This window comes from Notolepis coatsorum, assembly GCF_963971535.1.
Source record: "Notolepis coatsorum genome assembly, chromosome: 14".
NCBI lineage: Eukaryota > Metazoa > Chordata > Actinopteri > Aulopiformes > Paralepididae > Notolepis > Notolepis coatsorum.
Genome location: NC_140178.1, coordinates 42,869,502 through 42,941,590, shown reverse-complemented (window position 1 = coordinate 42,941,590; position 72,089 = coordinate 42,869,502).

Genomic DNA, 72,089 nt, shown 5'->3' with positions numbered 1-72,089 from the left:
CCTAATGCAGTTTTACAATGCCCAAGTGCTCAAGAAAGCACACAAAATAATTGATGACCCCACACATGTCCTTCGTGTGTGTTTTGATCTGCTGCCCTCAGGAAAGCGCTTTAGACAGCCTGCCTGCAAAACAAACAGAAGGAAATTTGGGTTTGTACCAGAGGCCATTCGACTGGTGAATGGCCACAGTACAAGGAAAGGTCAGTTTACAAACATGCACCCTTTGACCCCTTGATTTTAATATTTTTAATATTTTTGACGAAAATGCACTTTTTATAATGACCAAATCTATTTATTTATTTGTAGGGATCCCATTCTGGCAGTGTCATGTCTTTTATACTTTGAAGTGTCATGTATGTCTCTTGTCCCTGTTTTGTCCTGTTTTGTCTTGAATGTATATGCAGCTGTTTGTGATATCATGCCTTAAATTGCCCCTTGCAGGACTAATACAGTTTTTTTAATTGAATTGAATTAGTGAAATGAACGTTTTTGAAATGCATTCATTTACAAACGATTATCTGCCATTTGGAATCCATGTCACAGTTATGTTTGTAGTCACATGAGGAGACGAGACCTTGAGCTTTGAATGAGGGTTGAAATTTCGAAAAACAACATTACCCAGCTCATGCCAGCTTCCTGCAAGCAAATTACTTGTGGATGCATTTTTTTTATTTCTCTTTTTTTTGGGATTATCTACCACAAAACTGAACGTTATTGGCATATATTGGAGTGCAGTTAGTTTGTCTACCTTCTGTGAACGTTTAGCAAAAATCCGTGTTGCAAATCGATTCAAAATGGCAGAGCAGTTTCCATTATAAAGAAATAACTGTACTTACAGTAGATTTCATTCACGGTTCTTGCTGCACCCCTGGTGATACTAAATCCAAATTGAACTCTGCCATTGGAAAGAGAAGATTTGGCCCGATCCAATGTGCGAGTTGGCTATAATAAGGACATTTTACTCTACCAGGGTGACACCAAGCACACAATATCATTAAGGACAGTACATAACCCCAGCACAGACTCCATCAGACAGGCGCTACAGGAGTCTGAAATCCAGGACTACGAGACTGACACACAGTTTCTACCCACAGGCCATCAGGCTTGTGAACAGCTCCCTCAGCAAGTCCCCCCCTCCCCCACATTACTGAGTCTGAAACGACATTACAGAGTCTCAAACGGTGACCCCCCCGCCCCCATTTCTTCTTTGTGTCTGTCTGTGAAGGCAGACACTCTGATTGCTGCTGTGACCTCACTGTCACCCTTCCCCCGAACTGTGAATGCTAAAGTCACTTTAACTGCGGCTGTGACCCATTGTCACCTCCATATATTTATATTTGTAAACACTACTAACTACTTAATCCTACACTGTGAAATATTGAATAAATATGTTGAAGTCAGAGGCTCTGTGTAGGATTGTTAGTAACTGTCTAACTGCATATATAACTGTTTCCACTAAGGGCGCTCTAGGCAGAGCCACTCAGGAACACCACCAGGTGGCGAGTATAAATATAGATGTCTCCTCCCACTCTTTCTCTTTCCCCCCAGCCTCTCAGTGAGAGGAGAACTATAGAACTGCTGCTCTGCCATGTGGATAAATAAACCACGCCAGTTAAAGGCTAAAGACAGAAACCATGCCTCTTGACCACATTATTGTCGCCCTATAGCCGGATTCTGTCAACAGGTTATGGGCCGAGATAACGCCGGGGCGAAATAATAAGGGTAGCAAGCTTAGCTAAAGTATAGGCTAGGTTAGCGCCGGGAGCACCGTGTGGCTAGACGCTAGGCCAACAAGAGCTAAAGCTACGCTTCTCACCAATGAAGAGGATGGAAAACAAGGGAAGGGGCAAATGGCCCTCATTCAATGGAAAAGCAGAGGACTACGAGCTCTGGGAAGAGCGCATGCAATGCTGCATGCACGGTGCGGGACTGAAGGAGACCATCCTGGCAGCCCCCACGGGAGACCTGACGGTGGAAGAGCAAGCTCTGGACGACCAGCGTAACGCAGACGTGTACTGTGAGTTAGCGACACTGCTCGACGACACCAGCTTGGGGCTGATATTCCGCGACACTAAAGACAAAGGCCGAGAAAGCCTGGAGGTGTTGAGAGAGCATTACATCGGGCAAGGAAGACCCAGAGTCGTGGCCCTCTACATAGCACTAACGGCCCTGAGGAAGGGGCACACCGAGACTGTGACCGAATACGTCAACAGAGCAGAGCAGATCACGAAGCCATTGAGGAGTGCCGGAGAAGCACCAAGCGATGGGCTAATGATGGCGATGATGATGAGAGGACTAACAGAGCTGTACAAACCGTTCACACTCCTGGTAACACACGGTTCAACGGACATGACGCTGGGACAGTTCAAGTCCAAGTTAAGAAACTTCGAGGCCTCAGAACATACCCACCCAGCCGCCGCGGAGGCGGGAGAGAGGGTGCTAAGCGACGCCAAGGGAGAGGACCAGGACGACGGCGGAACTGGCGTGTTGGCAATGCAGAGGGAAAAACCATCGGAGAAGCGACTGCACAAAGACTGTCTGGTGTAGCTTCTGCAAATCCACGGGGCACACAGACAGAGCGTGCATGAAGAAACACGACCAGAGCGCGCATACACGCATGACAAGATGACGGCCATGGACGAGACGGCGGCCACGGACAAAATGGCGGCTACGGACAAGATGGCGGCTACGGACAAGATGACGGCTGTGGACAGGGTGACGGCAGCGGACACAATGGTGGCGACGTGAGACGGATCGAGACGACGCCCGGAGAATAACGGGACAAGAAGACTGCGCTTTCGGGGCACGGACGGCGTGCATCGCCGGTTCGGCCCAGCTGCAGCGGGCCCAGAGGAGGGGACTGATCGTGGACACAGGTGCGTCGTCCCATGTCATCAAGGACAGGAGTCGGTTCAAGAACTTTGATGACACTTTCCACCCGGAGAGGCACAGCATGGAGCTGGCAGATGGGAGACGCACCTACGGATTGGCGCAAGAGAGAGGAGACGCACAGGTATGCCTCACAGACAGTAGGGGGCGCCGGCGTACGGTGATGTTAAAGAACGCTCTCTACGTACCATCGTTCCCACAAGGACTATTCTCTGTAATAGCTGCTACTGCAAGCGGTGCCAAGGTATTCTTCGATAAAGGTAAACATTTTCTTGTAGAACCTGACGGTACACGGTTTGACATAAAGATATACCAGAGAATATATTATCTGCAAACGGAGTGTAATGACAACGACAAGTGTAATGATAATGATGATGTGTGTAGCGGGACGGCCAGTCACGATATTCAGACATGGCACGAGATTATGGGTCATTGTAATTACGAGGATTTACTGAAACTGCAAGCAGTGACAGAAGGCATGCACATTGAAGGTGAAAAGCGTAGACCTGACAAAGATTGTGCAGTGTGCAAAACGGGGAAGTTTACTCAACCGAGATACAGAAATCCCACAAAAAAAGTAAGGGTACCACTTGCATTAGTTGACACGGACCTAGCCGGCCCAGTAAGCAACGAGTCCATAGGAGGCTTTAGATATGTACAGTCTTTTACAGATGTATGCACAAGGGCAGCGTTTGTTTACTTTCTCAAAGCAAAGAGTGACACACTCCAGGCCACGGAGAAATTCCTGGCAGACGTAGCCCCTTATGGTAACGTAGGATGCTTGAGGTCCGACAACTAAACCGAGTTTACAAACAGAGAGTTCCAATCACTGTTGAGAAGGTACAAGATAAGACACGAGACGTCACGTCCATATCCCCCACACCAGAACAGAGTGGCAGAGAGGGAATGGCGCACCCTTTTCAAAATGGCTAGGTGTAAGCTAGTAGATAGTAACTTACCTAAGAGCCTATGGCATTATGCGGTGCAAGAAGCCGCTTACACCAGAAACAGTTGCTTTAATAAGCACTCGGGCACCACCCCGTATACAGCACTGACAGGAAAGAAGTGTAATCTAGCCAGAATGCACCGATTTGGATCAATGTGTTATGCGTACCTGCAGGACAGGGGAAAGCCCGAGTCCAGACGTGTAAAAGGACTTTTTGTAGGACACGACAAGGGAAGCCTCTCTTTCCTAGTTTATCATCCCGGTAAAGGGAGAGTGCAGAAACACATGCTAGTCAAGTTTGTCACAAAGGCAACATGTGAGAGCGAGACACAGACAGAGGAGCCAGAGCTGGACTCCAGAGTAAGGTGTGTAGAAACAGAGACACATCAGCCCAGTGTACTTAGTACGGTCGTGCAGGCAGGCAGTCAGCCACCCCCAGAGGGCGATGACGAGGAGCACCCGAGGGTGACGTCAAGTACCCCAAGCAGTGGGAGGTATCCCTCAAGGGAACACAAACCCCCAAAGTATCTGACAGACTATGCCCGGAAAGGGAGTGACGAGGAGGACAGTACACTTATACCCCCGTTGATTACTGCTACAGGGTAGTCAGTGGGGTAACCCCAACCTTTAAAAAGGTCACATTGTCCCCCGAAGAGGGCAGACAGACAGTGGGAGGGAAATGGGTGTATTCAACCAAGTTACCAGAGGGCAGACAGACAGTGGGAGGGAAATTGGTGTATTCAATCCAGGAGGGTATTGAAGGCCACGACAAATACAAAGTATGGTTCGTAGAAAATTGCTTAAATGCTGAAGGAGGGTACTCCATGTTTAAATACTGAAGGAGGGTGACTAATTGCTTAAATGCTGAAGGAGGGTACTCCATGTTTAAATACTGAAGGAGGGTGGCTACACTGCTTAGATGCAGGAGGATGATACTCTAGGTTTAAATACAGGAGGAGTAGAATCCAGGGCCCTCATTCATCAACGTGTCTTACGCACAGATATGTGCTTAACCTGTGCGTACGACCATTTCTAAGCAAAGAGTGGGATTCATCAATTTCAACTTGAACTTGACTTCGTGCTTATGTGTACGCACAGCTCGGAGCACACTTAGCTGACGCCCAGTGGTAGAATATATTATTACAACAAGGAAATGAGCTTCTGTGCATTAGTTTCAACACTGGTATGTTCTGTATGAACCGTAATTCATTATAGTTCATTGTAAAATAGCAACAGTAGTGTAATTATGGTCAAAACCCTATAAATAGCATTTGGAATAATAGATATTTCTCTCAGAATGAATGCAGCATGGTTTATATAGCGTTATCGGAATATACGGGGTGTACTGACTGACTGCGCTCCGCGTAGCTCAACTCGTTATTATTTTGCGCACAGACCGCAGAAACACGGGAACGTTTTGATTATATTTAAAAGGCTTTACGTTAAACGAAACAAGTGGAAATTCGAAGCTGTAAGCAGAATACAAGTCATATGAACACCCACGATATAGTGTTCTTCCCCCTTTTTACTGTATAAGAAAGAATAAAAAACGCATTGCAATGACACCAGATAGTGGACGGACTATGTAAATATGATGATGGGATTCAAGTTCGCGTTTTTGTTGATAATAGGCATGCTGTCAGAGTATGATATCTTAATCAAACATTCTAGAACATTTGTCTCACAGATCATGTCATAATAGAACATAGGCTATGGCATGGTCCATCGTGATATTGTGTAGACTGTTATTACTGTACCGGTACCACCCATTGTGACAAAAGCCTTGTGAGTCCCGCACACAAACATGATGGAATTCAAGGTCATGTATTGAAAGGCAGGCTACATCATACATGCAGTGAGATTCATTGTTCTTGTATATGCTCTCGTATTATTGTTTATATAGGCTACCCAATACTGACATCAAAATAGATTGTAGTATGCCTCTAGAAATCATATGCAGCAGGTAGAAAATTGACGGAAGATCCATCGCGATTTGGAATAAAATTGAGGAGAACTTTAATCCCTGGGTATTAATCAAACAACACGGGAAAAGGCAGTCATATTCCAGCACGGTCTTTATTAGTGTTTGCGCTGCCCAGGCAGCAATGGTTAATAGATATCATATCCGACATCACCGTAAGTGTACACGTCTGTCAGCCTGTCTCATAACACGCTTCCCTCGGCTTAGTCCATTTTTCCACATTTCATGGGGGTATTCCATTACCGTATATGGTTAATCGGGGCGGTTCTGGCATGCAAATACTTAAAACAGTGCACGAGCTCAAACGTAGGATCAAAGTCATATTCATCATGACAGGTGTGCGTAGAACCTGCGTACGCACGTGTGGTGAATCCCGTTTCTTCTGTGCGTGCACTGATTCTACATTCTGTGCTTACGTGTGGAAATAGAACATTTTCTACGCCACGTTGATGAATGAGGGCCCAGGTTTAAATACCTGATTAAAAGTCCATGTCTAAATACTGAAATGGATCCTATGTTTAATCCCATGTTTAAGTTCAGGGGTGGATGACTTACCATGTTCTCAATGATGTAACTATGTGGGAAAGACCCTGAAACTGTTCTCAATGATGTAACTATGTGGGAAAGACCCTGAAACGTTTAGACATGTAAGAATGTAGATCAAGGGAAACACCATGTGATCAAAAACTAGACTACCAGGAGGATGCTCAGAAACTGACAGATGTAAAAATGTACAGAGAAGCTGTGGGTAGCCTCATTTATTTAACAATGTGTACCCGCCCTGACCGATGGTTTGTAGTGAGTAGACTGTCACAGCATTTTGCTGACCCCACAGAGGAGCATTTGGATTACAGCCAAACATGTCTTTTGTTATTGTCGTAAAATCGTACTCAATTAATCTTATAACATATTGGAACTAGTCCCTGTGTGCTGGAAACCAGCCATGGGGGGTTGCCAGATGGCCAATTTAGTCACAGGGGCGCTGGGAACCACAGGGGGCAGGAAGCACAACAAAAAGGGGGGCTTAAGTGCACTGTATTTATAGTTGTGCCTCAGGAGATAACATTCACATGCTATTTTACCTCGACAGTCTAAAGACGGGGGTGAGATAGATGGGGTCTATTGATAGGAAGCTATGTCAACTGTCTCCTGGCAGCTGTGACAGTAGAATATATATGACTTAAAATAGTTTCTAAAGGATCAAAGGGAGCACAGGCCTTAGCCTGTGGCTGCCTTAGACAGCTGGGAACAGACTATCTGATTATGCTAAGATCCTCCCACTTAGTTCAGTAAATACAAAATAGGAAAGTCCAATCAAGGGTGAAAGTGCACACGACAACAATGTCATAATTTAGCAATTTAATAGACAAATATAGGGATACCAAACTGCTGTTTCCTAGTACATGGTAACACTGAATTCTGAGAAAACTCTACTTTTAAGTTGAAACTAACTCTGGTATTGTGCTTAGAATGGTACAGGCAAGGGTCTGATAAATTAGATCATATTTTGGAATGATGCACAGTTAAGACAATGATTGTAAAATGCTCAAATTATATTATTCCAGTTATATTTACGCTACAGAGATTAAGAAAAGAACCAGGTTGTGTGTCTTTAAAAGATACAAAACAATATCTAAATGTTAAATCAAACTAACTGGGTCTAAAGTGTTAAAATGGATTAAAACAAATCTATCACAATGTGTGCTAAACAAAGTGGCAGACGGCCCCTTTAAAATACTAAAATGGCCGCCGATAACTATGATTGGAGAAACTGTAGTCGACGTCACCTCTGTGACGTCCAAGAGGTGTGTCTTGTTAGGTTTTAAAATCCCTCTACAGGAAAGGAGACAACAGAACGGACAACGAGACAAGATCACACACCAACCGCCTCCAGCCCTGTTCCAGCTTCAAGAATATTCCTGACTGAATTAGACTGTCTCTACGCTAGAAATAATTCGACAATTTGTTCTTTTATCGGAATCCGAAGGAGTATCTTGTCATAGTGAACTCCAGAGGATCCATATATAGAATTAGTGTGCATTTTGAGTCAATAAAACGCCTCCTAGGTATTATACCCTCGAGCGACTTGTCGGCTGGGTTCCTTTAAACTCTCCGCCGCGCATCACATCTGAACCAGGAGACCAGAAAGCCTACAAGGCTCAGGACAACGCAGAGTAGCGAGGAGTAGAGTAGCCAGGACTAAGGTCCAAAAGAACCATCCACTATACAGGCCTTTCTCATCACTACAAGAGACGTTATTATCTTAAAGGTACAGCAGATAAACAACTGTGTTTCAGAAAGAGCAGCAAGGGTCTAGGACTTAAAGCCCACAGTGATGCAGACACATGTAGAAGGAGTACCACAGGATATTGTGTGAGTTTGAACACAGACAGCTCACTGGTTTCGTGGAAAACAAAGAAGCGGCCCACAGTGGCACTATCAACTTGTGAAGCCGAATATATGGCTCTAGCTATGATGACCATACAGGAGTGTATTTATCCAGAACAACTGCTAGAAGTGATGGAGATAAGATTATGAGTATATTGCTTAATATTTAATAGGTAATTGGAATGTATCCTCTATACCAAATATGGTGGTTTTTGAAGATGAGGGGTGTTTTGTCAACATCATTTAAAAATGATGGACACTGTGTATATATGAAGGCTGTTGTTTATGAGGGCAACCAGGGAACCATTGTGATTGGTAGGAACCCAGTGTGTCAACATAGATGTAATCATGTCAATATAGAAAATATCATCTTATCAGATCTGTCATCAAAGAAGAAAGAATGACACTGGTTTACTGTCCAACGGACGACAGGGTAGCAGACACTATGAGGAAACCTGTTCCAAATTAAAATTGAAGGGATTTGCAAGGGTCATGTTTAATGTGTAAATATTGACTGTCATACCCTGTTGATGTTTTGGATTATATTATTTCCTTTGTAAAATGTTTTTCAAAGAAGTTATCCAGTATGCTAATACAAACCCTAGGGCGGTCAGGTGGCGTAGCGGAGATTGCGTTCGTCACCAACGCCGGAGACGCTGGATTCGCCTGTTCGAATCCAGCTCCCGGCGTTGTCACCAGCTTGGCTGGCCGTTCACACTAATACAATTGGCAGTATTAGAGGGTGGGAAAGCTGGCGGGGTGGGTCCGGGTCATTGTAAACAGCGACTCCTACAGTTCGGTCGAGGCGCCTGCTCAGCGCGGATAGGATCTAAGGGGGGTAGTGTGATCCTTCCACACGTTACACCCTCTCAGTGAGAGTCCGCGCTGCCAGGTGAAAAGAAGCGGTTGATTGGCTAGACGTGTGTCGGAGGAAGCATGTGATAGCCTCCACTCTCCCAGACCGACTGTGGGGGGTAAGTGCGCAGCGACCAGGAAGGGGATTGGGAATTGGCATAACGACTAACATTGGGATGGGAGAAAATCGGAGGAAAAAGGAGGGGGAATGTATTGGTAAAGAGATGTGCACTACAATTCATATCTCATTGCACCTTACCTAAGTTGTACCTCATCCCATTTCTGCATTGTACTGTATTGTATTGTACTGTAACTCACTGTTACTCTTTTTTACTCTGTATTGTATATTGTACATATGTATATTGACTGAACACTTTTTGCTTACGTACTTTTGACTTTCTATTTTATACTTTTTATCTATTTTTATCTAGCACACTCCCAGGAGCTCATAACAGAAAAAAAGCATTTCATAGAAAAGTATTCTGTATTTTTTTATGACAACTAATAAAGACACTTGAAACTTGAACTATACATGTGAAAGGATGAAAGGATACCAAGGAAGTGTAATGGTAAATGGTGCATTTATATAACAGCCTTTATCCAAAGCGATTTGCAATTTTGTTATTCACATTCACCCATTCACTCACACATTCACACACCGACGACGGAGGCAACCATGCAAGGTGCCAACCTGCTAATCGGGAGCAATTAGGGGTTAAGTGTCTTGCTCAAGGACACTTCAACACGCTGCCCAGTATGAGCGGGTATCGAACCAGGAGCCTTCCGAGTGAATCTGCAGAAGATAACTCCAGTAACAGTAAACGATTCTGATTCAATTTGTGTATCAAGACCAGTGGTGCAGTCGTGGTCACACGCGGTTACACGGCGTGTTACTAGATGATCACTGAGGCAGAAGTATGCGCGCACAAAGATGCGCTCCATCCATTCGTTGTGCGCTAAGTACCCGGCCAGTGGCCACCCATAACAAAAGCGCGTCTTTAACCACGCCCCCGCCCGCAAATACAAACAGATATAAACAGATCATTTGAGTACACCCGGCCACCCATAACAAAAGCGCGTCTTCAACCACGCCCCCGCCCGCAAATACAAACAGATATAAACAGATAATTTGAGTACACCCGGCCACCCATAACAAAAGCGCGTCTTCAACCACGCCCCCGCCCGCAAATACAAACCGATATAAACAGATCATTTGACAACAGTATCATGTTCCTACCTGCAACGCAACCTGAACCAACGATGCCACCGCCGCTCCCCAAGAGAAGAAAGTTGCAGCTTCAGAATCAGCTTATCCAAAGCAAACTTAGTTTCGCTATACCTGCACGACCTCCAACGCCCGGGTACAGTACAGTACAGCTCAATACATGCATACAATTGTTAAGGGGATGCAGACCAAGACTTTCGTCTTGTTTACATCAGGGTCCCCCATTTTCAATTCATCATAACATACACCAGATAGACAGTCTTGCTCTCTTAATATGCTGGTTAAATCGTCTGTCTTTAACCTGAATTAGCAAACAAGATACAAAGCATTCAGTTGACTAATTGTATATGTTCTAATGTTCTCTGTTCTAATGTTCCTGCTACCTTTTTCAGCTTCGCTATTTAAAAAAAAAAAATCTGTTCTGTGCGCATGCACGTACCGGCGGTCCGGCGCGTGTGCGTGGCGTGTTACCAGTTCCCATATTACGACTGCACCACTGATCAAGACAATAATGACTTGGAACCCACAAGTCAAAAAGACTGGTTTGGTCCTCATGGTGTGTGTTTAGCCCTATCTGGACTGGTTTTACTGGAGGTCTAATAATGTCATTTTCACTGATATAATTATGTGGTTTTAGTACAGTGCTGAATGACGTTATCTGTGAGGATTACAGGGCGTGCCCCTGGGAATACCATGACAACAGCTTGTTTTGTGTACGTGTGTGTGCGTGAGTGAATTTGTTCATTATTTTTTAGCATACTTGTGTGTGCTGTACATATTTTATATGCAGATCTGGGTGCATACATACAAGTGTTGGTGTGTGTTACCACATGCGTGTGTGTGTATGTGTGTGTATATTTGTGTCTGTGTGTGTGCACTCAGTGTGCCTGTAGCATGCAATTGATTTGCATACGATTGATATGACATGATCTGTGGTTAACACTGAGATTACAGAGTATTAGTCTGACTCTCTACTGTGACCCACTAAGCCACACCAACACTGATAGCTAATAACAGCCACAATACAATGCAGCCACCCACCTGTCCCTCTGTCTGTCTGTTTGCCAGCCAGCTTGCCTGTCTGCCAGCCTGCCTGCCTAGTGCCTACAGTACCTGTCTGTTTGCCAGCAAGCCTGCCTACCTATCTGTTTGTCAGCCTGCCTGTCTCACACCTTTAGCTTTAGGTGTTTATGTGTGTGTGTGTGTGGTTTTATTTTTATCCCTCTGCATGAATGTGTTACCTGAATGTGGTATCTTCTCCCTTTCTCTTATCCCTCTCTCTACAGTATGTGTCACTCACTTTCTCCTCTCTCTCTCTCTCTCTCTCTCTCTCTCTCTCTCTCTCTCTCTCTCTCTCTCTCTCTCTCTCTCTCTCTCCCTCTCTCTCGCTCTCTCTCTCTCTCTCTCTCTCTCTCTCTTTCTCTCGCTCTCTCTCTCTCTCTCTCTCTCTCTCTCTCTCTCTCTCTCTCTCTCTCTCTCTCTCTCTCTCTCTCTCTTTGTTTGATTTATGAAGACATAAGATGTTTATGATACAATCAAGGATTATGTCTGTAATAAATTCGTTTTGTAGACTAATTGCAAGTTATGCAAATGTGACAAATCCGAAACGGCTATCTACACTTTTAAATTATTATCTTTGTGAGGTTACTGTTTTATAATTTACATTACATTGAAAAGATACAAAGATATATTTTTTAAAGCTGCATTTTATAATACAGAAGATGTATTATTTAGAACATTAATTCATATTATTACATGGCGTTTTCACATTCCCCGAAATGCTTGCTTGTGATTGGTCAATAGCGCGCGTCAGAGGTCAGTTATCAGACAATAATGACCGCTGTTCGCAATCAAGCCCACTGACAAACACTGTTTCAGTGCAGCCAATCAGACACACCTGCCGGGCTGCCCGCGATAATAATAATTACTTTATTTGGGCTGACAGAGCCACAGAACAACTGCGATTTGTCAAATGAATTAGGTATATTGTTAGTAAGTTAGCCATGTAATAAGCGGGATAATGTATAGCTTTACTCGGTCATCATCGCAAAATAATTGACCTTCACTGACGTTTAAAACACCTCGCCGAGGCGGCTCGGTATTTTAAACTACCTGTCGGTCAATTATTTTGCGACAATGACCTCGTAGCTATACATTATCCCTTACTTATTTTGGTTATTTATTTTGTCCAGTAAGACTTGAAAAGAGCTATTATTTTATAGGTTGATTTTAAAGTAATTTTTGTACCATTGAGATTTGTCAGAGAGATTACTTTAGGCATAATAAAGCATGTTGAGTAACTTTGGTTATAGATATATATTATGTTATATAAAATAAATATAAATAATAATTGTCTATCCATACAGAGGAGGCATACTTTAAATATATTAAAAGGCATCTTTGAGTAAACTTTAAGTATCTGGCTGGAGGCAGAGTGTCCTATTTTTTGGAAATCACAATATGGTCACCCTACTCCATGTCTCTCTTTCAACCCCAGGGGTGGCTGACTGATTATGGCGATTTGTGCGTCACCCTCCCTGCCACCGGCAATTTAAAAAAAAATATATTTACATAAATGTTTTACAAAATAATGATGATGTATGATAAGTGACCCAGTCCAGCGATTGTGCCCACATGTCTCCATTTTCATTTTCCAGATTGTTCCAGATTGTGAAAGTACATAATGTAAGCTTTCAAATGATGTGTCATACTTTGAAATCTGAGAATTTTATTATTATGATGTGCTCATTTTAAATCTTGTAAGCAGTATTTTTTTCTCAGAGACTGAAGCAGGGAAAAGTGCTCTCAAAGGTGAGCCCACATTTTAACACCTACACAGAGTTTCTGCTGGGCATAAACAATACCTCCCAGCCACACCTCTCCCCTGAATAGTATTAACATAATTAAGTGCTGTGACAGGCATGCTGTCATGTTATTGTCCTAAGCTCCTGTGAGCCTTAAAATGTATACAAAATCAAACACTTTGTATTGTAGTAGTAATAATAATAGTAGTAGCAGTATGATAATAGTATGTCATAGAAATAGTATCATGTTATGACAAATAAGCAGACAGAGATATCAAATCAATTCAAGAGGTTTATTCGTCACATACATACCAGGGCATACAGTGAAATGCGGGTGGTCATGCCCGCATCGATTGTGCAATAATACTAATAATAAAATAGACATAAAAAACAGGTAATAAGAAGTCATAATATGTGCATGATAAAAATAAACATGCTAATACAATATACAGTTTCAACTCTGTCATTATGCTATACTTACTATAATCTAAAGTTAACTATACTATACAAGAACCACATCGGTTCTTTCCTTTAAAGTGACCTTTCCATTTTGTTTAAAGTGACATTTTGTTTATTGATCACATACATACCAGGGCATACAGTGAAATGCGGTTGGCCATGCCCGCTACGATTGTGCAATAAAACAATAGTAATAGTAATAATAATAAAAATATAATGTACATCAATCAATCAATCAATCAAATTTATTTATAAAGCACATTTCACATGACGCGTGTCAACCAAAGTGCTGTACAGAGGGTAGATACACAAGATACATATAGACAACAATCACACTCCGTTTTTATGGGAGGGCACACAGGCAAACACATAGGCTGAGGTTACACCTTTCGTATCATCTTCGTATTGTTTTCTTCTACGTATCGCCGCGTATCGCCGCGACGTCATGCGCCTCGAGTCACATTTTCGTTTTTTTTTCGTTTTTGTCACCCGAGCATACTGTGATGTAGTACACTGCCAAAGCAGTAGGTGGCAGTAGGTGGCAAACATGAAGGCAATTTCAACCAATCAGAACTTGAACGTTTTGTCTGAACGAGGCGTGGTCAGACCGCAGCGGATCGCGTGTCAAATTCGGCTCTGAGCATGCGCGGGTGGTTAGTAGTTTACCTGCACAGATGTTGAGAGAGTGTTGATTGGGAGTCCGTGACTACAAAGTATGCAGATCTGTGCAAAAGGTTTTGCGATTCGATCCCGTCTGCAGAAGAGGCTACAGCGAGTGGGAGACAGTTTCCACACCCCCCTCAAGATATCACAAAAGGTATGTTGTAGATGGATTATGTGGGTAAATCGTTTTAATTGGCACCTTCTGTGATCAGCTCACAATATGAATATTATTACCTTTCCAATTCCAATGTACAGTGTAAAATGTGTGTGTGTCCCCTACCCACCCCACCCATCCAACCTCCTCCAATGTACAGTTTCTACGCCAAATGTATATACACTCCTTTTCTGGACACTTTTGTATCACAAACAGTACTGTATTTGCAAATCTGATATGTCATAAATGTATAGATGTAGCAGTACTGTCTATCTGTATGTCATGTATGTCATATATGTTATGATGAATTGAAAAATTGCTCTCTCTGTGCTGTTTGATTGGTTGATCAAATGTTATTATGATTGCAGAATGGGTACAACAATACAGCAATACAGTATACTGTACTGTTTATGATACAAAATAGCTGTTTATTGGTTCCTCACATAACCATGAATGTAAACTTTTTTTTTCTGGTGATTTGTTTTCACAGATAAAGTGGCCACCAAGATAAAGAGCATTCGGGGCAAGTACAGGACGGCCGCTGACCGTGGGAGGCGAAGTGGCTGTGGGCGTGTCGTCGAAGTCCATTATGAGTGCTGCCAAGCCATTTGGGCAGGATGTCCAGCAACGGACCAGCTACCTCGCGGTGTGCAGTCCATCAACACTGACATGGGCCTCCTTGACGACAGCCTGGACGAATCCATGGCAACAGCAACACAGGAACATGAGGAGAGCAATGGAGTCTCCTCTCCTGAGGTTGCATTGTTGACGGAGCGACGTCATTTACTGACCGCTACCTTAGCTAACCACAGAAGAGACAAACTGAAGAGAAAGCTGTCCGCCATTGACCAGTCGCTGTCCTTACAGCGTGATGACATGGCCTGGAGAAAGCAACAAGCCCTGGATAGGGACCTTTTGGTCAGAGAGGACAGAGAGAGGGACATAGAGAGGGACATAGAGAGGGACAGAGTGGCAGAAGGACACAGACAGAAGGACATAGAGAGGGACATGGAGAGGGACAGAGTGGCAGAAGGACACAGACAGAAGGACATAGAGGCCTCGGAGGCTCTTGTTGCCTCTTTCACCACAGTCTCCGCCATCTTTGCACAATTCATGCAGCGTGCAGGTGCCACGGTTCCACCCGCCCCCTACTATGGCCACCAGCCCATGGAACCACACTCACCCTTGGTGCCAATCCACAGACCACCATCCCCCTACTACGGCCACCAGCCGGCCGAGCCACGCTCACCCTTGGTGTCAACCCACAGACCTCGCCAGCCCTCTGGCCTGTTCGTGACAAGAAGGTCGTTGCTTGCGCCAACACGTGGCCAGCACAGCAGAGAACCGGCTCGTGATGATGATGAGGATGATGATGTGCACTACGAAAACCTGTAACATTTTGGGTGTTATGTGCAGCATCCTGAGGAAGAGGAGAGCAAAAAGAATGTGTGTTTTTTTTTTTATTACTTGAGTTGTGTGATGTTCCAAAGGTAAATTAATAATAAAACAAAATGGCTGCAACCATGTCCAGACCCCCTTTTTGAATAGTCAGGATGCATAGTGAATGCAATCCTTTTATATTTATATTGGTGTGGGCATGCATTCTTTTGAGGTGTAAATAGGTGTCTGCAAAGCCAGACAGTATTGTGTGGCAATATGCAGTCAATGTCTCAAGTTCAAGTAAAAGAAAATGGCCACTTTTCAAGTCAAGTAAGCAGTGTGACTATACGATTTGAATAGTCAGGATGCATAGTGAATGCAATCCTTTTATATTTATATTAGTGTGGGCATGCATTCTTTTGAGGTGTAAATAGGTGTCTGCAAAGCCAGACAGTATTGTGTGGCAATATGCAGTCAATGTCTCAAGTTCAAGTAAAAGAAAATGGCCACTTTTCAAGTCAAGTAAGCAGTGTGACTATACGATTTGAATAGTCAGGATGCATAGTGAATGCAATCCTTTTATATTTATATTAGTGTGGGCATGCATTCTTTTGAGGTGTAAATAGGTGTCTGCAAAGCCAGACAGTATTGTGTGGCAATATGCAGTCAATGTCTCAAGTTCAAGTAAAAGAAAATGGCCACTTTTCAAGTCAAGTAAGCAGTGTGACTATACGATTTGAATAGTCAGGATGCATAGTGCAGGATGCATTCTTTTGAGGTGTCTGCAAAGCATTTATAATAGATTAATTTATAGATTCATATATAAAGACCGTAGAGGTTGGGTACTTTATTATCTAAAGATGGTGTGTTTATATATCGATTATATATAGATGCTTAGAGCATGTACTTATTCATATAGTCATATCATATTCCATAATGCATTTTATTCTGCCACACCTTTCTCCAACACAATAAGTACAGCTTACTGCTAGTATGTATTCATTATGACAAGCATTTATAATAGATTAATTTATAGATTCATATATAAAGACCGTAGAGGTTGGGTACTTTATTATCTAAAGATGGTGTGTTTATATATAGATGCTTAGAGCATGTACTTATTCATATAGTCATATCATATTCCATAATGCATTTTATTCTGCCACACCTTTCTCCAACACAATAAGTACAGCTTACTGCTAGTATGTATTCATTATGACAAGCATTTATAATAGATTAATTTATAGATTCATATATAAAGACCGTAGAGGTTGGGTACTTTATTATCTAAAGATGGTGTGTTTATATATCGATTATATATAGATGCTTAGAGCATGTACTTATTCATATAGTCATATCATATTCCATAATGCATTTTATTCTGCCACACCTTTCTCCAACACAATAAGTACAGCTTACTGCTAGTATGTATTCATTATGACAAGCATTTATAATAGATTAATTTATAGATTCATATATAAAGACAGTAGAGGTTGGGTACTTGGTAAAAAAAATTGTTTATTGTTCTGAGCACATAGTGATTGTACCTACATCATATTCCAGCAAGAACACTGCTAGATGTTCCATATGTAAAACAAACTATTGAAGAGAAAACCTCAAACTTCAACAGACATCTGTGGAGTGGACTCAACCTTGATGACTACACAATGTCCACGTTACTAGCAAGTATGAATACTACCCACTATCAAAAAAAGAGGTCAACACACTCCTCACACGCTTTCCCTCCGTCTCATTGTTGTCCGTTCTTGCATTAGTAGCTCTGCATGGTGGTGGCTGGAACTCCCTCTCGTAATCGCGAGCAGCATGGACAGACATGTCGCTTACAGCTTCTTTGTGCACTTCGCAGTAATTGTGCAGCACAAAGCAAGCGTAGATCACAGTAGGGAGGTCCAATGTGTTTATGTCCATAGCTCTCCGGAGCATCGCAAAGCGCGCCTTCAGACGTCCGAATGCACACTCAATCACCATGCGCGCCTTGCAAAGCTGTAGCCCGTAATACTGTTCCTGTACGGTATTGCCACCACCAGGGTATTCCTTCATCAGATATGGCATCAGCGGATATGCCGGATCGCCCAGAATAAAGATAGAAACAGGATCTTGTCCCGGCACCAGCTCTGTAGGGCAGGGGGGGATTGTCCCATCGGTTAGGGCAGCACACAATGGCGAGTTAGCAAAGATGCGAGCGTCGTGTACACTGCCGGGCCACATTACTACAACATCCATAAAACAGTAGTTAGAGTCACACAGCGCTTGTACATTGAACGAGTGTCTCCCCTTTCTGTTGACGTAGTCTGTGGAAGCACCTTGGGGTCTTTTGATATCTATGTGTGTGCAGTCGATCGCACCTAAACATTGAGGCATTCTGTGTACTTCATAGAACCTGGCGACATGCTGCTTCACCTCAGCCTCTGTTCTCGGTATTCTGATGTACTCTGTGCCCAGGTAGGTGGTGATGGCCTCACAGACTTGTCGGACTATGATGGAAACAGATGGTCGAGATATTCCAAATGCATTTGCGACTTTTCTTTGTCTGCCACCGTCGCTCAGGTAATACAATGTGCAAGCTACCTTTGTGAGCACATCCACGGGAGCCCGCATCGCGGTTGTGATTCCTTCCAAATGCGGACGGAGTCTCTCGCTGAGGTCGATCAAAAACAATCTCGACATTCTAAAGTTCTCATGCCACTCCTCAGGAAGCGTAATTCCGTCGACAAAATTCGTCCACCATAGTCCCGTTCTCCCCGGCTTCATCCAGAACCGGCGCTCCTCGTAGATCCGATATTGCTGAACCCGGAGACGGAGATTTTCGTGTGTGTGCAACATTCCCAACTGGCTGATAGCGCGGCGGCTTGCTATAGCATTGATTGATTGATTGAAATCAGCACGTCTTGCTATAGCACGTCTTGTTCTTGTTATAGCACGTCTTGTTCTAGCACGTCTTTCTATATCAGCTCTTGCTATAGCGCGTGCTGTTATAGCAGTGCGCTGTGACATCAACATCCTGAATAGCGTTTGTACAAGCATAAACACCTGAGCTACCTGAGCTACCTGATCGTCCATGTTGAGTTATCCAGTGCTGAAAAAATATGACTGGATCCTGTTCTCTTCCGGGTCCCTACAACGTCGTCACCGGACGTTGGTGAGGGCACGCAGATGGTATCTACTGCGCATGGGCGTTTTCGCAACAACGGCTAGCGTGCTGACTACACGCTGTTTGTCGACTAGTTTTTTTGCGTATCTCCAAACGCAAACACAATTTTGCGTTTCAGCCGTATCCACAAAAAAACGCCAAAAAACGCGTTTCTGTGTAGATAGGACATCAAACGTCGTCAAAAACGTATAAAAAAACGCCAGGAATACACTAGTCTAACCATAGCCATAGAAAAACAGGGCATGAGTCAGTGAACGGGAAAGGCTAGTAGGTAGAAGTGGGTTTTGAGCCTCGATTTGAAGGCATCTATCGAGGGGGCGAGCCTAATGGAGGTGGGGATGCTGTTCCACAGTTCAGGGGCTGCGATAGCAAAGGCACGGCCCCCCCTGAGCTTGAGGTTAGACCTCCGGACTGTCAGGAGCCTCTGATCGGCTGACCTGAGGGACCTGGTGTTGGAATAGGGGGATAGGAGGTCTGAGATGTAGGAGGGTGTGTGACCATTAAGGGCTTTAAAAACAAATAGGAGAACCTTAAAATCTATCCTGTAGCGTATTGGGAGCCAATGAAGGGAGGCAAGGACAGGGGTGATGTGGTCTCTCTTGCGGGTTCCGGTCAACAGTCTGGCAGCAGCGTTTTGTACCAGTTGTAAGCGGGACAGGGAAGACTGGTTAATGCCTATATAGAGGGAGTTGCAGTAGTCTAATGTAGATGAAATGAAGGCGTGGATGACTCTCTGAAGGTCTGCAGGGCTTTGTACCGGTACACAACAATACAATTCTTCTATGTCCCTATGCTATACTTGTGGTTACTAACTATACTATCAAGTCAAGTCAACTTTGCAGTGTAATCCTTGTGACCAGCATGACGGCCAGGCAACACTATCGCATGGAGGACGGCATAGTTGATCAGAAAAGTCACAACCCATTTTATGTCGGCCAGAGACAAAAAACGCTTGTGGGTCCGCGGCTGTTTCTTCTTCTCACGTGGTGTCAGGCCATCCGTCTTGTAGTGTTTGAAAAGGCTTTTGAGAAGCCCATCGCTGATCCTAAACAAAAATGCAATTTTAATATGAATATAGCCCGGACGGTTTCGGATGCGAATTCTATAAGGAATTCGGTCATATTATCTTGGATCCCCTGCTGGCAATGCTTAATCATTCCTCTGAGGTTGGGATATTACCCCAGTCCCTACGGGAGGCTAATATTTGCCTTCTCCTTAAAAAGGGTAAATGCCCTGAAAAGTGTGCCTCCTATAGGCCTATAGCCCTACTTAATTCTGACCAAACATTTCTCTCCAAGATCCTGGCCAATGCGCCTAGAAAAAGTGCTCCCTTTCATTATTAACGAAGATCAGACTGGTTTTATTAAGGGTAGGAACTCTACCGAAAACATGAGACGGCTCCTTAATATCATCCAAATTACTCGTGAGATAGACCACCCCGCGGTGGTTCTGTCTCTCGATGCGGAGAAGGCATTCGACCGTGTAGAATGGCCGTATCTGTTTCTAACCCTCGCTGAATTTGGTGTAGGAAACACTTTTATTGACTGGGTCAAGGTTCTTTACAACTCACGGATGACGGCGGTTCTGACTAACAGGCTTAGGTCTAACAACTTTCCTCTACAACGGGGGAACCCCCAGGGGGACCCTCTTAGCCCTTTACTATTTGACTTGGCCATAGAACCACTCGCTCAGGCCATTAGGCAGTCAGCCGCGGTCTCAGGTATTAGGGTGGGCGAGAGGGAGCACAAAATCACTCTTTACGCGGACGACGTACTGATCTTTATATCTAAACCTGACTCTTCCATTCCATGTCTAACCCGCATGATTTCCACATTTGGAACCTTCTCGGGGTACAACATTTACTTTTCCAAATCCGAAGCAATGCCACTTGGGACACTTAAATCCATCCCGATTCTGCCTGAGCCCTTCCCATTTTTTTTGCATACCAGGCAAACATCGGGGTGGAGGATGCCATCATCTACATGCTCCACAGAGCGTACACGCACCTGGAGAAGCCGCGCAGCTCAGTGAGGATCATGTTCTTTGATTTCTCCAGCGCCTTCAACACCATCCAGCCGTCACTGCTAGCGGAGAAGCTCTCTGCGATGCAGCTGGAGCACGGCTTGGTGGCCTGGATCAAGGACTACCTCACTGAGAGGCCACAGTACGTCAGACTAAAGGACAGTCAGTCTGACGTACTGGTGAGCAACACCGGCGCCCCCCAGGGAACTGTGCTGTCACCCTTCCTCTTCACCCTCTACACCTCAGACTTCTGCCGCAACTCCAGCGGGTGCCACCTGCAGAAGTTCTCAGACGACTCCTCCATCGTAAGCTACATCACCGACGATGATGAGGAGGAGTACAGAGCCCTGGTGGAGAGCTTCGTGGGGTGGAGCGACAGCAACCACCTCCAACTCAACACCAGTAAGACCAAGGAGCTGGTGGTGGACTTCCGGAGGGGCAAGAAGAGGCCCCCCCCGATTCCCATCTCCATCCGAGGGGTGGATGTGGAGATGGTGGACTCATACAAGTTCCTTGGGGTACACCTGAACAATAAACTGGACTGGTCGGACAACACAGAGGCCCTCTACAGGAAGGGACAGAGCAGGCTGTTCTTCCTGAGGAGACTCAGGTCCTTCAATGTGTGCAACAAACTGCTGCAGTCTTTTTACCAGTCTGTTGTGGCCAGCATCCTCTTCTATGCTGTGGCATGCTGGGGAGGCTACATCAACTCAAGGGACACCAACAAGCTCAACAAGCTGGTGAGGAAGGCTAGCTCCGTGGTGGGAGTCGAGCTACCTAGACTTGAGGTGATGGTAGAGAGGGGGATGATAAGGAAGCTGGATGCCATCATGGAGAACCCCTACCACCCCCTCTACGACGAGCTAGTCAAGATGAGAAGCTCGTTCAGCCACAGACTCATCCCCCCCCGACACTCAACTAACCGCCTCGGACAGTCCTTCATACCAGCGGCCATCAGGCTCCACAACAGTGGGCAGCGACTAGCAGCCTCCAGGCCCCACAACAGGGGGCAGCGACAGCGACTGCTACCAGACATTGACCTGGGACTTATAGGAACCCAAGGGGGACAAAGTAGACTACCCTGGTACTTTGATTAATGTATACTCAGTAGATAGTAAATTATTATAACACTACCTCTTGCATACTGCACCTCATGTGACACTGTGAATAATGTGAATATTCCTCAGCTAGTCAGATAGTAAATTATATTGACCATATTGATCAAATTGTTTACACTGCCTGTGTTGTCTTTTACTACCTGTATACTGTTGTTTTACTACCTGTACCCCTCCCCCCCTCCCCCCCATGCTGCTATGATGCCTGAATTTCCCCAAGGGGATCAATAAAGGAATATCTTATCTTATTTCGCTGGTCGCCCTCCGGCTTTGTTTACTTAGGAGTATTTGTGACACGCACCTATGATACATTGTTTAAGGCCAACTTTCCCCCCCTTTTAGACACCATAAGGGCAGACTTAGTTAGATGGGCCCCTTTACCAATCTCTTGGCTGGGTAGGATAGCCCTCGTCAAAATGAACGTACTCCCCAGACTATTATACCCTCTCCAAATGATTCCAGTGCTGCTGACAAACAAGGTTATCAAGGTACTAAAAGGCTGGCTAAGCTCATTCATTTGGAATGGGAAGAAACCGCGTCTGAAAATGCCAAATTACAGATGGATGGTGAAGATGGGGGTCTAGACCTACCTAATATAAGACATTACCAACTAGCAGCACACCTTAGGGTACTTGTCGGTTGGTTCAGAGCAGACCCACTATCAATCTGGCTAGACATTGAATCCTCGCAATCTAAGTCCCCCCTGTGGAACCTACTATTTATCAAAGACTTTAAGGTCGCTTTCACATATAGTTTTGGTGGACTCGGTGCGGTTCTGGTGGTGAAGTTGCAACATTGTTGCATTCTTCATTTGGTTCGCCTGCGTTCACATAGCAATCTGTCAGGCGCACCAAACTATCTGAACAATGTCACGCGGTCGAAAAGGGCGCTCGTCTATTGGACAGTGGAAATGTGTGTGTGGCTGCGAGCCCGTGTGTGCGCGCGCGCGCGTGTGTGTGTGTGTCTGTGTGTGGACTGCGAGCCCTCAGATCAGCGGTCAGATCAGCGGAGGCGAGTTGTTCTATTGAAGCCGATTACCACCATCCTCTCGCTAAACAACTTGTACACCACGTTGTTATATATATATAATAATAACAATATAATAAGCCGCGTTTTTTCTTCCTTCTTCCCAAGATGCACAGTTAGATATATAGATAGATAGATATATAGATAGATAGATAGATAGATAGATAGATAGATAGATAGATAGATAGATAGATAGATAGATAGATAGATAGATAGATAGATAGATAGATAGATAGATAGATAGATAGATAGATAGATAGATAGAGAGAGAGAGAGATAGATAGATAGATAGATAGATAGATAGATAGATAGATAGATAGATAGATAGATAGATAGATAGATAGATAGATAGATAGATAGATAGATAGATAGATAGATAGATAGATAGATAGATAGATAGATAGATAGATAGATAGATAGATAGATAGATAGATAGATAGATAGATAGATAGATAGATAGATAGATAGATAGATAGATAGATAGATAGATAGATAGATAGATAGATAGATAGATAGATAGATAGATAGATAGATAGATAGATAGATAGATAGATAGATAGATAGATAGATAGATAGATAGATAGATAGATAGATAGAGAGATAGATAGAGAGATAGATGCACTGTGCTTGTTTTGCATTGAATGCTGCGAGCAGTGGTAATAATTAAGCACTTCCTATATTTGGTTCGTGTTTGGTCCGATGAAGCGAACCGAGACCCACGTTTTCAGGCGGACCAGAGTTCGCCTGCTTGGTCCGCGGACCGAGTTCGACGCGCATTCACACAAACCCGAAAAACCGGACTATCGAATTCTGGTCCGATAATCCGGACCAAACAGCCCCTGTGTGAAAGCGACCTAAGTCTTTTAGGAAAATATGCTCTAACCCCATCACACTATGCTCTGTCAAGGCCTGGAAGACTGTCCGTAAGGTGGAGGGCCGAGCTAAGCTGACCTCTCCTCTTACCCCGATCGTAGGCAATCCTGACTTTAAGCCAGACCAAATTGGCGGCGGCTTCAAGACCTGGCATACGTAGGGCATAACTGATCTTGGCCACTTGTTTGTTGGCCAGACCCTAATGTCCTTTCTACAGCTGCAGCAGCGGTATGGCCTATTGAAAACGGATTTTTTTTAAATACTTACAAATTAGGCAGTTTATCACCAAGGACACCTCACTGTTAATTAACATTTCCACCTCGCAGGTGGAGAAAGCCCTCTCCTTGCAGATTCCTAAAAAACAAATATCTATCTTCTATAGTACTCTAAACCTTAATTCATCTTTATCTTCCCTTGTCACTAAACAGTCCTGGGAAAAAGACTTGGACATAGAGATCACGGACGAGGACTGGCAGGATGCATGGACCTACGCAAAAAAAATCTCTGTTTGCAACCGCACCAAGTCTATCCAAGTTAGAATCTTACACCGCATTCATATTACCCCTGCCCTTAAGAGTAAAATGGATCCCAATGCATCCCCACTCTGCTTTAAATGCAAGATAGAGATTGGAAACCACGTCCACTGCTTTTGGTCCTGTGTAAAGCTCCAGAGCTATTGGTTCGACATCGTAGAGGAACTATCTGATATATTCCAGACCCCCATCGAACTGGATCCTCTCTGCCTCTTACTAGGCCTCCCAGATATTCATATTGCCAATTTCAAACATAGGAGACTGTTCAATTTGTTGACATTTGCTGCTAGGAAAAACATTCTGTTCTGGATCAAGGACGAGGTCCCATCAAAGAGGTCATGGCACAACATTATTATGGACTGTATTCCTTGTGAATACATCACATGTATGCTGCACTCCAAGTTGGACACTTTTTATGAAATATGAGACCCATATCTATCTCATATTGGACCTGAGCTATCCACCACTGTACTCGCCGAATTTCCCCATTACTCTTAGCCTCCCTAGAGATCACTGATGTCTTGTGTGTAGATGCTATGGGTCGTTGCAGAGGGTATCATAATGTACTTAGAAGTACATGCCTGTTCGCACACACACACACACACACACACACACACACACACACACACACACACACACACACACACACACACACACACACACACACACACACACACACACACACACACACACACACACACACACACACACACACACACACACACACACACGAAACACGTGCACTCACACATAAAACATGCACACATAAAACACACATCCATACTAAACGCACACATATAAAACACACATATACAAAATAAACGTACACACGCCACACACACAGTTTATCAGTACACTGGGTGCTATCGTGGACAAGGAGTTGACTCCCTAACCGCCACTTCTGCTGTATATACAGTACAACATGAAATATTTGAGCCATGTCTTTGTTGTTTGTCGTTTGTCATGTCTGATAATGTACTTTTATACTTTATATTATGTTTTTATTATTTTTACTATAATTTCTGTTGTTATTGGGTCTCATTTCTGAACGAAGTTACGACAAAAAATTTCGTCTTTGCCAGATTTCGGCCCATTTAAGACATATTAAGGCTGGGAGTGGGAGTCCCCAAATTTTCCTGAGATCAGATTTGATCGTGGCTGAGAGCAGATTTAAGAGTGCTGAGGAGCACTCTTAAATCTGCTCTCAGCCACGATCAAATCTAATGATTGATTGACTAATTTAAAATTTCATTATACCTTGACAGACTGTGTTCTCATAGTGATTCCTTCACGTCAACGCTACAGGCCTCCTTGGAATTAATTACTTAATCATAATTAAAATAAATATGACAATATTTGTACGATAAGAAATTACGCATTTGATGTCGGAAAAATAAATAATATGGATTCATCTGATCACAGGGCAGCTGCTTAACCATATCTGAACCAGCTATTTTGGACAAATGTATAATTACTTTAATTACTCAGATATTCAAACACAATTATGCAATTATTGTGAAATGATTGAAAATAATAATTATTTAATGCCTTCTGTGGAATTTGTATTTCTTATTTGTTACACATCTGTTTTAATGATTAATTATATACATTTGAAAGAATGCAGGTCAACATGCAATGTATCCCATTGATTGGTATATATAATGGGACAGACCTTTGTTTGATTGATTGATTGATTGATTGATTGATTGAAAACTTTATTAACAGATTGCAGAATGGGTACAGTACAGTACAGCTCAATTACATAAGGGGATGCAGACCAGAGAAATAATTTCGTCTTGTTTACATCAGGGTCCCCCATTTTCAATTCATCATAACATATATGACACACACGACACAGATAGACAGTACTGCTACATCTATACATTTATGACATACCAGATTTGCAAATACAGTACTGTTTTTGATACAAAAAGAGTCCATAAAAGAGAGTACATTTGACGTAGAAACTGTTGGAGGAGGTTGGGTAGGATGGGTGGTAGACTTACACTGTACAAGCAAAACTGTATATGGAATATTGACAAAACCATACTTGGTCATTTACTGTACATTGGAGGGGGTTGATATAGCTATAAACCTGCATTCCTTCAAATATATCATTAATCAATTAAACTTATATTGAAATACACTATATAGCCTATACACCAACACTGAAATGACAGTGGATAAATAAATAAGAACTAAAGCTAATCGGTGGAAATAGACTGCATTAATATTCCATAACAAGTCTTGTGTGCGCCTACGAATGAACAGTAGCCTATATGCTTAATTATGGAATAATAAGCCATACTGCGTTCATTCATTACGCCCGCCGTAGGCTATATATATTATATTTCATTCATTCATATACAGTACTGCACGCGTGTGTGTGTGTGTGCGCGCACGCTGCGGCAGGTGTACCGCGAGCTGTATATGATGCCTTACATTAATCGAATCTAGTTTTGATGGCACGCAAGCGTGATTACAAAACCTAGCCGCATTTCTCAGAGACGCTCTCTGATTGGCACTGACTGACGCTAGGTTTCGTAATCATGCGGCTCGCAAGACTCGCAAAGCACTTCTGCCATTCCATTTGCACACAGCTGCGTCACTAGTTGCCTTATAAGGAGCTCTGGAGGCGGTGTTTTGTATGCAAATGACCTGAACGGGAACACGCTTTCGAGTTTAAGACAGAATGCCATTCTCCATATAATTTGTGCGACCTTTTCAGCCACTTAAGACATATTACCAGCACGTTCAGGACTCAGAGTGAACTTGTCATTGATTATGTCTCAGTGGTTCCAAGATAAGTCTTCCAGAATATATCTTTGAACATTTTTCGGGAATGAGACCCATTATTGTTAGTGTTATTGTTGTTAGTGTCTCTATTATTATTACCATAAATCTATTGTATTGTGATGTCTTGTTCTATGTATGTTTTGAAAAAGTGAAAATAAAAACATTTACAAAAGAAAACTGATATAAACTGATATAAGATAAGATATTCCTTTATTGATCCCCTTGGGGAAATTCAGGCATCATAGCAGCATGTAAAGCAGTAAAAATACTTTTTTATTTTCACCACAGTGCAACCGTTTGGAAAAAAATGTCAGATCTAATGTTCCTTCATGTTAACAATAGGGAAGGGACACTTGAAAGCCTTTCAATATTTGTCAAAAACATTAGCTTTTGTGTTATATTATCCCGAATAATAAGCGTTATTAAAGAAATTCATACAGAACTATGAACCTTGAACCCCATAGATCCCTTCAGGAAGTGTAGTTTTGAAGAATTCCAACGCTAGCGATGTGCATTACAAAATGGCCGCAAATAACTACAATTCCCAAAATATCCCAAATGGACGCCCTCGCTGGTAGAATGGCCAAATCGAAAAGAAACTATCTAATTACACCTTTAACCTATTGCTAAACTAACGTATTGATGATAATATACATTCTACATGCCGTTGTGACATGTTCATTACGTTTGAAATTAACATTGCTACTTTTCTGTCCTGTAGATTGTGCATCCGTTACACACCACACAAAACATACATCTACATCTACGTATACAATACAATACAATATACAATCATATACACGTACCCATAAATAAAACAGAACGTTGGACGACAGACGACAACGTCGTGGAATCTGTACGTTGTCCGTGAAGCCACGCGTACGCCATTGACTTTCTTAGTCTTTTGAGTCATCTCTGAAACATTTTGGCAAGTTCCAATAATCGACAACAGACACATGTCCCTTTCTTTTGGTGTCCAATCTGTTTTGGTATATCAACTCAACAGACAGTTATATTATCGTACTTGGCCACTCGTTTTAGATTCAATACCGGCTGCAGAAGATGAGGATGAAGAAAAAGAGATTTGCGTTGAAACTGTAGCATTGGGTTTTTCAGCTGAATCGAATATGCTATCAGTTGAAAATATGTCTGGGTTAACTGTGGAGAGCGAAATAGCAGAGGAAATCAGAAAGAGACAAGCTTTTGATTGTAATTGTCAGAAACGGCGAAAGGAAAATTCCGAACGACCTGCCTTGTCTTGTTAAAAAAAACGTAAGGTTATGTATATAACCTAGTTATATGAGTACTGGCTAAGCGTCCCGCTCTTAAGCCTATCGAGATATACCTCATCTCATGTACCTATTGTACTCCATCAACGAAAAAAACAAGTACACCCACACCTGCCGGGTCCCGCCCCTATGGAGGCGTAGCCTATAAGACAGTAGGCATGGTCACCAAACACTCTTCCTCTATTTTCATTTCCATCATAACGGTCGCAGTGCACCCATAGGCGGAGTTTGAACTTGACGCCAGGGGGTGCGACTGCTTGGCAGCTGGCGCGCGCGATTTTTTTGACCTTTATTTTATTATTTTAGCGTTTTTACAATGCCCTAACCCCTAATTTTTTATTTTATTTAGGTAGTACAGCAGCACACACACACACTCACACACACAGCACTACGGGGGATCATTTTTAACTGACTTGAAAAATGGAGGCTCTAATTATTATTATTCATATAGACTCTCGGTCTCGAGCAATAATAATTATTACAGCCTCCATTTTTCGTGGACGAAAAATATACCAGACTATAGATATCAATTTTCCCGAAATAACGCTACCTGCCTCGACAAAATCCGTGCATTGGTTATCCAGATACATTAATTATCATCTCAGAATAAGTGGCTTTGTACAAACGTTACCGCGCGGGGCATTCTGCTGCTGCTGCTTGGTGCTTGGCCGCGCGTTAACCCTTTCACTGCCACACTACAGAAGGTTTGCCTTATAATGTGACATGATTACTACTATAAAATGAATGTATTGTAAAACAAAACATAATAGAATTCAGATTTGTTTCTAACAATTATTATAATTTTATTAAAATAAAAATAATCTTGATTTTTATTTTTTATTTTTTTTAAAGCAATTTCACCCCCGGCCACCAGGGGGTGCAATGCACCCCCTGCACCCCCATAAACTCCGCCCATGAGTGCACCTTATGTAAACTAGTTGTTATGAAAAGATTATGAGAAATTGCGTAATGTTGAAAGTTTACCGGAGGTTTGCTTACCCCTGGAATCTTCGGGGCATGTTTCAGCGACACGTCGGGCCTATGTTGATGTTCCTCGTCTGATGGCAGCAGACCAAGGATCAGCGTGCAAGGTTTGGCTATCAGGCCAGCTTGTACACAGGTAGGCCCTGTGTCATCAGGCATTGGTGTTAGTGTTAGTAATGCTGGTTTGTTTTGTTACACAACCATGTTGTGTGTCGGCGCCAGGGGCGGGATGGTTTGGTGAACGGTTCACTGGACGGGTTCCAAACGATCCTGGAAGCGTGCTGCTAAACAGCTAATGCTAACGCTACATGCTAATGCTAATGCTATATGCTAACACTACTGCTACGCTGTTCTAATGTCTCCACCGTGGGATTTTGCTGCTTTTCCCTCCTCTTGCCCGGTTCATCAATGAAGGTCAGTCGGTAGCTAATGTGGGGGTTTTGCTGAGTCCTATTTTACCCTTTTTACGGATAAATGGGTTGTCAACAGGGTGTGCCATGACTAGGTAGGCCTAGCCAGGTAGCGTTAAACCTGTGCCCCGGCGGGGCTTTGAACGGGGTTTCCACCCGGAAGCCGATGCTTGAGGCTCGGCGGGTGGCAGTAGAGCTATACTACTGCAGGATGGGACTTAGCGGCGGCCCGTGTTGTGGCTCAGCTGACTGTTTTCTGTCCATAGTAGCGTTGAAGACGCTATGCTATAGTAGTGTAGTGGGCTACTGTTTTGTTCTTTCTCTCCTGTCCCATGGGAAGGTTCAGCATTTTTTGGATCGTCTCCTACCTGTTGAACACTGTCAGGTGGGGGTCTGGTTCTCTTCCATAGACCTGTAGGATGCGTATTCGCATCTCCGATCTTCCATCCTAGGGCTTACCTACGCTTCCTTTGCAGGGTTAGCGTATGAGTACCAGAGGCTGCCGTTCTGGTTTCCCTGGCTCCCCGCATCTTCACCAAGTGCGTGGAGGCCGCACTGGGGCCTCTGCGTTGTCAGGGGTTACGAAGGGTATTCTGCCCTGACGACGTTCTGGTCCTTCGCGGTCAAGGTGGATCGTCGGGTCTTGTACCAGGCAGGTCCCTACCAGCCTGGGGTTTGCTGTAGACTGGAAGTAGAGTACTCCTCTTCCCAGTCAACGGTTGGAGTGCTATGGGCATCCCTCTCAGAGCGTGTTGTCGACACGCTCGGGAGGTTCCGTCCTAGGACGGTTATGGCGCTGTCTCACATCATGTTTTTCACCGACGCCTCCCTCGCTGGTGACGCGTCGGGCCAACGCAGTAGGGGGCAGCTGGCAAACCATGCTGCCCGGTCTGCGCTACGTTCAATGTGTTGGTATTGAAAGCGGTCCTTCTGGTCCTCAAACGGTGTTGATCAGGACGGACAATACGACGTCAGTGTCGTATATCGACAGACAGGGAGGAGTACGCTCCCCCCGTCTGCACCAGGCGGCGGGCGGCTGGCTATGGGCGTCCTCCATCTGCGTGGCCTGAGGGCTCCCCACATCCCCGGCAGGGTGAATGTGGGTACAGGTGTACTGTCGCGGGGCGGTCCTCATCCTGACGGGTGGGGATTACGTCCGGACATAGCCAGGCAGGTCTGGGACCGATGCCGTGCCGCCTGGGATTCTTCCCCATACATCTGTTATGTCAGTTGTTGGGACGGGTACGTTGAGGGGCGCGGGTTCTTGATCCTAATGGGATACTGTTAAAGGTCACAGCCAGCCGGACCAAATAATGATGACCTCTCGGACACCCAGACGACCAAACCAAGAGTCAAGACGGAGAGGGTCCAGTTACCATGAGAAGCCATACCCTTAAAATAAACATGTTTAAATAAAGTGTAAACAAGCATAGCCCTGATTTTTAGCTCTAAGGTTAAAAAAACAGTGATTATTATATTATAAAAAGCTATATTCCTTTTTTACTTCTTACGTATGTAATACATGTATGATGCTGTGTGGAGGGGAGAGAGCCGAAGAGAGACTGGGGCCCCAGTCTGGAATGTGCAGAAGGGAGTTACCCAACAGACGCCGGAATGCGAGGACATGGGCAGGGTGCATGTCCAGGGTGCATGTCCAGTCAAAAGGCATATATACTTATGTACTAATTTTCACATGTATGTTATGGAAACACATATGGTAACAAGGTATATATATATATATATATATATATATATATATATATATATATATATATATATATATATATATATATATATATATATATATATATATATATATATAATACTGTATTGATATATATGTTTCATAATTCTCTGCTTAAAAGAAAACATATAGTATGTGTAGCAGGGTGGATTATCCCTGCTTCGTGGGAACGGTTGCTGGCAGTCAGGAGGTAGCTGGACACAGTAGAACTCTGTCTGACTGCACCCTCGTCTTTGGGCACGGGATTCACCAACCTGGTCTGGTACTCTGGTCTTCCTTCCCTCCCAGTTGCTCCTTAGACCCTCCCACACCTCGTGACTGAATTGTAATCAAATACTCTGAGTTCCGCCCGCAAGCAGTACCCTCCCTCAATGACCCTAGAAACCTTACAATGAAAAGGGGAGAGTTGGGTAGGAAGCGGTTAATCATATATACGTTACCCACACCAAAAGAGTTAATGCTGGGCACAGGAATGGACACGCACACAGAACCCCATTCAAGTCTTTATGTTAATTATACTGTCAGTTACAATTATTTAATAGGAGTGGTCTACTGGACGGAAGTCCTACTATAGCTCCTGTGTGTAACTCAATACCTCCTAAACACGTATATTATACACCCACCTCTGGGTTAATATCAGGGATAATATACTTCACTGTGTTTGACTCATCACCCACGTCTGGGTCTGCACCCTGTATAATACCTCAACAGGCTTTGATTATACGGCCAGAATAATACCTCCAAAGGCTTTAATTATAATGCACCAGGTCTGTAACTTCCCCACAGGGAAGGGTTAATTGAATGGGAAAATATTAATAAACACACATGTTATCACCCTCAAAGAAAAGGAAATAAAAGAAAAGTGTGGACCCACAATTACCCAAAACAAAAGCCCTATGCTAATGCCGGCATGTAATATTTGGGGTCTGTAGTTAGCAACGTTAACTTCACCCGCAGGCCACACCACACTGTGTAACGTGCAATAGATCCTGGGCACCGAAGCCCTAATGTTACTCTACCAAAATGGCGGCCGCGCCGCTCCACCACCGTCCTGGTGGCAAGATGGCGTTGAACGCTCTCGTCGCAGGTGCTAGCAGGCGGAGCTGGGCAGAGAGGCAGTGCTGGCTGAGCTTGTGCTGGGCGATGACGACCTCTGCTGGTGGGAAAGAACTCCTGTGTCCTGCAGGCAGCCAGGTGCAGAGCTGATGCAGGACGCCGGTGAAGACAGCTGTTGATAGCCGGAGCAGACTGCTTGTAGGTCCACGCCCGTATCTGGCTCGCACACTATACCGGCACAGTAACTGCTATAACCCGACTACTGTGAACTCAGATATATCATTAGCCGCACGCTACCTATACCGCACACTGTAACTATTATAACACGATTGTTAGTGCCTGGCTCTGCACTAATTGTTCACACACTATCGCTGGTACTGCTAGGATATCGTATCCACTAGCAAGTACCTCCTATCACCCGGGGCTATCTCACGGGGCTCTCCAGCTTCACTTCTTCAACGGGGCTATTCCAAAAGCACACGCCCGCCGTGGCTGCGACCGTTCACAGTCAAGTCCAAAGCCGAAGAGGTTCTCTTTCCGTCTCCCGCTCCCATATATCACGTTCCATCTCTCTCCAACACTCTCTGTCTGCTACTGCCCCCTGCTGGTCCCGCCTGCCAGTCACACAAGGGGAGGATGGGGAATAGAGTAATGTCATTTATAAACCATCTTCCAGTGATAGAAGAAGGAGACGCCTGTGTCATTGTTCGTGCGAATATAAATGAAACCAATTCGAATGTCTTGGTGTACAAAGGGGAGGTAAAAGGCAAGTTAGCACATCTGAATAATAGACTATTTTCAGGTCGCTACATTTCCCCCCACTTTGAACTTGCTAAGTCCTCTGCAAGTTAACACAATAAAACACCAACCAACGCATGCATGAAAACGGTCCTTAGACCTGCAGGTGCACCACTCGTCTCATTCCCACACACCTTCGCACATGGTCCTGGAAACACCGAGCGAGTGGCTCACCTCTGTCATTCAGCTGGGGCCGGGTTCGCTCAACCCCCCTTGCGTCTGACTCCGTGTCAGATTCGTCCGTCTCTGTTGGCGGGCCCTCGGCCACGGCTTCGCGCTCCGAGGCCTCTGAGGGGCCCCTCGCGGCGCCCTCCTCGCCCCTGTCTCTGCCGCACTCCCCTGAGGGGACCAACTCTACCTCTCCTCCCTCGTTCGGCGCTGCTTCAGCGATGACCCGCAGGACCCTTTTCGAGGGTAAATGAAGGCACCCCCCACGTCTGCTTCGGATGAGCTCCGCGCTCTCCTCGGGGTCCTTCGGGGAGCTCTCGTCCGCTCTTCCGGGTCGGAGGCCGGGAAGGAGCAGATCTTGCTCTGATCTCTCTGCACGGTCCTTTCGGGGCCCCCTCTTTTGGGACGAACCGTGAACACTGACGTCCTCTTGACGTTTCCATCGCCGCCCTCTGGGCCCGGCTTGTCGCCGGCCGGCGAGCGTCTGCGGCGGTAGTTGAAGTTGCGGCGGTAGCGGCGCCGACGAGGCCCCTGGTCCGGGCCGTCCTCGCCCCCTTGACCTCCTTCCGACCTGTTCTGTCTCTTGGGTACAGCCTCCGGTTCTGACCGCATCGGGATGCGCAGCCGGGCGCCAGCGCTTTCGTCTGGCCGGCCGCAGTGGTATTCTAATCCTATGTCACACTACCACACCTCCCCCTTCCAGACCATGGTCTGGCGGTCGCCAGGTCAGGCGACCCGCCTGCTGCTGTGTGGGTGGTGTCCTGTACGGGTGGGAGAGGGACCTCACCGCCCGGTGCTTCCGCCACGCGTGATTCTTCCATTGCGCGGGGGCACTCGCGGCCGATATGGCCGGGCTGTTGACAGGTGTAGCAGATCAGCCTCCCATCCTCGCTCCGGCGGGGTAGTCTGCGCGGGGTAGAGGGCCCGTCTCCCCTCCGTCGGCTTCCGGCGAAGCCTCTCGGGGCCGTGTCTCGCTCCTGTTGAAACGCCTGGAAGAGCTGTTCCATGCGCGCGCCCAACCGCTCCTGGCCGGTGAAGAGCTGTCGGATGGATTCCTGGAGTGCGGCTATGTCCAGAGATGGCTTGTGTCTTTCCACGACGATGCCGCGTATCATGCCCCCGCCGGCAGCCCTTGTGGGGGGCAGTACCATCTCCTCTTCGGACCAGTCTATCGCCGCCTGCAGTACCTGAGGAAACGGCCGCGTACCGTCCTCCCTCATGTACATCCGCATTTCTCTCCTCAGGGCCTCGTCTCTGAGGCCCACCACAAACCGCTCCTGCAGCAGGGCGGTGGCGTCGGCGACCAGTGTAGGCGCCCGACATCGTAGGCGGTGGATCCTTTCCTGCAGGTCATAGGCGAACCGGCGTACGGTCTCGCCGGCGGCCTGTCTTCGGTCGAAGAACTCCCCCAGCCAAATGCTGACCAGGACCTTGTCCCCATAGGTTTCTTCGAGTATCTTGAACAAGGCTTCTGTTACGAAGGATCAGATTAAACCGAATATATATATTTATTGATTGATATATATTGCATAATATTTGTATATCGTTTGATATCCCTTGTATATTCCTTGTACATATACACGGAATATCCCTTTAGCCTAGTACAGACCATAATATTTCATTCTCCTATTGGACAGCGGTCCACAGGCGCCAAGGCCATGCCTCCAAAGTCAAGTTCAAAGTCACCGCCGGGGACATGCCTGGACATGAACGGTATTGCGCAAGGATATGAGACAGGAATAAAGCTGGTACTAGTTTATTCATCTAAGCGTATAAATACGGCGCAGGTGAATACAGAAGCACTTAGAGAGTTACCCAATAAGTTGAAGCCTCACCCACGATACGACGTGCGGTGCAGTATGGCCTGTTTGGCCCCAAATAGAGCATTGAGACCGCGTGCGAATTAATAACTGAAGTGTCAGAGTTTAACGCTGTACCGTCGAGTTCGACCTATTCTATTAAGTCAGTAATAGTCTATTTGTGTATAGTGTATCGTGCGGCTAAAGTTCTACAGTGACCAGCATCACCAACGTTTCCTCGTATCAGCTAGAGTGCTTATCCAGGCTGGGCTGCTTATCATGGCACTTTCACCCGAGGGGCCCTAGACGAGGACCGTGTGGATTATGTACACTGGATAACCTACCGACGACTGCATAGCCCTTTTCGGCTGGATTATATTTGCTTTTGGTCCTGTAATTAATGGAGCGGAGAATCGCCGACACCCACAAGTGTGTGGGATTTAACCTGTGAGGAGCCACGTCGAGTCTGCCTCTCAGAAGTCTGAGGCCGGCTAGCTTTCTTCCATGTGGAGCTACATGCTACGGAGAACAGCTGTATTCGTCTGTGGATCAAGATCTTATTGCACCGTCTCCTGTACTTGGAGTCTCCTTATCATCGTTGACCCAGACTCTACTACCAACAAATCCTCTACCCTTGCTGGCTTACAACCGGGGGGACCCTACCAGTATCTCCCGCTATATTACTAGTGTACCATAGATATAATTCCCTAAGATTCAGGTTGTATGATTATCTCCTGCGTAATATGAGAATGGACATTCGTTATTGATTTGCCTACGCACATTCCTTTGCCTTATAAGCGCATCCAAAGTGAAGTAAAGTAAAGTATATTATGTACCTTTTGCTGCTAATAAATACTTAAATACAGCTTTGTGTGGAACCGAGTCATTGTGGGGAAGTGTTCATCATTAGATACCTGTGTACTGTATGGCCAGTAGGAATGTACATAAGACGGTAGTGGTTTAATGATACCATACTTATCAATACAGTCAGGGAATTGTACCCCTCAGTTACAATTGGTCCTTCGAGCCGGAGGGTAACTAGCGTAATATTAATATAGTGGTATTAATATTGACATGGCCAATGATGAACACTCCACAAACGGTTCTCCTAAAATAGATCGCCCGCAGCGTAGACGGCAGACACCTCAGTACTTAGAGGATTACGTTGCCAGTATACTACCTAGCTTTCTACAGACGGTAAACGCGGAAAAAGTAGATAGTAAAATTATGTCCGACCCTACCGACCAGGCTACCCCGCCAATAGAGACCCTAGTGGGTTCTAACTAGGGATGTCCGATATTATCGGCCGACCGATATTATCGGCCGATATCGGCAGTAAAATGTGATATCGGAAAATATCGGTATCGGTTAAAAAAATAAAATAAACAATAACAATATTTGTTATATATATATCCAGTGAAATTATTAGTTACCTGAAATTATTCAGTTTTTTGTAGTGGGAAACCCTGCATATATCGGTATCGGATGATATCGGTTGATATCGGTATCGGAAATTAAGAGTTGGACAATATCGGAATATCGGTATCGGTAAAAAAGCCAATATCGAGCATCCCTAGTTCTAACGTAACTGACCAAGCTCACGGTGGGGACCAGGAGGGACCTGACATGACTTTACCCCCCGCCAAGACCGAAGAAGTAGTCCCCGGAGAGCTCCAGGATAAAGAAAGCCCTCCAGGGATGGAACTCGACCCACTACAAGAAGGGACGAGCACCCCGGAGATGGATCTCCTAGATTCGCCACAGGAGAACGGATCTCCAACGAGTACTACCAGGAGCGGATCACCTCAACCAGCGTCTTCCCCCAGCGAGGCGGACAAGATGCTGGCGCAGGCCTTCCTCGCCAGCCTGGCAGCCTCAACCGAGCGCGATCGACTCCAAGCACAGACGCTTAGTGAGCGCGAACATTCTTCCATGGAAAGAGAACGCCTTCAAGCGCAGCAACGGAGTGACGAAGACCGTATACGTCTAGAGATTAGACGCCTTCAGACGGAAGAGAATATGGGAAGAGACCAGGCCGAAGCCCAGCGCGCCGCCGCCGAAGCCCAGCGCGCCGCTGCCGGTGCCCAAAGAGAAGCAGAGCGCGACCTCGCTCTCACCAAGCGCGAAGCCGAGCGCGACCGATTACAAGCGCAGATAATGGAGCAGCTGATTACCAGGGCAACCCCCCCTCCCTCCGCACGGGGCTCCAGGGCCTCGTCAAGACAAGGGTCAAGGGCACCCTCCCCTACCCGATCAAGCGACCCTGAGCCCGACCACCAGAGAGAGCCTATACCCCTCTCCGAACCCCTTCCCCGACCGGTCCAAGCGAGACCCAGCTACAGGGAAGAACCGGTCTATACCGCGGAGAGGCTAAATAGACGACTACAGGATCTAGATGACCTGCCAGAGGAAGAAGAAGAGGGAGAGGAGGAGAGTCAAGCCCAACAGCAGCACAGTACTCCACAGGACCAGGAGGTCCAGTACAGCCCAGGCTTTACCCCCGCGGCTCTGCGCTACAGACCCCCGACTCAATTCACGGTGAGCTTGACGCACGACCAGCCCCGAGGAACAGCACCTGGGTACACGGGCCATGGTACCCAGCAGGTACCAGCCCACCAAGACACGTAAGAGGTGACTCGCCTAGGAGGCCTCTCCTCCAACGCTCACCGATGTGCCAGCCATCCATGGCATCGTACCTTGGCACACCGACGTTCCCGGACTTCACACACGAGAACAGAGCACAGTACACAGAGCTACGAATGTGCTTAGAGACAATGCTGTCCGATGGAGCTGATGAACCGTACAAATATGCTATCCTACTAAAGCACCTCAAGGTGCCCCGAGCGTACAATATAGCGCTGGCATATTCCACCTCTACTACCCCATACACCGCGGCTCTAGCAGCACTCGACCAAAGATATGGAGGCATATGGGACTACGTAATACAAGAGATAAGGAATATTGACCGTCTACCCCCAGCCACAGACAATCGCTCATTAGATGACCTGTCTATCAAGGTACAATCCCTGGTAGGGATGCTGGGGGCGCAAAAGGAAAAGGGTATGCACGAACTGTACGCGAACTCTAATGTCGAGAGGATTTTAGAGAAGCTTCCGCCCGCCCGACAAGAGCGCTTCAGGCGGCAAAGAGACCACCGTGATCCTAGCGGTCCCGAGCCATCCCTCCTAGACCTAGCCGACTTCCTGGCGAGAGAAGTCAACAGCCTACGGTTGGATACGTTCATGCGGAGCACACCAAGCTCCAGAGAGGGACCTAGGAGAGCAAACGATGGCCGAAGATTGGTGACCGTCATGCACCAATCAGAATCAGTACCGAGCAACAAGAACCACAGTACCCCCTCGATGAAAGAGAAGTGGAAGATGGTGTGCCCGTACTGCGAAAAGGAACACTGGCTGTCACACTGTGACACGTTCAAGAAGATGACCACCGACGAGGTGAGTCAATGGATAAAGTCCAACCGACGCTGTTACCGATGTGCGCGCAGTCACATGGCAGCCGATTGTCGCTTAAAGAAGAGGTGTAGTCGGTGTGACGGAGCCCACTTAGACGTCCTACACGACAGTAACAGAAGAAAGCCTGCACCCTCAAGCAGCACAAAGGCAAGTGTTATGTACATTGACCCCGCCAGCAGCGGGGGCGCCCGGGTGCTCTTAAAGGTGGTCCGCGTAACATTGAGTTACCAAGACAAGGTCATGGACACTTACGCCGTCCTTGACGACGGGTCAGAGAAGACCCTTCTCCTCGCGTCCGCTGCGGCCCAGCTGGGGCTGCGGGGGAGCGAAGACCAGATGACGATTCGGACAATAAGAAGAGATCTAAAGACGATAAAGGGCGAGAATGTCTCCTTCACTATCGCAGCAAGCGGGCAGCCAGAGAGACGGTATAGGATCACTAACGCTTTCACCAGCCAAGACATAGGCCTGTCGCAGTACACCTACCCCATCGCCAAGCTGATGGATAAATATGTGCACCTGCGTCAACTACCTATACCGCTCATAGACGGTGCCACCCCGACCCTGCTGATAGGCTCCGACCATGCAGACCTCATCGTCCCGATTGACCGGGTCCACACAGGGCCCAGAGGCTGTCCTGCAGCAGTCGAGACCCGCCTAGGATGGACACTACAAGGCCCCCTCGCTAGGTCTCTTAACCGAACAGCAGCCACTAGCTGCCTCCACTCCAGAGTGACAGAAGAAGACACCACCCTCCTACAGCATGTCGAGAGGCTATGGACACTAGAGACAATGCCCTTTAAGAACGAAAAGAAAGACATTCGTTCCAAGGAAGACATTTACGCTATAGCCCTCCTCGAGCGGGGGACAAAGAGAGTCAAAGTCAACGGAGTGATGAGATACGCAACTCCACTCCTGAGGCGAGAGGGTATGCCTACCTTCCACGCCCCAAAAGAAGCGACGGAGCGGTATCTATTGAACACAGAGCGGCGCCTAGCCAGAGACCCCGCTCAAGAGACTGTGTACCGCGCTGAGATTGACAAGCTAATCACAGCGGGACACATTAAGAAAATTGACATTAAAGAGGCCGATCAGACGACCGAATCATGGTACGTGCCGCACCACAAAGTCCACCACAACGGCAAGGATCGTATTGTGTTCAACTGCAGCTACCAGATCGGATCACAAAATCTGAATAAAGAGCTATTGCCCGGCCCAACACTCGGCCCCTCTCTACTAGGCGTGTTACTACGTTTCCGCCAAGACAAGGTGGCCATCAGCGGCGACATCAAAGGGATGTTCCTGCAGGTGCGACTAGTGGAGGAGGACAAGCCCCTGCTGCGGTTCCTATGGAGAGAGAGGATCGGGGACGAGCAACCAGCCATCTATCATTGGGAAGTCCTCCCTTTCGGAACCACATGCAGCCCATGCTGTGCTACGTTTGCACTGCAAAAACACGTCGCAGAGGACCCATCAGCTGATGAAGAGGTCCGGCAAAGTGTAGGATATAGTTTCTACGTGGACAACTGTCTGCAAAGCGTCTCGACGCCAGAAGAAGCCGAGGCCCTTCTACTCAAGCTCCGCGCCTCCCTGATCAAAGGCGGCTTTGATCTCAGGCAGTGGGCCAGCAGCGACCCTCAAGTATTGCGCAGCCTCTCCCCCGAGGACAAGGCAGCAAGCAGCGAGACCTGGATGGCGACCATCCCAGGAGAAGCCCAAAAAATGACATTAGGACTAGTCTGGCGCTTCAAAACAGACTCGCTCCATTATAAACACACACCCCTGACCAAGGAGCAGGGAAGGTCGACTGCACTACCGACCACAAGACGGAGTGTATACAGAACACTCGCCAGACAATATGACCCATTGGGATGTATTCTACCTTACACCACCAGGGCAAAGATGATTGTAAGAGCGTTATGGGACAAGGACCAGGGCTGGGACGACCCCATACCCGAACACCTTGCCTCCACATGGAGAGAGTGGGAGACAGAACTCAGCTCACTCCCAGGTGTCAACATACGCCGCAGCTACTTCCCACCCACAGTGAGGCCGGAGACGTGCCAGATGGACCTGCACGTCTTCAGCGACGCCTCCGAAGTAGCCTACGGTTTGGTGGCCTACTTGCGTGCCCGAGAGGAGGGAGGAGAAATACATACTGCTTTCATCCTGGCTCGCTCAAGAATAGCCCCACGCAAGCAATAAATCTATCCCGCGTCTAGAGCTCTGCGCAGCCCTAGCAGGAGCGCAACTCGCCACGTTAATCCAACGTGAACTCACCATCCCGGTACAAAGAACAATCTTGTGGTCAGACTCCACGACAGTACTCACATGGATCCGGTCTGATTCGTGTAGATACAAGGTCTTCGTGGGAGTCAGAGTCACAGAGATCCAAGATTTAACAGAAGCAGCAAGCTGGAGGTATGTGGACACAAAACACAACCCAGCTGACGTCATCACCCGGGGAATGTCCCTGGATGACCTCACCCGTCACAATCTATACAGTGACGGGCCAGAGTTCCTCAAGCTCCCGGAAGAAGAGTGGCCTACACCCACCCCACGGGAAGCGAGTAAAGAGGAGGCAGAGAACAAGAAATCTATGTTCTGTGGATTGACCACACTCGTCTCCACAGACCCCGACATAGACGATTGCCTCACCCTTGAGAGTGCGCAGCTAAAGACATTCCTGTGGCACCACCCAGAGGTTCAGCTCACTACTGACATTACTGCAGCTAACTACGAAGAAGCAGAACTTCTTCTCCTACAGCGAGCCCAGAGAGACTCGTTTCCCGATGAGCTAGACTGTCTACAGGGAGCAAAGCCCGTCCCGTCAGACAGCAGATTGCTCCACCTAGCCCCCGAGAGCGACGCCCATAATCTCATCAGAGTGGGTGGTCGTCTGCGGAGAGCTCCAGACTTACCGGATGACGTCAAGTACCCGATAGTCTTAAACAGCCGACACAAGGTCACAGAGCTGATCATAAAGAAATACGACAAGGATGTGCATCACGCCGGGGCAGAGAGAGTCTTCGCGGAGATCAGACGTCGTTATTGGATACTGCAAGGGAGAGAAGCAGTACGACGTTTCCAGCGGACTTGTCTAGACTGTCGTAAATGGCGAGCACAGTCCAGTATACCCCGGATGGCTAACCTACCTCCCTGTCGCCTCCGACTCTGCGACAAGCCTTTTCACTCCACCGGTATGGACTGTTTCGGCCCGCTGTATGTAAAGAAAGGAAGAGGGACCGAGAAGCGGTGGGGTATTGTATTCAAATGCATGACCACCCGAGCGATGCACATAGAACTCCTTCCAACCATGAGCACAGACTCATTCCTTATGGCCTTCCGAAGATTCACATCGCGGAAAGGCAAACCGTCTATATTATTGTCTGATCACGGGACAAACTTCAAAGGTGGAGAAAGAGAGCTGAGAGAGAGCTTCCAAGCTATGGGCCCAGAACTTAAGACCCACCTCGCTCCATCCCAGATTGATTTCCAGTTTAATCCCCCGAATGCACCTCACTTCGGTGGAACTTGGGAACGAGAAGTACGTTCAATAAAGACAGCCCTGTACGCCATGCTTGGGGCCCAGACCGTGGCGGAAGAAGTCCTAATGACAGTCCTCACGGAGATCGAGGGAGTATTGAACTCAAAGCCCCTCGGTTACGTCTCAAGTGATGTAGCAGATGTCGACCCAGTCACCCCCAACACTCTCTTGATGGTGCGGCTGGACCCCGCGCTACCACAGACAGTGTACAGGCCTGAAGAAGCGAACGGCCGAAGAATGTGGAGGTATAGTCAAGTATTGGCTGACAAGTTTTGGAACAGCTTCCTACTCCACTATCTACCGTCTCTACAGACCCGCCAGAAATGGGTGAAAGAGAGAGACAATTTGACAGAAGGAACAGTCGTCATGATTATCGACCAGTCACTACCCCGAGCTATGTGGCCGGCTGGCCGCGTAAGCAAAGTGATCACCGGTGCCGACGGAAAGGTCAGAGCGGCCAAAGTGCTCGTCCAAGGGCGGATCTACACCCGACCCGTGGCGAGGCTAATAGAGTTGCCAAGACTCCCAGATACTATTGATGATGACCATGACCCCATGACTTTGTGAACTGCCCTACCCTCACAACAGACATTGAGTAGTGGACAGTACGGTTAATCTGTCTCTGCTTAGCTAATTAGGTGGGACTAATTAGGAGGCGGCTGTTACGAAGGATCAGATTAAACCGAATATATATATTTATTGATATATATTGCATAATATTTGTATATCGTTTGATATCCCTTGTATATTCCTTGTACATATACACGGAATATCCCTTTAGCCTAGTACAGACCATAATATTTCATTCTCCTATTGGACAGTGGTCCACAGGCGCCAAGGCCATGCCTCCAAAGTCAGGTTCAAAGTCACCGCCGGGGACATGCCTGGACATGAACGGTATTGCGCAAGGATATGAGACAGGAATAAAGCTGGTACTAGTTTATTCATCTAAGCGTATAAATACGGCGCAGGTGAATACAGAAGCACTTAGAGAGTTACCCAATAAGTTGAAGCCTCACCCACGATACGACGTGCGGTGCAGTATGGCCTGTTTGGCCCCAAATAGAGCATTGAGACCACGTGCGAATTAATAACTGAAGTGTCAGAGTTTAACGCTGTACCGTCGAGTTCGACCTATTCTATTAAGGGGAGACACTGCAGGTGAATAGGGTAAAAAGATTAACTAATATATATCACAATGAAACTTCCCCAGTTGATTAGTTATATTAAGACAAGACTTTTTTGTATTACAAGTTTTCTGAAATTGTATGTTTAAATATGCAAATGAGGCATGCTCTACTTAAATATGCACTAATTTGCATATAATTCCAAGACAGAAATCTGAACATTGGATAAAGCCATTTTCAAAATTATAGTTTCATTTTGTTGACATATTAGAGCCAAAGGTTATTACTGAGGGGATTTTGGATATCTCTTTTTATCACTCCATAAATCAGAAAATACTCCATTCAGTCAATTTTTATGGTAAAATTCCATATTCCTAATTCCTAATGTTTTTAGGAATAAAATGTGATATAAATCAGGGTATGAATGCGATATCAACAAACCCTTCTATAAATACCTTCAGAACATAGATATGAATAGAGCTGGAATGTTTGGTGTATGTGAGTGCTACTGAAGTGGAGATTTCTGGCTCAGAGTATGAGGAAAAACTCTTAAAACTCATTTTTGGGAAAACGCCTTCAAAGTTCTGTATTGTAAAATGCCATACTTTTTTTTTTAAACAGATATTTACAAACACAATACCTAATCAAACCATTAGTAATAGACAACCTAAACACATGCCTGATAACTGAATAATAATAATAATGATGTTATTGAACTGAACAGAACTACACACAGGCTACAAACAGTGTAGTACAGTGTAGTGCCCCCTAATAGGCAAAAAATATTTGAATACATATCACTATGAAACTTTCCCAATTTGTTATGTACATATAAACTAAGAAAAAATATATTGCAAGTTTTCTGAAATGTATGTTTATATATGCAAATGAGGCACTTCCCCATTAAATATGTGCACATTTATGGATGCAATAAGGCAAAATAAAGTAAAATAAACAACTAAATGTGTGTTATTGATGTTTTATTGTCACTAGTTTCATAGAAGACATGTTTAGGAAGCAAAATATAACAAAATCTCAAAATCAACTAAAAAAGTATATTTGACTATTCACCTGGGGTGTCTCGCCTTAAGTCAGTAATAGTCTATTTGTGTATAGTGTATCGTGCGGCTAAAGTTCTACAGTGACCAGCATCACCAATGTTTCCTCGTAGCAGCTAGAGTGCTTATCCAGGCTGGGCTGCTTATCATGGCGCTTTCACCCGAGGGGCCCTAGACGAGGACCGTGTGGATTATGTACACTGGAAAACCTACCGACGACTGCATAGCCCTTTTCGGCTGGATTATATTTGCTTTTGGTCCTGTAATTAATGGAGCGGAGAATCGCCGACACCCACAAGTGTGTGGGATTTAACCTGTGAGGAGCCACATCGAGTCTGCCTCTCAGAAGTCTGAGGCCGGCTAGCTTTCTTCCATGTGGAGCTACATGCTACGGAGAACAGCTGTATTCGTCTGTGGATCAAGATCTTATTGCACCGTCTCCTGTACTTGGAGTCTCCTTATCATCGTTGACCCAGACTCTACTACCGACAAATCCTCTACCCTTGCTGGCTTACAACCGGGGGGACCCTACCAGTATCTCCCGCTATATTACTAGTGTACCATAGATATAATTCCCTAAGATTCAGGTTGTATGATTATCTCCTGCGTAATATGAGAATGGACATTCGTTATTGATTTGCCTACGCACATTCCTTTGCCTTATAAGTGCATCCAAAGTGAAGTAAAGTAAAGTATATTATGTACCTTTTGCTGCTAATAAATACTTAAATACAGCTTTGTGTGGAACCGAGTCATTGTGGGGAAGTGTTCATCATTAGATACCTGTGTACTGTATGGCCAGTAGGAATGTACATAAGACGGTAGTGGTTTAATGATACCATACTTATCAATACAGTCAGGGAATTGTACCCCTCAGTTACAGCTTCCGTGTCGGGGGCAGTTCCCTCCGTCAGGAAGCGTACCGTCTGCTTCGCCTCGCCTTTGAGGTGGAACTGTACGACCTCTGCTTGCTCCTCCGCGGGCACTCGACTGGCACGGAGGTGGGTCCTCATTGCCTGGATCCAGTCCTCCACAGGCAGTTCCCCCCTCTCTTGTTCACCTCCAAATTCGCTGCACTTCCGCTCTCATTGGACGTACACCACCGGGAGGGGCGCTGGAGGGAGCTGTTGGATCACGGCCGGTGCCAAGGCAAGCGGCGCTCGGCGTCCGGCCTGCTCCCGCTGTTCGTGCTGGGACTTTTCCAGGGCCAGCGCCTGTCGGTCTAGGAGGCCGGCGTGTGTGTGGGTTCTGTTCGCCAGGGCCTCCACCTGTGCGGTCAGTGCCTCCATGCGTTCGGCCTCCTCTTTCTTTACCTCGGCGGCGGCGTCCTCGCCGTCTCATTGCTCCTTTAGGGCCGCCTGAGTGTAGCGCTTCTCTAGGAGTGCCTGGTTGATCAACTCCTTGATCGCTTCGGCCTGCTGCTTTAGCAGTGCCGCCTGAGTCTGACACTGCTCCTGCAGCTGTTCAAACTTCGCCGCCATCTCTTGCGCGGCGTGGGTCTCCTTCTTTGACATCGTGGGTCTCTCTACGGGTCTCGGTCAAGGGAGTAAGTTAGGATGTTGATCCTGTTCGTGACGCCAAATGTAGCAGGGTGGATTATCCCTGCTTCGTGGGAACGGTTGCTGGCAGTCAGGAGGTAGCTGGACACAGTAGAACTCTGTCTGACTGCACCCTCGTCTTTGGGCCTGGGGCGTCGACTGGAGGCTGGTAGTGTGAGTGGATGGGGCCCGGGATTTACCAACCTGGTCTGGTACTCTGGTCTTCCTTCCCTGCCGCAGGGCGGTCAGCAGTACTCACCAACACGCTCCCACTCCTCCCAGTTGCTCCTTAGACCCTCCCACACCTCGTGACTGAATTGTAATCAAATACTCTGAGTTCCCCCCGCAAGCAGTACCCTCCCTCAATGACCCTAGAAACCTTACAATGAAAAGGGGAGAGTTGGGTAGGAAGAGGTTAATCATATATACGTTACCCACACCAAAAGAGTTAATGCTGGGCACAGGAATGGACACGCACACAGAACCCCATTCTAGTCTTTATGTTAATTATACTGTCAGTTACAATTATTTAATAGGAGTGGTCTACTGGACGGAAGTCCTACTATAGCTCCTGTGTGTAACTCAATACCTCCTAAACATGTATATTATACACCCACCTCTGGGTTAATATCAGGGATAATATACTTCACTGTGTTTGACTCATCACCCACGTCTGGGTCTGCACCCTGTATAATACCTCAACAGGCTTTGATTATACGGCCAGAATAATACCTCCAAAGGCTTTAATTATAATGCACCAGGTCTGTAACTTCCCCACAGGGAAGGGTTAATTGAATGGGAAAATATTAATAAACACACATGTTATCACGCTCAAAGAAAAGGAAATAAAAGAAAAGTGTGGACCCACAATTACCAAAAACAAAAGCCCTATGCTAATGCCGGCATGTAATATTTGGGGTCTGTAGTTAGCAACGTTAACTTCACCCGCAGGCCGCACCACACTGTGTAACGTGCAATAGATCCTGGGCACCGAAGCCCTAATGTTACTCTACCAAAATGGCGGCCGCGCCGCTCCACCACCGTCCTGGTGGCAAGATGGCGTCGAACGCTCTCGTCGCAGGTGCTAGCAGGCAGAGCTGGGCAGAGAGGCAGTGCTGGCTGAGCTTGTGCTGGGCGATGACGACCTCTGCTGGTGGGAAAGAACTCCCGTGTCCTGCAGGCAGCCAGGTGCAGAGCTGATGCAGGACGCCGGTGAAGACAGCTGTTGACAGCCGGAGCAGACTGCTTGTAGGTCCACGCCCGTATCTGGCTCGCACACTATACCGGCACAGTAACTGCTATAACCCGACTACTGTGAACTCAGATATATCATTAGCCGCACGCTACCTATACCGCACACTGTAACTATTATAACCCGATTGTTAGTGCCAGGCTCTGCACTAATTGTTCACACACTATCGCTGGTACTGCTAGGATATCGTATCCACTAGCAAGTACCTCCTATCACCCGGGGCTATCTCACGGGGCTCTCCAGCTTCACTTCTTCAACGGGGCTATTCCAAAAGCACACGCCCGCCGTGGCTGCGACCGTTCACAGTCAAGTCCAAAGCCGAAGAGGTTCTCTTTCCGTCTCCCGCTCCCATATATCACGTTCCATCTCTCTCCAACACTCTCTGTCTGCTACTGCCCCCTGCTGGTCCCGCCTGCCAGTCACACAAGGGGAGGATGGGGAATAGAGTAATGTCATTTAAACCATCTTCCAGTGATAGAAGAAGGAGACGCCTGTGTCATTGTTCGTGCGAATATAAATTAAACCAATTCGAATGTCTTGGTGTACATAGGGGAGGTAAAAGGCAAGTTAGCACATCTGAATAATAGACTATTTTCAGGTCGCTACATATGGAAGGACTTTTTCAATACTTGATCTGATATGTAACTTCAAGTAACTGAAGTAGGGGAAATGAGGGATATGAGACGTGCTGTACACATACTGTACAATGATTGGAGCTATGTACTGATGATCGTATGACGCGACGGACCTGTTTATAAAAAGGTCAGCTCGCTGGGGATAGACAGATTTTGATTTTGACATGATTTCTGGAGCCTCTTAATTTTTATGATACATTGTGCTTTTTTTTCATTTTTGTAACCCTTGTAACCTTTTATTAAAAACTTTATAAAACTAAAGTCTTTTTTCTTCGGGTTACTTTTGCTAAAGAAACATACTGGTAAGCCTTAAATATCATTTTACACTTATTAGAACCCATTCAATATTATGCATTGTAAAGGGAGACTCTGAAGTCGACAGAAATGCTGCCCGACTGCACCTTATTTATGATGTAAAGATATTAGGTGTAATGATTACAGATGTCTTTCTTCTCACTAAAAAAGAGACGTAATTAAGAATCGGTAATCTAGTATTCAATGCTATATAGACTAATGATTCTAGACGTAAGCATTTAGAAGAGATTTAAAAGATCATCGCACTCATTTGAGCTCCGACGAGTAACGCTCACCAGCTGCAGTTTGACGGATTAGGGAAGGGATAATCATCTGATTGATGACACAACCTATTGGTAGGTTTACTAAGGACAGACTTGTCAAATAAAACGTCCTAGTAATAAAACAAAATACAGATCTCGCAACTTTCACCACCTGATTTATATCAGTGCCGAAGGGGGTCGAGACGTGCATTCGCTATTTGCAGGTCAGTTGCCATTTTGATAACAACACTCTTTTTGAGATTCACTGGATTCTGAATGTCAAGACGTCACAGGACGCTGTTTGATGTCAAGATGAACGGACCACTGAATGATGGGTTTATCAAACTGACCTGATTTAGTGTGGCTTACTACATGGCGTCCCTAGTGGTTGGGCTTTTATACCAATTGAATAGGTGTTAACAGCCGAAGAGAATATGAACTTGGAGTAACATAATGCTTACTTAGAGTCAAAACTTAAGTAGAAAACTACTTGCGAATAGCAGGCCAAGGGAGCCTTAAAGTCAAGGGCCAAGGGAGCCTTAAAAAGTCACTTGAACTTGAAGTAACATAATGCTTACTTAGTCAAAACTTAAGTAGAAAACTATGTGTGACTAGCGGGCCTAGGGAGCTTTAAAGTCAAGGGCCAAGGGAGCCTTAAAAAGTCACTTGAACTTGAAGTAACATAATGCTTACTTAGTCAAAACTTAAGTAGAAAACTACGTGTGACTAGCGGGCCTAGGGAGCTTTAAAGTCAAGGGCCAAGGGAGCCTTAAAAAGTCACTTGAACTTGAAGTAACATAATGCTTACTTAGAGTCAAAACTTAAGTAGAAAACAACGTGTGACTAGCGGGCCTAGGGAGCCTTAAAGTCAAGGGCCTAGGGAGCCTTAAAAAGTCACTTGAACTTGAAGTAACATAATGCTTGCTTAGAGTCTAAACTTAAGTAGAAAACTATGTGCGACTAGCGGGCATAGGGAGCCTTAAGTCAAGGGCCTAGGGAGCCTTAGAATCAAACCTCCAGTAGAAAAATCTTAGTGCTAACTAGTGCTAACAGGAGGCTACCTAGCCATTGCTAACTGGAGGCTATCTAGCCATTGCTAATTGGAGGCTACCTAGCCAGTGCTAACAGGAGGCTACCTAGCCATTGCTAACTGGAGGCTACCTAGCCAGTGCTAACAACAGGCTAACTAGCCAAAAGTGAATTGAGTGCTAACTGGAGGCTACCTAGCCGGAGTCCACAGGAGCGCAGGCTAACTAGCCAAAAGTGAAATGAGTGCTAACTGGAGGCTACCTAGCCGGAGTCCACAGGAGCACAGGCTAACTAGCCAAAATTGAATTGAGTGCTAACTGGAGGCTACCTAGCCGGAGTCCACAGGAGCACAGGCTAACTAGCCAAAAGTGAATTGAGTGCTAACTGGAGGCTACCTAGCCAGAGTCCACAGGAGCACAGGCTCACTAGCCAAAAGTGAATTGAGTGCTAACTGGAGGCTACCTAGCCGGAGTCCACAGGAGCACAGGCTAACTAGCCAAAAGTGAATTGAGTGCTAACTGGAGGCTACCTAGCCGGAGTCCACAGGAGCGCAGGCTAACTAGCCAAAAGTGAATTGAGTTCTAACTGGAGGCTACCTAGCCGGAGTCCACAGGAGCATAGGCTAACTAGCCAAAAGTGAATTAAGTGCTAACTGGAGGCTACCTAGCCGGAGTCCACAGGAGCACAGGCTAACTAGCCAAAAGTGAATTGAGTGCTAACTGGAGGCTACCTAGCCGGAGTCCACAGGAGCACAAACTAACTAGCGAAAAGTGAATTGAGTGCTAACTGGAGGCTACCTAGCCGGAGTCCACAGGAGCACAGGCTAACTAGCCAAAAGTGAATTGAGTGCTAACTGGAGGCTACCTAGCCGGAGTCCACATGAGCGCCGGCTACCTAGCCAGTGCTAACAGGAGGCTACCTAGCCATTGCTAACTGGAGGCTACCTAGCCAGTGCTAACAGGAGGCTACCTAGCCATTGCTAACTGGAGGCTACCTAGCCAGTGCTAACAGGAGGCTACCTAGCCATTGCTAACTGGAGGCTACCTAGCCAGTGCTAACAGGAGGCTACCTAGCCATTGCTAACTGGAGGCTACCTAGCCAGTGCTAACAGGAGGCTACCTAGCCATTGCTAACTGGAGGCTACCTAGCCAGTGCTAACATGAGGCTACCTAGCCATTGCTAACTGGAGGCTACCTAGCCAGAGTCCACATGAGTGCCAACCTGCAAAACTGGAGCAGTTAAAGGTTATGTGTCTTGCTCAAGGACACTTCGACAAACTACCTGGGACGAGCTGGAATCGAACCAGGAACCCTCTGATTGCCAGACGACCGCTCTGCCTCCTGAGACACTGTTTATGCAGTGTGAAAGTGCGGTCAAGACGGAAGCTTCAATTAAAGATCAAGGGTTGAATCATGAAGATTCTCAACGTGAACAATCCATAGATCTAGACCACAGGGAACAGACGGTGGAGGAATCACCACAAAATAAGGAGAGGGATGACGACTGGATGGTTATGTGTGTGGTCGTGTCGGACCTGACATTTGAACCCACAGATGGAGACCCTGTTCTGCCACAGGATATTGGAAATGGAAAAAACCAAGAAGACAATGTAGTCATTCTTCCTCTTTGTGAGGCGCAAGGCTCCACCTCAAAACGAGCAGCAGCGTCTCCCTCCACTGACATAGAGGAGTTCCTAAAGGCCAAGAACATCAAGTATGAGCACTGTTCCATTTTCTATGGCCCAGAGGAGGAGGATAGTGACATTCAGATCGGGGATCAGAACCCGAGGCCACAGATGACACCGTCAGGTGAAACTAAGTCTGAGCCTGAACATGATGGGGAGCTAAGTACCTCTGAAACTGAACACAGTTCTGATTACTCAACATCTTGAGTAATAGCTCAAGAGAAGCTAGCACAAGGAGACGCTAGCTCGCATGTTGAGACCTCTCAAAAGACTGGAGATCCCCGAAAGGGCCTCAATGGCCCAAATGATGGAAATAGAACTAAGGACCCCCGGTCCAAATCCAGGGGAAAACATGGGGGAGAAACTAACCCCAGAGCAGCAAGCAGAGATGAGGACAACAAGGGAGGAATTCAAAGCCCGGAAGGAAAAAACATCAATAGTATCCTTACCTTCTGGGGCCCTGGCACATGACACTCGAGCATGTGCAAACGGATTAGCACCCTACGAGACGGATCAGTCTCTCACACTCTAGTAGAAAGCTCCACCCTACGAGACGGATCAGTCTCTCACACTCTAGTAGAAAGCTCCACCCTACGAGACGGATCAGTCTCTCACACTCTAGTAGAAAGCTCTACCCTACGAGACGGATCAGTCTCTCACACTCTAGTAGAAAGCTCTACCCTACGAGACGGATCAGTCTCTCACACTCTAGTAGAAAGCTCTACTTTGTGATAATCACCCTACGGAAGGATCAGTCTGTCACACTCCAGTAGAAAAACTCTACTTTGTGAATAGCACCATAACTAGCCATTGCTAACAGGAGCTATAGCATGATAACTAGCCATTGCTAACAGGAGCTAATAGCAGGATAACGAGCCAGAAGCTAGCAGGAGCATACGTCCTGCTACTGTGACGGAAGTGGAACCAACATAATCATACAGGCTGGTGTTATCAGCAGGAGCCGAGTCTATAAGAGGCTACATAGCCTGAATCTACAAGAGGCTACATAGCCTGAGTCTACAAGAGGCTACATAGCCTGAATCTACAAGAGGCTACATAGCCTGAATCTACAAGAGGCTACATAGCCTGAGTCTACAAGAGGCTACTTAGCCTGAGTCTACAAGCAGGCTAACTAGCCAGAGCTAACATCAGGCTAACTAGCCAGAGCTAACACCAGACATAACAGTCACAACTCTGATGCACCATGGTCAATTCTCACCTTCACTGGACCGTCATCGACGAACTATGGTAGATGGAAAACAAGCATGGTAATGGCAGGAGGCTCTTACTACCGGAACCTGAGGAAACAGGTAATGGAAATAAGGACCAAAGAGCCCCTGAAACCAGGCAAGGCAGTAATCACTGATTTGATTATGATGTGTTTCACGCGGAGAAAATTGTCCATGTGACACTAAGCCAATACCGATACAAGGAGGTACAGTCCTCACAAAAGAACTGGGACAAACTGGTGTCCCGTATGAAGGAACTACTGCAAAGGAAGCACATCCTTGCTGGCGATGGTACTGAGGACATGCCCTACCGACTAGCCAGAGCTAAGTGTCGGCTAACGAGCCAGAAGATAGCAGGAGCAAAGTCCTGCTACTGTGACGGAAGTGGAACCAGCAAATGTCTGGCAGTTTAGAGAGACATCAGCACAGCCATACAGGCTGACATTGTCGGCTAACGAGCCAACAATGACCCTACGGAGTCAGTGGACGACGCAGCAAGTAGCGAACAGGAGCATACTGATCCAGATCAGGACTCAGAAATGGAGGAAGACCGGGATAGGTCAAGCTCCAGAGCATCCTCAGGGTCAAGTCAAGTCAAGTCAAGAGTTTTAATTGTCACGGCATACAGGTATACAATGAAATGCGGGTGGTCTTGCCCGCAACAATGTGCAATACAGTGGTACAACATATAATAGAATCAAAAATGAAAAAACAACATTGTGCAGTAAACAGGTAACAGGTAACATGGAGTGACATATCGGTATCTGTACATAGTTATTTACAGAGCATATGGGACATGCTAGTTAGCTTTGGTAGTGCAATACACTGTTCCTGTTATTCTAATTTAAAGTGTCCTTTCCTTTGGCCATAATTGTGCGTGTGTGCGACATGAGTGTGTGCCCGCTCATGTTAAAGTGTTAAGTGGCTGCTCGTGTGTGAGCGTGCACAGCGTGCGTGTCGTGTGTGTGTTCATGTGTGCTTGTGTGTGGATAGTTCAATGTTCTGAGCACTCAATGTTCATTGTTCATTGTCCTCATCTAGGTCAAGATCTAGGGAGAGAGTTCGGTACCCAAGGGACGAACCTCCTAGACCTCGGAACAAGAGAGCTAAACCGGCCAAACTGAGACCTATCAGAAAGGTGCCTTCTCTGAAAGCTCTCCTGGAGCTCAGGATTGGAGGACGTCTCTGACGAAGGGGAAGGAGAATGGGCAGGCGATGAAACAGGGGATATTATGCCCGCACATCCTGTGACATGAAGACAGAGAAACATCGGCCTGGACACAAGTTACAGGGCGACGAGAGCCCTGAATGGACCTGAAAGGGAGAAATCCAAAGCCCGGAAGGAGAAACAATAGTATCCTTACCTCCTGCGGCTGTGACACATGACACTCGAGCCTGGGAAGAAGGCCGGGTGACAGAGGGTCTGCTAACCCTCAATATAGATCGCCAGGAGAGGCCCCTGCTGAACGCTATTGCAATCAAAACACAGGAGACTGGTGGGAAGTTAACGTGTCAAGTGGGGAACGACCAATACCTAGTAGACACCAGGGGGAAATCCCGGAATGGGACAAATGGTACGTGGATCCATTGGGGTACTCTTCATCTGGCAAAAGCCCAGGAGATAGGATGCGACCCTCGAAGAATAGTAGAAAGATACTACATTGTACGTAACCCTCCCCCACAGGAACATGCATGGAATAATATGCATTGGTACGATTCCCCAGTCTCACGAGACACCGATGACCTAATGAGATGGAGGGCAGTTTCGGGGGGGGGGGGTCTGGAGCACCATACTACGACCCCAAGGTCGGGGGAACAATAAATAATGTCAGACATTGGATACGGCCTATAAAGGGCGGTGGTATTCTCTTCAGTACCAGACACAACGAGGAAACCGGAGTACTGAAGTGGTCTGAAAACACAAGGGGCAGATGGATGCCGTGATGATTATTCTGGAGGACGAGACCCGAGACCCATCCACACACCTGGGGTCACCGGCGACATCAAGCGCATTATTGAATGCGCCGCCTGCTCAGGCTTCTCCCTCCGCTGACATGTAGGTGTTCGACTATTTGGACGAGTTCCTGAAGGCCAGAAACATCAATTATGCGCATTGTTCCATTTTTTATGGCCCAGAGGAAGAGGAGGGTGACATTCAGACCGGGGATCAGGGCCCGAGGCCACAGATGACACCTTCAGACTCCCGGGCCGTGATGTTCCAAGAAGTCAAGGGAGGTGTTAAAGGTCACAGCCAGCCGGACCAAATAATGATGACCTCTCGGACACCCAGACGACCAAACCACGAGTCAAGACGGAGAGGGTCCAGTTACCATGAGAAGCCATACCCTTAAAAGAAACATGTTTAAATAAAGTGTAAACAAGCATAGCCCTGATTTTTAGCTCTAAGGTTAAAAAAACAGTGATTATTATATTATAAAAAGCTATATTCCTTTTTTACTTCTTACGTCTCTCCTTGATAGACTGTCGGCTTCGACGGTGAGGGTATATGCAGCAGCTATATCCTCCTATCATGAGGGATTTGAGGGGGATGTCTTGTTCAGCCACCCTCTTGTGAAGCGTTTTCCTACTTGGCGCTCGACGCGTTAAGTTTAAGTTTAAGTTTATTTGGATCCCCATTAGCCACAGCAGTGCTGGGGCTATTCTTCCTGGGGTCCATAAAAGTCGGTTAAGTTAAGTCGGTGCAATGCTCTTTGGCTCCGAGTTGGGATCTTCAATTGGTCCTCGTCGGTTGTCCTTGGCCCCGTTTGAGCCACTTGAGCAAGCGCCGTTGGAACAGCTGTCATTCAAGACCGCGTTCTTGCTGGCCGTCACCTCCGCTGAACGCATGGGTGTGCTTTGTGCTCTCTCGGTACGACCAGAGTGCCTGTCTTTCGTTCCGATTGCGGTGTCACTCTGCGGCCTAATCCTGCCTTCGTGCCTAAATATATCCGGAGTTCTTCCGCTCCAGGGATATTGTGGTTCAGGCGTTTTCATCCGCCTCTTCACGCTAGTGAGTTAGATGCGGGCCTTCACCTGTCATGTCCGGTCCGTGCTTTGGGAATTTACCTCAGCCGTACTCGTGACCTCAGGGTCACTGATCAGCTTTTTGTCTGTCACGGTGGTTCTCGTGCCGGTAAGGCACTATCGAAACAGCGCCTGTCCCATTGGTTGTGCGAGGGCATTGCCCTCTGCTACACGTTGGCCGGGCTGGATCCCCCTGGGGGCGTCAGGGCGCACTCCACTCGTGGGGTGGCTGCCTCTGCCGCTCTCCTGGGTGGGGCCTCGGTGGAGGACATCTGTGCTGCAGCTTCATGGTCCTCCCCGGGCCCCTTTGTAAGGTTTACCTCATGGACATGACCGGGGGTTCTGTCTCCCAGGCGGTTCTGGGGTCTGTGGCCTTTCCTGCTTCCCGTCCTTTGGTAGGGTAGCAGGAGTGTGTGGGTATGGGCCACAGTGTGTTAGGTCACACGTGGTTCCGCCTGTGCTGTGTGTTCAAGGGGTTCTAGTTCCCTCTTGCTCGCACTCAGGTGGAGTTGACTGCGCCCCCCCTTCATTAGGAAGGATGGGGTGACGGGGCTCCCCAACCCCTTGATGTGGGCTTACGGGTCCTCAGGGGGTACATTTGTCGGGCCTCGCGTCCGCTCTACCCCATATCTCGATAGGCTTAAGAGCGGGACGCGATGGCCAAGTACGATAATATAACCTAAGGTTATGTATATAACCTAGTTATATGAGTACTGGCTAAGCGTCCCGCTCTTAAGCGGCCCGCTCTTAAGCGGCCCTGAGTTCCCTTTTGAGGGATCGTTTACTGGAAACGGGATTTTTGGCGAGGAAGAGTGTTTGGTGACCATGCCTACTGTCTTATAGGCCTCCATAGGGGCGGGACCCGGCAGGTGTGGGTGTACTTGTTTTTTCCGTTGATGGAGTACAATAGGTACATGAGATGAGGTATATCTCGATAGGCTTAAGAGCGGGACGCTTAGCCAGTACTCATATAACTAGGTTATATACATAACCTTAAGTTTTTTTTAACAAGACAAGGCAGGTCGTTCGGAATTTTCCTTTCGCCGTTTCTGACAATTACAATCGAAAGCTTGTCTCTTTCTGATTTCCTCTGCTATTTCGCTCTCCACAGTTAACCCAGACATATTTTCAACTGATAGCATGGTCGATTCAGCTGAAAAACCCAATGCTACAGTTTCAACGCAAATCTCTTTTTCTTCATCCTCATCTTCTGCAGCCGGTATTGAATCTAAAACGAGTTCTTCTCCTCCTTCTTCCTCCTCGTCGTCGGATTTAGTGCAAGGCCTTACATGCTTTCGTCATACCTAAGTCACACTAGGCTGAGCAAGTGGCATTCGTTTGACATCACGTCAGGATACACGCCAACCAGCATAGGCGCCTACGTAATGGAGCAGGCGAAACGGGTGCTCTACCAGTATTGAACTTGGGGGAGCAAACTTGTCCCTTTGCTCCCTCACTTTTTGATCATATGATATATCCCCCCCCGCAATATATAAATATTATCTAACCATAACTACGTAATTTCAATCAAATTAATAATACGCAATGACACTTAATAGCAAGTTTTTAAGTTTCCAAAGATTGCGACACCCCCCTGCCCGATATGGTTTGATCCAGCCCCCAGCAGACAGAGTGGACGCGCACTCGCCGCACTCCAGTCTCACAGCGCTGCAGGCAGCCTCCAGGTGTAAACTGGTACGCAGGCAGGCAGCGTGAACACTTTAGTTACAAGTCAACAGCAGGATCTTCCACTAAGTAAGTTCAGTTGTTCGAACAAACTATTATGTTAGACATCATCTTTACTATTGAGTGGTATAACTTCTACCACGCAATACAATAAAATTGTTTCACGGTCCGAAATGCCATCTGGTCATACCAATAATAATAATAATAATAACTAAGTTTCCCTCTGGTTGGCGTTAGCTTTAGTGCTAGCCGCTAGCTAACGTTGTCATATATCTAGATATGTGGTGTCGTCAGCTGGATAACGTTGACTTCGTTTGCAAATTTTAACGTTCGCTATGGCAGACGAGCAGGGCCGGATTAACGACGGCCGCGGCCCGTGGGCCTTTAGTGACGAGGGCCCCCCATTTTTTTTTTTTTTTTTTTATAATAATAATAATAATGCAATAAAAGTCTGAAAATGAAGGGATTATGTCCATGAGTGTCATTTTTTGAAATTAAGGCCTGCCTCTTATATAAGCCTCTCTCATAAAGGCCTGGTGCTCTTTGCAGCTGAGGTAAATAGAAGACCCGTCCTATATTTGAGGATTTACGGTAAATCAAGATGTTCAATTATCTTAAGGTACAATACCTGAAATGAAAATGTGTGTGTGTGTGTGTCCAGCCAACCAGGTAACATGGCAGAAAAAAGAAAGAATACAGACATCGGAGCATTTTTCAGTACACCAAAACGCAAAGTAAGAACCCTAGTAGCCTAATAGCTCAAAGACTTAAAGGGCGGGCTCCACAAATAATGGATTGCACGGTGTTAATTGCACCCTTACTTACAATTCATTATGAATTGTAAATGGGGGACCCTGATTTAAACAAAACAAAAGTCTTTCTCTGGTCTGCATCCCCTTAACAATTGTGTGTATTGAGCCGTACTATATTGTACCCATTCTGCAATATGTTAATAACATTTTTTATCAATCAATAACAGATTGCAGAATGGGTACAGTACAGTACAGCTCAATACACACAATTGTTAAGGGGATGCAGACCAGAGAAAGACTTTCGTCTTGTTTACATCAGGGTTCCCCATTTTCAATTCATAATGAATTGTAAGTAAGGGTGCAATAGAAATGTTTCATAATGATGTTCAGTGTATTCATAAGTGTATTGCTCTCCTTAATGTAGAATGATATGGTGACTGTACAGACTCAGGAAGGAGAGAAAGAGACCCAATAGTTACAGGTAATGGAAATATCAGACAGTCAGTTTAAAGTGTAGGATAACATAACAAATTAAGACACAAATACTTGGATTATATATCCCCCCCTCTCTCCCTTTCTTTACAGAGTAGCATAAAGATTGTGTATTCAAACCGGTTCAGTGTATTCATAAGTGTATTGCTCTCCTTAATGTAGAATGATATGGTGACTGTGCAGACTCAGGGAGGAGGCAGAGAAGGAGAGAAAGAGACCCAAGAGTTACAGGTAATGGAAATATCAGACAGCTTAAAGTGTAGGATAACATAACAAATTAAGACACAAAATAGGCTATATTTACAGCAGACCCTGTTATTGTTCCTTGTTGGTATTTTTTCTCTCTTTCTTATTAAAAACTTGGCCTATTTGAAAGGAGATTGATTTAATAAAAATAAGAGCGAAAAATCAATATACAGTATATATACAGTATATATATATATTAATATATTATTATTATTATTATAGTAATTGGCTATCATACTGCAATATAAACTGAGTTTTATAGTGAAAAGAGCAGCTTTATTAGTCAAGATTGAAGGCTCTATATTGCAGGAAATTGCACGTACAGGTTAATTAAATGAAAAAAATATCTGCCGTGGAGGGGGTCGTGCCGGCCCCCTCCAAACCACCCTTGCATGTCATAAAAAAAAAAAAAAAATGATAATAAAAAAAAAATTAAAAGAAAATTGCACCCCCACTTTCAACTATAACTAGGCGGCCATGCCAACCAGGAAATAATTAAGCAATAATACACGAGAACCAGTGGTATGTCATGAATATTGCCATGGCTGTGATGCGCCCGCAGGCACAAGAGCGAAGCTCGAGTGGTGTAGGCAACACAGAGTAGGGCTGTGACATTTTCGATTTTCGAATTTTTATCTTTTTCCGACTTTCGCTTGCATTAGGCTATGTGTCCACCAGGGACGTTTTTTTTAAGACGAACCGATTTGAAAAAAAAAAAAAAAAAGCTCTGAGCGTTTTTCTGAGGCTCGCGCCAGCCGCGGCTCCGCCCCTTCCTCAATGAGTTACCTTTATGAGCGCGCTCCTTTCCAAAAAGTTTAACTAGTTTCAACTTTATGAGCTGGGAGCGCTCCGACCAAAAACGCTGCCGCCGAGAGCTCAAAAGACGCGAGGCGCGGCTCTGGGAAGAGGAGCATGCGTGTCGCTTCTCCAGCATTGAAATTAATGACAGAAAGGAGCTTGTTATGTTGTACGTACGTAGTATTTTTTATGTAGGTAGAGGTGTAGTAATAAGACTCAGGAAGCAGGATTATTCTTTAGCCTTTTAGTTAAGCATAGAAAGGTACGAGCATGGTACAGCATGTTCTATCATCTAGCATCGTGTACTCTTCTTCTGCACTTCCTTCTGTATGCATAACATGGCATTGTATCAACTACGCCCGATAGTGGAGACTCTTGGGAAGTACAGCTTCAACCTGTAATGTGAGGACACAACATCTCCCTTCTCTGTGAAAGGATGTTACTTGCTACTCAACATTATGCAAATTTAGAACTTTTGCTTTTTCACTTTCTTAAGTAAACTGAACCAACAGTCAGTATCATAAAACGTGTAACTCAAGGTAATCATTAAACAAAGGGAGCACAGGTTATTCAATCATTATCAAGATATAATTATATATGCTCAACCAATATTACTCTTAGTTCTCACTCAGTGTGCAACAAAGTCCTGATGCCAACTAGGCTTGTTTCTTGCAAGCGACTGTGCTGGAGTGTGACCACTGAACGCTGTCAGGGAAGGCGGATCCCTAAGTCCTGCTCATCTGGAGTGTTCGAAGTGTGAGCCAGACGGGATGCGTTCCATTTCTTTCCATCACTGAGCAGAAAGGTGCTTTTGCCAATCTTCTTTTTCACTGTCATTGGTGCACTGTATCTCGGGTGTGCTTTGGGGATGTGATGTGGTGTTCTAATCCTGACTCTCTCCCCCTCCAGAAAAACAGGTGCATGAGCGCCACGCTTAGCATCTGTGTAGCGCTTCATTTTGGCTTGCTTGTTTTGGACCGTTTCTTTCACAGTCTCGTCCTGTGCACTCACAGTAGGCTGCAAGGGCAGTACGTCCAGTTTGGTGCGCATTTTACAACCGTAAAGCAGTTCATGTGGTGAAACGCCAGTGATGGCGTGGGGAGTGGATCTGTATATTTGCAGACAACCCAACACAGCCTCTTTCCACGGTTGAGACTGCTGGATCGCTGTCTGAATGCAACTCCTCAGAACATGATGAAAGCGTTCGACAGCACCATTAGCCGCCGGATAGTAAACTGAAATCCGATTGTGAGCAATGTCTCTTTCCTTGAGGTACTCGGCGAAGGCTGCTGATGTGAATTGAGGTCCATTGTCTGTGACGACGCTCTCTGGGTTACCATGGCAACCGAACACAGAGCTTAGGAACTTGGTTACATCCGTAGTTGTAGCGTTGTGAGAAAAGGCTACCTCTGGTCTCTTAGATTAGTAGTCCGTCAGTGTGATCGCGTAACGGCAGGCTGGCACAGCTGACTCGAAGGGCCCGACTATGTCGAGGCCTAGCTTCTTCCACGGGCCGTCTGGCAGTGGAACTGGCTGTAGTGGTGCAAAATAAATCTTGGCCGTCTTGTTATTAGACTGACAAGAGACACATTTGGATATGTCGGCCTGAACCTGAGAGTCCATCTTCGGCCACCAATAGAGATCCCGCAGACGCTGCTTAGTGCGTACGACCCCCTGGTGGCTCTCGTGTGCCAGTGTGAGCAATGTATGTCGTAAGGACACTGGTGCGATGAGGCGGTTGCCTCTGAGGACGTAATTGTCCTTGACTGACAGTTCCTCTCTGATCTTGAAGTATGCGATCAGATCTTGGCTCACTGATTTCGCTGAGTGAGGCCAACCCCTGTCAATCTGACCACGCAGTGCAGTCACTTCAGGGCAGGTAGAGCAAGCAGCCCCAAACTCAGTCACCGACAGGGCACTGAGTGTAGCAGCGATGTGTGCTACTATCTCGGGCTCCAAATCCATAGCAGAGTCAGTAGAAGCAGTAATAGTAGCAGCAGTAGTAGTAGTAGTATCCACAGCAGCAGTAGTAGCAGTAGTAGTATTAGTAGTATCCGTAGAGACGGCGTCCCTGACCGCGAAAGGCAAGCGGCGTAACTTCTGGTGGACTGGCTTAACAGTAGGGTACATTTTTACACAATGCACAAAGCCTTTTGCACAGCCAAATGCCGTAGGAGCTGTGACAGTAGTAGCCATCACAGGGGCAGGTGTAGGCGGTGTAGGAGCGGAGGAGGGGAGGACAGTAGTTCCACTAATGCAGAGGTGGAGTAAAGTCAACAGGTCCATTCCCAGCAGAGGAGTTCCTTTATTCACAACGTAAAATGTAGCAGGGACCGTGACATTGTCTCTCCTCACCTGAGCCTGTAGGCACCCCATGACAGGTATTCTAGCCTTGGTGTACGACACCAGCCAAACAGTAGGTGCAGATAGGGTAGTTTCACTGAAGTATTTCTCATAAATAGACAGTGGCATTATGGATACTGTTGAGTCTGTGTCCACAACCAGTCTCAATTCCTGAGCCTGGGTAGTAGGTGTGTGTACATGCACATTGCACACAATCCTTTTTGTAATGTCAGAAGCTCCCAAGCATAGCACTGTAGTTTCGGGAATTTCCACTGTACTCACCGACTGTGTTTTAGCACGGCAGACATGAGCAAAATTTCCTGTTTTCTGGCATAATTTGCAAGTCTCTTTTACCGCTGGACATTGTGAAGAGTTCGCCAGGTGACTCCCGGAGCCACATCGGTAGCAAGAGCGAGTGGAAGCAGAATCAGTAGCATCAGCAGGTTCAGCTGGACGGTAGTGCTGCCAGTCCCGTTTCTTGAAAGTATTCTGAGACCGCGGCATCACGGCATGTACTCGAGCAGCACGCTCGGTACTCATAGCTTTAGCGTGGAGTACAGCCGCTTCAAACTGCGTAGCTAGATTGATAGCCTTGTCCAGCGTCAAACTTGGTTCAAGCAGCAGACGTTCCCTTATCTGTGGGCTAGCTACATGTTCAATCAACTGATCCCGGAGATTCTCCTCAGTTTTATCATCAAAGTCACATCTGGTAGCTAGGTCACGCAAAGCAATGACGTATTGTGCAATGCTTTCATGCGGTGCTTGTGCACGCTTTCTGAACGTGTGTCGCTTGACTACTACGTTGATTCTTGGAGTGAAATGTGCATTCAACGCTGCCACCGCGTCAGCCACGGAATCACCTGTATCTGGCAATGTGTAGAAAATCCACTGACCCTCGGTACCCAGGCAATGTAGAAGGGTAGCTCTCTTCCGAGCTTCGGACCAACCAACAGTCGCATTTATTACCAGCATGTAATTCTTGAACATCTGTTGCCAAGTCTTGAATGGCATAGTAGGTTCCCCAGGGCAGGTTAAAAACAACGTCGGAGAAGCTACATGTAAATTAGCCATTTCTCCTGCAGTAAAAACGTCTGTTAAAAAATTCCCCGGTTCAACTTCCTCGTCGCCAATTGTTATGTTGTACGTACATAGTATTTTGTATGTAGGTAGAGGTGTAGTAATAAGACTCAGGAAGCAGGATTACTCTTTAGCCTTTTAGTTAAGCATAGCAAGGTACGAGCTTGGTACAGCATGTTCATCATCTAGCATCGTGTACTCTTCTTCTGCACTTCCTTCTGTATGCATAACATGGCATTGTATCAACTACGCCCCATAGTGGAGACTCTTGGGAAGTACAGCTTCAACCTGTAATGTGAGGACACAACAGAGCTGACAACTCATAAAACGTCCCTGGTGGACACATAGCCTTACACTCCTCTATACCTCGTTTATAGTTAACAGGTACGTTAAATCAAATGTAAAATTATCCGCGAAGTAGGTCATGTTGACAGTTTCCGTTTGATGAATTGCAGTTGAAACTTTCTACAACATTCTAAAGCCAGCGCAGTGGTATATTCATGGTTATTTAACTGTGAGTGTATCATGAATATACTTACCGTTTAGAACGCTCTCGACCAATCACAATGCATGGTCAGACCTACCTGTTGTATAACTAACGCTAATAGTTGTTGACTTGTTGTCGTCGTTGCAAATTGATAATAATCACAAGATACATTCAGTGTTGGATCTAACTAACTGGATTTATGGACACACATTTATGGAAGGTTCAAGCCTGGACCACAAAGGGTTAGCGCGACACGCGACGGCTCTTCCAATTCGTACGCGATGTTCTACCGGCAGCAAAAATAGTTTTGTCTCAGCTTCTGCGTTATGATATTATGAAATTAAAATGTAATTGTAGAGCTTTCAGACCCGGATACGGGTTGTCTTTTCCCTTTATTTTCTTCTCTGAGTGCTTCGTCTTCTGGGGGACAATGCCCACAAACCCCTACAGGGGTTTGGTTTACAAACATGTCACCTTTTTCACCTCTTTTGCAGGTCTGGTTATATACTGTAGTTACTGAAACTGATTAAATATGACACCGCCCCATCTAGAATATTTTTCACCAGCCGCCACTGCTCTCCCCTCTCTCTCTATGTCTCTCTCTATTTTTATGTCTCTCCTTTTCCCTTTCTCTCTATCTTTGTCTTTCTTTATCTCTCGCTCTCTTTATCTATCATCGATGCCTCTCTTTTCTCCTCCTCTCTCTCTCTCTCTCTCTCTCTCTCTCTCTCTCTCTTTCTCCAATCCATGTTCCTTCCCTATTCAGTCCTCATTAACTTTTATCCCATGTGCCTCATCTCTTCTCTCATTCTCTCACAACCCATGTATCCATCCACCGTCTCTTCTCTTTTTCTCATGCCCTCCTCTTCTTCTGCTCGCTCATCCCCTCCTTCCATCCTTCCTTCATACATACCACTCTCCTTCACTCATCCTGTCATCCCCTGTCTTCTGTCTTCCACCATCTGACTCTCACTCTTTACCCTTCGTTTACCCCCTCTGTACTCCTCTACCACATCTCTCTCTCTCTCTCTCTCTCTCTCTCTCTCTCTCTCTCTCTCTCTCTCTCTCTCTCTCTCTCTCTCTCTGTGCTCTTTCCTCCACCATATTTCTCTCTATTTCCTCCCTCTCTCTCTCTTTCCTCTCTTCCCCCAGCAGGGGTGTCATGCCTTCTCTGGCACGTGAGCCCAAGCCCAGATGTCTGCGTCGGCTGCTGCTGGAAAACTAGGTCACACTGAGAGAGGCAGAGGACGAGAGGAGGATAGAGAGAAGTAGAGGAGGAGGGGAGAAGGAGAGGGGGGGAGAGAGAGAGAAGCAGAGGGGGAGGTGAGAATGAGAGGACAGGGAGGAGAGGAGATGACGGGGAGGAGAGAGAGAGAAGCAGAGGGGAGGGGAGAAGGAGAGGGGGAGGAGAGAGAGAGAGAAGCAGAGGAGGAGGGGAGGAGAGAGAGAGAGGAAAGGGGGAGGAGAGAGATAGAAGCAGAGGGGGAGGAGATATAGAAGCAGACGGGATGGGAGGAGGAGAGGAGAACTAGAGAGGAGAGGGGGATGAGGGAGGAGGAGAGAGAAGCAGAGGGAGAGGGTATGAGACAGATGAGTAGGAGAAAGAGGGAGGAGAGAGAGAAGCAAAGGAAGGAGAAGGAGGAAGAGAGCAAGGCAGAGGAGAAGGGGAAGAGGGAGGATGCGAGAGAGAAGCAGAGGAGAGTGGGGGATGGGGGGAGAGAGAAGAATAAGATGGGAGGAGGGAGGAGAGGGGGGATAAAGAGGATGGAAGAAGGAGAGTGGTGAGTTGAGGATGGAAGGAGAATGGGAGAGAAAAGGGAGGGAGAGAGGAGGAGAGGAGAAAAGAAGGGGAGAACGAGGAGTGAGGGTGTAGAGGAAGGGGAGGGAAGTAGGGAGAATAAAGAAAGAGAGAGAGGATGAGAAGAGGGAAGGAGAGAGTAGAGAAAGGGGAGGGGAGAGAGATATGAAAGGGCAATTGAAGGAGAAGAAAGTAGGGGAAATGTGAGAGTGAGACGGAGGACGATAAGAGCATAATGGGAGAGACAGGGGGAGGAGAGCATAGGAAGAGACAGAGGGGGAGGAAAGCATAGGGGAGACAGAGGGGGAGGAAATCTAGGGAGAGACAGAAGGGGAGGAGAGCATAGGGAGAGACAGAGGGTGAGGAGTGCTAGGTAGAGACAGAGGGGGAGGAGAGAATAAAAAGAAAGTACAAAAGAAGGAAAGTAGAGAAAAGGTGAGACAGAGAGCGAGGTGTACTGTAACAAATGATATGTTGTCTCAACTTAGTTTAACAGAAGTTCCCTCACTGCATTTTCCTTCAGTTGAATCAACTAATTAAGAGGGGATTGAAAACTGGATTTATTTTTATTTCTTTCAGATTCCATCTCAGAACAAAAAAAGCAGGGTTGCTTAAAAAAAAGTTTAAACTATTTAAGAGGAGAGAGAGAGAGAGAGAGAGAGAGAGAGAGAGAGAGAGAGAGAGAGAGAGGAGAGAGAGAGAGAGAGAGAGAGAGAGAGAGAGAGAGAGAGAGAGAGAGAGAGAGGCTGGAGGAAAGGAGGAGACACATGAAGAGGATGAATTAAGAGATGTTTCTTTTAATCTGTAGGTTGGGTGGAGAGGGAATGAGGCAGAGAGAAAGTGATTGCTTTGTTCCCGTTGCTGGCGTCCGAAGTGATGCTGGGGTGGGAAAACAAACGCTAATAGACTGGAGGCTGAGTCATCCGATGGGAGACTGTGGATATGCCACTGGTGGAGTGTTATGGTGCCAAATCTATGGGCATTGCAGACCTTTTTGAACTGCACCGATGTTATACAACCAACACATATGTTGAGCCCTGCCCTCTGTTCTTGATCATCCAATCACAACTGTCGCTTCCCTATAACAGAAGGAATGGTCATCAAGTCAGAATACCAGCGTGCTATGCTCTCTGACTTTGGTGCCAGTTCTATTGAAGCCTCTATTAAAATTCTAAATATACAAGCTATCTAAGGAAATATACATCAACCAATATATCAACCATTAGCTAGTTAACAATGCAACTAATTGCATCCGAGGTAATAACCTGTTTAAATGAGATGGCGATCAATTCAACTCAATGTCGGCCGAACTGAAAGTTTCCACACTTGACACCAATGTGCGTTCACACGCTACACAGTGACCCTTCCTTGATTCCTCACAGGATATGATGGTTGTACCCTCTCCTTCGTTTGACGTGTAAATCCAGGAGGTATTCTTTAGGACCATGTCTTCTGCCTGCTTTTTTCCTTATTCAGATCCCTGTGGTATCTTTATTATGACAACATTGATTGATGTGAAAGGGCTCTTCCGCTTCCTCCCCCATCTACCAATATAGTGGGCGCCATAGAACTGCATGAAGGACAATGGGGGGGGGGGGGGGGGGGGGAAGAAGATGGATAGAGGGAGGGGGGGTTTCATGTGCTTTGGTTTCATCCCATGTTCAGTAAAAGCCCATAAGGCTACAGGGTAAATGGTGCATTTTATATAGCGCTTTTAACCAAAGCTCTTTACAACTTAGTTCCTCACATTCACCCATTCACTCACACATTCACACACCAACAGGGGCAATTAGGGGTTAAGTGTCTTGCTCAAGGACACTTCGACATGCTGCCCGGGAGGAGTGGGAGGAGCAGGAATCAAACTGGGAACCAGACGACCACTCCTGAGCCACTGTCGCCCCTGGGTAAATAGAAATGGTACAAGTAAGGACCCTCTGTAGCAGCATATCTTCAAAGATGATGGACCTTTTTTTCTTTAACACTCTGGGGTCGACATAACAGCGTTACTCTTTTTATAATACCTCCGTGATGCTGCATGCTAGCTGCTCAGTTATCTTTTTTTAACAAGCTTACCATTGTAGCATTGTAGAATATGCCCCAGCGATACAGCATTTCTTTCTCAGAGTGTGCAGTGACCCAACAGAAGCTGGGATGTGCAGGTCTACAGAGGGCTGGTACAGGGGGCCATGACCGCACAAATGTCTATCACACACACACACACACACACACACACACACACACACACACACACACACACACACACACACACACACACACACACACACACACACACACACACACACACACACACACACACACACACACACACACACACACACACACACACACACACACACACACACACACACAGGTGATTAACTTTGCACACACATACACACACAATCGCACACAAATACACATGCACATCCAAGCAAGCCATTACATTGATCTATAGCCATAGCAGTAAGGACCAACAGGAGATGGTATAAGTCTCTCTCTCTCTCTCTCTCTCTCTCTCTCTCTCTCTCTCTCTCTCTCTCTCTCTCTCTCTCTCTCTCTCTCTCTCTCTCTCTCTCTCTCTCTCTCTCTCTCTCTCTCTCTCTCTCTCTCTCTCTCTCTCTCTCTCTCTCTCTCGTGTCTCATTATATTGATATATAGTGGTAGCAGTAAGGACGTCTAAATGCAGAGTGGATCCTGAGGCATCATTCAGATTAGCGCCGTCTGTGTCTCACACACTTCATCATCACAGCTACACATACTTTTCATCATCACATTCATTTAAAAAGTAAATGACTATAGATACATACATCCAACCTACAGTTATTTGTGCACATAGGCTTCTTGAGTAGGCTACACACACACACACACACACACACACACACACACACACACACACACACACACACACACACACACACACACACACACACACACACACACACACACACACACACACACACACACACACACACACACACACACACACACACACACACACACACACACACACACACACACACACACACACACACACACACACACACACACACACACACACACACACACACACACACACACACACACACACACACACTGTAGTGCAGTTCAGTGATGAATTGTTGTGCAGTGTAGCCTATTTGTGATAGAATTGAGTGATGACAAGCAGTATAGACATTGACACAAATGTACCTCTCTCTGTCGGGGTGGGGGGGGGTATTACATTGCTTTACTAGAGATAAGATGCTCTGAGACAGAGAATGCCATGCTGTGTTATTCCCGATAGTCAGCCCTCATTTACTCACCCACTCATATCATCTATCATTTCAGCAACATCCATCCATCCATCCATCCATCCATCCATCCATCCATCCATCCATCCATCCATCCATCCATCCATCCATCCATCCATCCATCCATCCATCCATCCATCCATCCATCCATCCATCCATCCATCCATCCATCCATCCATCCATCCATCCATCCATCCATCCATCCATCCATCCATCCATCCATCCATCCATCCATCCATCCATCCATCCATCCATCCATCCATCCATCCATCCATCCATCCATCCATCCATCCATCCATCCATCCATCCATCCATCCATCCATCCATCCATCCATCCATCCATCCATCTATCTATCTATCTATCTATCTATCTATCTATCTATCTATCTATCTATCTATCTATCTATCTATCTATCTATCTATCTATCTATCTATCTATCTATCTATCTATCTATCTATCTATCTATCTATCTATCTATCTATCTATCTATCTATCTATCTATCTACAGTTCCTTCCCCTCTGCAGTGAGCCTCATCAACAAGGCTTGGGACCCTCACTGTGTTACATTACTGTAACACAGTTGTACAGCCCTGGCCTATTCTTATTCCTATATATTTTTTTTTGTTTACTTATAACTGTACTATATTCTATTGTGCTATATTGAACTTAGTTTATATCCCATTTAATTTGATTTTACCTCTTTACTTACAGTTGTACAGCCCTGGCCTATATTTTATTTCATAATTATATTATTCTATTGTGCTTAACTTAGTTCATATTTCATTTTATTTTACTCCACCTCTTTATTGTATTATTTGTCTGTTAATGTCTGTCCGCTAATGTCGCACCGAAAACGACCAAAGCAAATTCCTTGTATGTGAAAACTTGGCAATAAAGACCTTTCTGATTCTGATTCAGATTCTGAATGATTAATATTATTTTGCATGAAATCAGCTTAGTACTGTACACACTACTGTACACACTGCCTACCTATGGCCTATAATATATAACCTATTATCACATCTTACTATCACATGCATTTGAAATGTTTTTAATGTACAGTATGTAAATTAAAGTATTTTGTGTCAATGCATGTCCAGCTCTCTAAACTCATTTATTTTTGGATTGTTCACTTCAGATGTGAATATTCATGTCATGATTTGATTTGCTGTATACTTTCACTGCTGACGGTTGATTAGCTGAATTCAATTGGCGCTGTATAATGTGACAGTTATATAGTCGTACTGGCGAATCGTGTCTTGCTCTTCGCCATCGAGATGTACCTCATCTCCAGTACCTACTGTACTTCATTAACGAAAAAACAAATGCACCCAGAATCTGACCAGGCCCCGCCCCAGTGCCGTACTATAAGGCAGCAGGCGTGGTCACCACTCGCCCTTCCTCTATTTCGTTTCCATCATGGCGGATGCTTGCACCCTGTGAACTAGCGTTATGAAAAGTATAGAGAAATTGCGCAATGTTGAGTATTTGCCAGAGATTTGCCAACCCCTGGAATCTTCGGCAAGTTCCGACGGCGCTTGTATGGGTTCTGCAACTCTGCAGCTGGATGCATTTCGATGCATCTCCGCGTCGAGTCTGTACTGGGGTCTCCTCGTCTTGTTGACAGCAGACAGAGGGACGGCGTGTGAGGTGTAGCTATCGAGCTACCTCACACTCAGGTAGGATCTGCGCCACTAGGCATTAACGCTGGTGTTAGTAATGCTGCTTGTTGTTTTGTTAGACAACCGAGTTGTGTATCGGCGCCAGGGGCAGGATGTCTGGGTAAACGTCCCTCTGAGTTGGACGTTTTCCAGGCTATCCTGGAGCGCGCTGCTAATACTAAATGCTATAATGCTGGGTCACTGTTCTAATGTTCCCCGCTGTGGGATGTCACTAGGCATGACAATGCTGGCGTTGGTGATGTTGCTCGAGTTGTCCCGGCAGACAATGAGTTGTGTATCGGCGCCAGGGGCAGGATGTCTGGGTAAACGCTGTTGTTTTCCCCGTTACCCTGGAGCGCGCGGCTAACGCTATGCTATGTTGGGCTACTGTTTCTGTTTTGTCTCCCTGCTGCGGGATGTCTGTCTACAGTCTTCCCTCCTCTTAACCATTCATGCTGACGGTCAATCGGTGTCTACTGTGGGAGTATTGCGGGGGGGCTTTGTTTACTTTTTCATGGGTAAATGGGCTGAGGTCTAGGGCTGGTGTGCTGTTTGTGAATATTATGAATTAATGCGGGACTGGTTCTCTGGTCCGCATCCCTTTAACGTTGTGTGTATGGGCTAGCCCAGGGGTGGCCAACCAGTCAGAGACTAAGAGCCACAAAAAAATTACTGTGGTACCACAAAGAGCCACGCGTTTCTCAACCTTTTTTTTCAGTCACGGCACCCTTCATGTGTTTATAGGTCTCACCCTCTGGCCTCTGAAGTTGCTAATGTCTTTTTTATTTGGGCCTCACAGGGTTAAAAGTACCCTGTGAGACCCACGGTTGCAAAATTACAAAATCACTTTTAGCCATTTAAAAAAATAATGTTTATTTAAAAAATGTTAAAGGGGAACTATTTTACTATTTCTTTCACTATTTGGGCACTTTTACACAATTCCTGTGAGTCTATGGAACACCTAGGTTTTTTTCAAAAAAAATGCATTGTTTTGTATTTCTAATCAAGTACTAAAAACCGCATTTTTCTACCTCAAGATCTTAAGCCGTTTTGAGGCTGGGCTCCAACCACTGTGTGGCCTGGTGCCAACTGCCACATCAACTGCCACATTATTATGCAGCTGATAAATCTCTGACATCACAGATATGCACATTTTCAGATGACTCAGTTCAGTGAGGGTGAATATTGTGAGAGGAGAATTGGAAGAATTCGCCAATATGAGAATTAGAGACATATATCCTATTAATATAAGTCCACATAGCTAAGAAACAATGGTAAACACTGAAAAAAGCCATTTATAAGATAGTTCCCCTTTAAGCACATGTATAGTCAATTGGTCCTGTTGTTCAGCCTCACAATGCTATTTGATAGTAAATGTGTTTATATGTCCCACCCTCTGGCCTCTGAAGTTGCTAATTTCTTTTTAATTTGGGCCTCACAGGGTTAACCTCTTAAGCCCGAGATATACAGTAAAAGTGTATATTTTCAGCATTATGTTTGTTTACCAATTATTTTAACTGTTATTAGTGAAATATAAGATTATAGAAATCTCAGGGCATTGAGTCGGAAACCGGCGCATATTGACAGGAGGAAGTGGCACAGCCAAAAGTGAGTGTAGTCTTTTGAAGGAAGAGACTCAGGGCTTTCAAATTTCGAAAAACTACCCTACCCAGCTCACACCAGCCCCTGTCAATCATCTGACTTCTGGATTTACTTTTTAATTTCTCTTATTTTTTGGGATTATCTCCCACAAACCTGAACGTTATTGCCATAAAA